The sequence below is a fragment of the Amphiura filiformis genome, chromosome 9, assembly GCF_039555335.1.
Source record: "Amphiura filiformis chromosome 9, Afil_fr2py, whole genome shotgun sequence".
NCBI lineage: Eukaryota > Metazoa > Echinodermata > Ophiuroidea > Amphilepidida > Amphiuridae > Amphiura > Amphiura filiformis.
In genome coordinates, this window is record NC_092636.1 from 40708234 (window position 1) to 40780322 (window position 72089).

General features: G+C 35.6%; 3 protein-coding genes and 1 long non-coding RNA gene across 4 annotated transcripts; all 4 read right to left on the reverse strand.

The window, feature by feature from the left end:
• Window positions 1–9974: 9974 nt before the first annotated feature.
• Window positions 9975–16421, reverse strand: LOC140160998 (uncharacterized). Its single transcript, XM_072184365.1, has 2 exons — window positions 16038–16421; window positions 9975–13315 (listed from the first exon to the last, which is right to left on the reverse strand). Exons 1-2 carry the CDS (start codon window positions 16323–16325, stop codon window positions 11654–11656), a joined length of 1950 nt encoding a protein of 649 aa, XP_072040466.1. The 5' UTR covers window positions 16326–16421; the 3' UTR covers window positions 9975–11653.
• A 6052-nt stretch (window positions 16422–22473) lies between these two features.
• On the reverse strand, window positions 22474–27505 carry LOC140160999 (uncharacterized). The gene is made up of 2 exons (XM_072184366.1): window positions 27352–27505; window positions 22474–25645 (listed from the first exon to the last, which is right to left on the reverse strand). The coding sequence occupies exons 1-2, from the start codon at window positions 27491–27493 to the stop codon at window positions 25422–25424; spliced, it is 366 nt and encodes a 121-aa protein (XP_072040467.1). The 5' UTR covers window positions 27494–27505; the 3' UTR covers window positions 22474–25421.
• A 184-nt stretch (window positions 27506–27689) lies between these two features.
• Window positions 27690–52360, reverse strand: LOC140160428 (polycystin-1-like protein 2). Its single transcript, XM_072183662.1, has 18 exons — window positions 52317–52360; window positions 51809–51892; window positions 46792–46885; window positions 46417–46502; window positions 44759–45025; window positions 41943–42312; window positions 41469–41662; window positions 39867–40088; window positions 38064–38237; window positions 37363–37523; window positions 35039–35240; window positions 34006–34260; window positions 33289–33498; window positions 32763–32880; window positions 31551–31822; window positions 29939–30113; window positions 28716–29426; window positions 27690–28132 (listed from the first exon to the last, which is right to left on the reverse strand). Exons 2-18 carry the CDS (start codon window positions 51809–51811, stop codon window positions 27690–27692), a joined length of 3957 nt encoding a protein of 1318 aa, XP_072039763.1. The 5' UTR covers window positions 51812–51892; window positions 52317–52360.
• A 396-nt stretch (window positions 52361–52756) lies between these two features.
• LOC140160329 (uncharacterized) lies at window positions 52757–56359 on the reverse strand. The gene is made up of 3 exons (XR_011859956.1): window positions 56072–56359; window positions 53240–53332; window positions 52757–52854 (listed from the first exon to the last, which is right to left on the reverse strand). It is a non-coding gene; the product is annotated as an uncharacterized lncRNA (long non-coding RNA).
• Between the last annotated feature and the right edge of the window lie 15730 nt (window positions 56360–72089).

Consider the following 72089-nt stretch of genomic DNA (forward strand, 5'->3'; position numbering starts at 1 on the left):
CAAGTTCTTTTCTTTAACTTGAGAATGCAACCTGTGTCAGATCTGACTGTGAGGCATTGAAGTGAGTATCATTATTGATAGATTTAATTATGAGTTCACATACCTCAAGGCAAACAAAAACCGGTTATAAGCCTCGTGCAAATGCTATTATACCTTTATACGGGGACCGTTTTTATATACAATAAAGTTTGACACTTTCATGAACAACTCTACTCTGAAAAGGCAAGGTGTCAAAAAATACCTTAAATTAAATGTACGTTTGGTTTACAGGTCAGCCAAACACACCCAATCCTAGATATCATGGTTACGTTTAAGGCACACACCCCAGATATCTCACTCACGCAAACCCACCCGGTACTCTAAACTCACCAGCCTACCCCCCTGCCTCACAAACCTACAGGTTTAGCGACGTTTTCACGTATTTTCTGTGGGACATGATAGCACATCAGAGATATCGAATTGCATTTTGCATACGAGGAATGTCCTTCTGATATCAAATAATTCGAACTTTTTGAAAATTATTCAAAACTCGAAGTAAATTGTATAATTGTAATGATGTGTACTTATAGTGTATGTAGCTGGGATGAAAAGCCGTCCATCATAAGAAAATCTTGACCTTTATTGCAGATGTAGATTTTCCCCCAAACACCAAAGAAATGTATCGAAAATATCAAATTTGTCGTATACATATTTATTTCAATTGAAAAGGTTGTGACTATTTTCAAGTTATTGAAAAGGTTGTGACAAACCAACTTAACGACCACATGGCCAAATATAATCTGGGTGAAGTTTACCAGTCTGCGTATAAGTCAAATTGTAGTACAGAAACAGCGTTACTCAAAGTAAAAAGTGATGTACTGAATGCTGTAGACAGACAAGAAGTGGTTTTCATGGTCCTTCTTGATCTGTCTGCAGCATTTGATACAGTGGATCACGGTTTGCTTCTTGATCGTCTGAAAAATGATATAGGTGTGTCTGGTACTGTACTTAAGTGGTTCGATAGTTATCTGAGTTCTCGATGTAGTAGTGTAAGTATTGATAATGTATTTTCTGAACAGTCAAAACTAGTTTATGGTGTCCCACAGGGTTCCGTCATTGGACCAGTTCAATTTGTTATATATACACAACCGATGGGAGCTATCATTTGTCGTCACGATGTTTCTTTTCATTCATATGCTGATGACACTCAACTTTATATATCATTCAACCCAAAGATAGCAGGTGCTGCTGAAACAGCACTTGCGAAACTTGAGCAGTGCATCGCCGAAATAAAGGAATGGATGAATCAAAACAAACTCAAATTGAACAATGATAAAACTGAATTCTTTATAGCCGGGTCATACCAAAGCCTTCAAAAGCTCCCCAAAGTACAGTTAAAGGTTGCCGACATCCATATTGAACCATCATGTAACATCCGAAACCTTGGAATAATTTTTGACTCGAATATGACAATGTGTAAACAAGTTAACAGTCTGGTTTCATCTGGAAACTATCAATTACGCAATATCCGTCGCATATGCCGTTATCTTGACCAGGACACACGTCACCTTGTCGTCCGAGCATTGTTTCTCTCCCGTCTTGATTACGGCAATGCCCTCTTGTATGGCGCAAACTCACAAGACCTAGTTCGCCTCCAGTCCCTTCAAAACCGAGCGGCAAAACTGATCTTCTATGCATCCAGACTCGATAGTCCATCACCCCTTCTGACATCAGTTTTCCGTTCCAAAACTTATTTCGATGATTGTAGGTGTACCAAACTCCTTAGCAACTGTCACTCAAACTGCCGTGAAGTGACTTCACTTTTTATACCAGGATTGAATACGAGTGTCACGACCCCGGTATAATTGAAATTCAAATACGTTGATGCCATGGAGATGATGATAATACTGATACGATACACTGATACACAATATAATCTCCTTTTGTAGCTATAAGATTAAAAGGCAATGTAAGATATAAAATACAATAATCGGCGGACGGTAAAACAACTTCTAAGAATTTCATGCTAGATTAATATGTTTATTTCCACATAGATTAACGGCTTTAAGGGTATAACTATAGGAAGCTGTAATATAATAATTATTGACCCTTCTTGTATTATAGAAACAACCATACCTTGCACTGTAGGCAGATTATTCCGTCAAATTTATCATTGATGAACGAATGGCATGCTTATAAAGCGCATTCGGTCAAATGATAAACGCGGTGATACAACTTAAACTATATACAATATGCAAAGAAACAAAATACTCAGTCAAATGTTGAGTTTTTGGTGATGTGGCCTTTCGTTCGTTATATACAAAACTGGAGATTTCAGGAAACCTGGATGCCAAAATACGCCCCCTTTTAACGAATTTTTAACCATTGAATAAATACAATATTTCGCAGTAATATTCAACTCTAATTTGACAGTCTGTCAGTATCCTATTGCAACTAGTCTTCCAGTTACTAGTTCTCACTTTTAAAGCAATTACCTTCGATGCTTCGAATAATTCTCTTGCCTTTTTCGTAGAATCTCGAACATATCGATTGATATGATATTGAGCAGTGTTTTTATTATTATATAGGCTAAGTGCTATTAATGGATAAGTACGACGAATTATGAGACGCGGACTCACAGTTGTTATTCTTAAGTCATTCCTTTTCGCGATTTGAAACCACGCCCTTTCTAAGAATACGGAAAAAGTTCAATACTTCGACAATATACGGAAACATGTCGTCAGCCTGCTACGCTATTTGCCTAAGTCATTATTATATGTTTCTCATTTGCAATTTTGATTTTCTGAGTAATTCGTGAGGTGGCGTATGCTGTAGGGCTATATAGGGTGATCTAGTCGGCATTTTCTAGGAACAAATGCTGGACTCCATATTCAATTTCTACAATGGATGTCTTCATTAGACCTTCAACTTGCAGAAAGGGTAAGTTTTGAAGAACTGAGTCGCTCTGGAGTCAAAGAAAATTACGTTTTCCCGGACCCCGTTTGTACACGAAGTTTTTTTCAAGCTTTTTCACCGATCGCTCTCGTTCTCCAGGACAGATGTGTTGTTTTATAAACCAGACTCCATCCAGCAAGTCTTTCATACACTCAAAATCTCCTTCGTTGCTGTATTAAAATAGCACATTATTGGCTATGTAAACTAGTTCAAATGTATCTCTTTCTGATGGTATTCTGCAAGGAGCAAACTAAAGCTTTCATCTTTATACTCATTAAAAATCCCATGATCTATTAATATACCATTCTGTCATTCACTTCCTAGTGATGTCATTTCCCTTTATCAGGGATTCCCCCAATGGTGCAATACACTGATCTTTCTGGAATATATCCAAATGATTCAATTTGTTTTTGATGCATGAGAAGGGATTCCCAGAACTGTCATCACTCATGAAATAATCTAACTTGTAAACAAATTATAGCACATCCTTGTTTTTGTGTCTTTAAAATGAAAAGAAATTATTGCTTACCATATTGGAATCAGAGGATGATTTAAGCACTTCCCACCACGCCACTGTGTTGACTTGCGGTTAGCACAGCTGTGTGAGTGAACATGACACCACTGCTCGCACATTGCATTGACGGGCATGGTTAAATTTGAATTTGGACTGATATATTTGCAATAAAAACGCATTCAAAATGCTAGTCGATTTCACATTTTATGTTACCTACAGAAGGTGTGAATTATCCTGTCTGCATACATCACTTTTGTTCTTAAATCGACCAAGTAATAATGACACACGCACAATTCTTAAACAACATCTTTTGCACAGAATTCAATGGGATTTGAAAAGTAAAGTGGCAGTTGAAACTCTAGTGATAACACGTTTGCAGTGCATGGTGGGGCTTCCTTAAATCATCCTCTGTATTGGAATAATGATGCATCTTTAATGCTTGACAGTTATAAAAGTTGTTTTAAACTCTTCTTATTTTCTTATTCCCATCAAATTGTTTCCGATATGTTTAGATATATTTATAATTTAAACAACTAAAACGGTAATACAGCTGGTGAAATGACAAAACGTAATTTCTCTTGAAGTTACCGTGACGATGTCTAAGCTCTTTTCTGTAGAATATGTTGTGTATGAAAACATTTGCCAGAAAGCCAGCTGATAATCGCAATATTCAGCGAGCCTTTATGGTTCATATCTCCTGATTTTTGTTGCTTGCAGCTTAAACATTTACCTTTGCGGAGCTTAGTACGCTTGAGGTAATGCTTAACGATAGCTTAATTTGTAAGTGTTTTTGATTTTGTCAAATATAAAGGTAGTAGAATAAAAAGAAACGCGTAGTTCTTATGCAGTAAATAAAAGAAATACAAATGTTGCACTTTCAACTCAACAGGTGTTGTGGCTCTTGAAATATGTGTCAACATTAACATATCTCATTAAGCACTTTAGGGGGGCTTAGCGGAGAATTAAGACATACATAGCTTTAAAATGCAATGTTTGAATTTCATGACAGATTATGTCTGCCATGGTCTGAGACGACATTTTTAAAACAATTCTTTAATTTGCCCTAGATATGCCAGGAATCTGTCAAATGCTGTGTTAAACTTTAAGCGTTGGCTTAAAATTCAGAGAGACAAACAAGTTTTATAAGGCACTCAAGTACCATATTGGGGGTAGAAATTAGAATGAAGAGGAGACGACATAAATAAATTGAACATTCAAGAAGCAGTGGCTGAAGTGTATTCTATAGTTCAATCCAGCTCCTGAAAATAATCTCTGCATTGCAGACCATCATAGGTGGAAAGATAATAGAATCGCGTTTACTTTATAGATAAGACTGGAGGCGACAACATGAAATTTGTTCAAGATCAGTAATATAATACTGGGTAACCAGAGAACCATCCTCCGTCTTTTCACTATTTTGCCGTTGGTGATGATCATGACTGTAAGTATATCATAATGTCGAATATCATCTTCCTGTGAACACAATGTTTTGCATGTTGCCCCTAACGTGTAAAAGGGATTTGCCTTTTATAGCATCAAGTTCTTTTCTTTAACTTGAGAATGCAACCTGTGTCAGATCTGACTGTGAGGCATTGAAGTGAGTATCACTATTGATATATTTAATTATGAGTTCACATACCTCAAGGCAAACAAAAACCGGTTATAAGCCTCGTGCAAATGCTATTATACCTTTATACGGGGACTGTTTTTATATACAATAAAGTTTGAAACTTTCATGAACAACTTTACTCTGAAAAGGCAAGGTGTCAAAAAATACCGTTTACCAAAATAAAAGAACATTCTTGCTAGTTGATGGTATAATGTAATCACCGAGGTAATCACCCACTCGGTTGATATTAAATGCATAGCATGGTCATGGTACTCATGCATTGGTTTACAGGTCAGCCAAGTACACCCAATCCCTTACCATATATATCATGTTTACGTTTGAGGCACACACCCCAGATACCTCACATACGCAAACCCACCCGGTACTCTAAACTCACCTGCCCACCCCCTGCCTCACAAACCTACAGGTAAATGTCGATTTTTTTTTCTGATTCCTAACGGACATGTTGAAATTGTTTCACCACAACCCTTGATCAACAACTCCTACATCGTCCACAGCAATATATTTTACATTTTACTGACAAAAATGCCAACAAACATACAAATCTAAGACCATAAAAAGTTCTGAACTATAAAACTGGTATCCTGTTTCTGTGTTTTCGTCGCAGACTAGACTACTCAGCTCTGACCACAAAGACTGCGATGGTTATGTTAAGTTATGTTAGGATCTGTTAGTGTTCTGTCGAATGATCAACAACATGTAAATACGACATATTTCACAAGAAGGTATACCCTTGAGCAAATTGAGTTGGAGATATATGACCATTGGCTTTTTTATTTCTTGCGACCAGACGAACAACATAATCTCAATTTTCTCAATGGAGCCCTTTCGACACCCGGCAGATTTCGAATCTACATACCCTCCTCTAATGCTTTAGTACGCAACTGGGTGTTCAATGATCTCTATCCTCGACTGTATGTTTCCTTTAACTAAGAAATGAAATGTGTAAATTGAAAGAATGAACACCTTTCAGTCGTAATATAAGCATGTAGCCAAGTAAACATCAAGGGTAAAATGTCAGTCCGAAAGCAACTGCTTTAAACCTGCAAGAATGTATCACTACACATACATTACTTCTTCAAAACACCCATACCTTGCATCATTGCATGTTATCTGTGTATTAAATATACTCAAGAGAATCGCGACGCTTACCCAAATACGAGCTCATAATTAAGCCGTAAGAAATGTAATGTGATCGAAATAAGTGATGGGTAAAATCGCTCTATATATCTTTAGATCTTCGCTCTCAGCAAAGAGTTTCTTTACTTTTAAAGGTAGAGTGGATTACGCGGTGTTCAATATTCTAAAAATTAGGGAGTAAATCATGTCTGCAAATTGTAACTTTGAAAGATTCCCTTCTCTTTCTGAGGTAAATTTTGTAACAAGAACTTCGAAGGGGTGGTTGGGGCAATTTTGTTTATTTCTCAATATTAAATGTCATATGATACCAATGTAGGGCTTATTATAGCGCATCATTCCTCAGCGCAAAGTTTTATATGCAAATTAGGAAATTAGGCATTGGGAAAGGGTGGTTTGGAAAAGTTTCTCCTACCTTAAGGGCTCGAATAGCGACGTTTTCACGTATTTTTGTGGGACCTGAGAGCACATCAGACATATCGAATTGCATTTTGAATGCGAAGAATGTCCTTCTGATATCAAATGATTTTGATTTTTTGAAATTCGCGATATAATACACATTTTTAGCAAATGATTAAAACCTCGAAATAAATTCTATAAATGTAACGATATGTACTTAAAGTGTATGTAGCTGGGATAAAAAGCCGTGATGATGCGCTTGGAATTGTCCGGATCCCCTCTATCCAGTGATACCAAAATGAGCATATACCACCAATTTCCAGGTAATGTCGTTATGATGTCATAATATTAACGTGCAAAATTGGAAATCCTGGCTATTTACAAAAGTATAGGAAATGGATTTCGGCTAAAAATCTCATGCTATTTGCACCAGATTGTCTTCTAACTATTTTAACGAAGTTTAAAGTGAATTTTCAAGAGCAAAAATTAATATCATGCATTTTACTGTAAAACCAACGGTGTGCTCCACCAACCCCTTTTAATCCTTCCGTGTTAGATGGTGGGTTAAATTTTGTATCACTAAAATGAACGCAAAGGATAGATGTACCATTAGCCTATTAAAGATAAAGGTATTTAAGGGATCTGGAATGAGCGTTTATGGCGTTTCGACAGTATTTTTTGTGGGACATGAGAGCACCTCAGACGTATCGAATTGCATTCTGAATACGAAGCATGTCTTTATGATATCAAATAATTTTCATTTTTTGAAATTCACGATATAATACAAATTTTATGACAAATTATTAAAATTTGATATTTTTCAAATTTTCATATATAACAGTCCTCGAAATAAATTTTATAAATCTAATGATATATTCTTAACGTGTGCTGGGAGGAAAAGCCGACGATCAATTGAAAAATTTGACCTTTTATATTGATTGAAAAATTTGACCTTTTATATTGAAGATATGGATTTTGTTCCCAAAAGACCTATTTTTTTTGGTGTTTTGGGGAAAAAATCCATATCTTCAATACGAAAGGTCAAAATTTCCAATTGATCGTCGGCTTTTCATCCCATATCAAGTACTGTTAAATATCAAGAATTTTTTTTAATGATTTGCCATAAAATGTGTATTACATTGCGAATTTAAAAAAAAAAAATCAAAATTATTTGATATCAGAAGGACATTCTTCGTATTCAAAATGCAATTCGATATGTCTCCTGTGCTCTAATGTCCCACAATAAATACCAAACATTCATACCCCTTCCCTTAAATGTAAATACGGGCATTTTAGTATGCCGGATTAGACACCTTAGTAGGATGAGGGATAAGGGTAACAAAATAGACAATAATGACGTGTTTGAATAAATTGCACTTGAAAGTGAAATTCAAATACGTTGATGCCATGGAGATGATGATAATACTGATGCGATACACTGATACATAATATAATCTCCTTTTGTAGCTTTAAGCTTAAAAGGCAATGTAAGATATAAAATACAATAATCGGCGGACTGTAAAACAACTTCTACGAATTTCAAGCTAGATTAATACGTTTATTTTCACATAGATTAACTGCTTTAAGGGTATAGAGGCCTTGCATGTGACGTATCATCCCGTAAATATGGCGGATTACTCAAATGCATTCAACAAAAGCATGATTGCAATCTACCGTGACAGTTCGTCTCACACACATAACCCTGCACTACGATCAAATACAGGGTGTCCCCCCAAAAAAAGAGGCCCCTCATTGCGCCCTCTTTTTCTCCTATTTTTGAAAAGTTGATTTAATATATAATGATGTATATTCATACGTAGCGGTAAACGTAAATAGAAAGCAAATTTATACTTCTACGCTACTCAAATTTGGTACACTCACCGGAGCGCTTTCACCGGGTCAACCGGCGTCTTCAGCGGATGTTATTGCTCTGAAGATTGTTGTTGCTAGTGATGTAGTTCTAGGACACCTCCGATGACGTCACAGATGTTGATGACGTCAAACTTGAAGATGTTGTGCCGCCCCCTTGGTTCCGGGGGGTCAGGAGGTTGTCCCAGACAGGGTCGATGTCCAACCCTTTGTCACGGTTCAGTCTGGGTCTTTTAGTTCTGATATGGATTGCTTCCAAGACCCTGCGAGGGAAGTCCTTGGACTCCCTTTCTAACACTTTTACGTTCTCCCAGTCAATCTGGTGTCCGTTGCTCCTGTCGACGTGTTCCTTGATCGCTGACTTGGAACTGGCCGCTTTGGATTTATGTTCTGTTAGCCTCTTTTCGAGCTTGCGTCCAGACTCGCCGATGTATAGGAGTCACAGTCTTTGCAAGGGATGCTGTACACGACACCAGATTGCTTTTCTTGTTCAGTTTTGTCCTTTGGGGAGACAAGAGCTCTGCGCAGAGTATTCTGAGGTTTATATGTGTTGGTATTTAAAGAAACCTTTAATCGTTAGCTTTAATAAACCAAAACAATTATTTCAATCGGCTCACAACTTTTGAAGATATGCCCTTTTGAATAAGAGTACCCGTTTTTCACTCTGTCCACGGATAGCAAACAGAGTGGTTGGGATGGCTCATGCTGTGGAGTGGCCTGCACGATCACCAGACCTCACACCACTTGATTTTCTTCCTTTGTGTCAAAATCCAAGATCTTCGCAAACGTGTTCGCAAATATCCGGCGCACAAGGGTGGTAATCAACGCAATTGATGCAATGAGGACCAGGGCTGACACCTGTATTCGCCAAGGAGGCAACCAGGTAGAGGGCAGAGCAGCACAGTAAGATCACTTCAGAAGAACCAAAGACAAACCAAACAGCCTTTTAGGGCTACCTTTTATCCTAAAAATTGAAATGACTTGTAAATAAAAAAATAAAAAAGCAAGAACAAAAAAGTACGGAAGTAAGAAACATAATAAAACAAAAATGCATAAATAACCAAGAAAAAATAAGTAATTGCAAGTAAAGCAAAAGAAGTCCCATTCGGCATATCCATTTTACCCGCAAATTAATGACACTATTAACAAAATCCATTGCCCATAAACCCACCGGTAAAGCCCATTCCATAAATAAAGTTATTTTATAAAGTTATCATTGAGGAATGTTTGATATTCATGCATGGTATGTGTTCTCCTTTTCAATCTTTGAAGTAGGCAAACCTTCTCAGTGGACAGAGTGATAAACGGGTACATTTCTTTAAAAGAGCATATCTTCAAAAGTTGTGAGCCGATTGATATAATTGTTTTGGATTATTAAAGCTAACGACTCAAGGTTTCTTTACATACCAAAATATATTTGATCAACTTTCCAGAAATAGGAAAAAAAGAGGGTGCAAAGATGGGCCTCTTTTTTTTTGGGACACCCTGTAGGTTGATGACAACATTTGATTGAATGGACTGCACTACGCCATAACTACGGTGAAGGACGCCGGCTCAAATCCTTTGTTTGGAGCCAATCGATAATTTCATACAGGGCCTCTATAACTATAGGAAGCTGTTATATAATAATTATTGACCCTTCTTGTATTATAGAAACAACCATACTTTGCACTGTAGGCATATTATTCCGTCAAATCTACCATTGATGAACGAATGGCATGCTTATAAAGCGCATTCGGTCAAATGATCCTAATGCGGTGAACAGAATCTTAAATTACAACTTAAACTACTTAAAATGGAGATTTCAGGAAACTTGGTTCTCAATATACGCCCCCTTTCTAACGATTTTTTACCAAACAAATACACTATTTCGCAGTAATATTCAACTCTAGTTTGCCAGTGTCTTATTGAAACTTATCTTACAGTTACTCGTTCTCACTTTTAAAGCAATTACCTGTCAATTCTCTTGCCTTTTTTGTAGAATTATCTCGAACATATCGATTGATATGATATTGAGGCTAAGTGATGGATAAGTCATTCCTTTTCACGAATTGAAACCACGCCCTTTCTAAGAATACGGAAGAAAGTTCAATACTTCGACAATATACGGAAACATGTGTTACACTCTGTAATGTAAATGAAAAGTGTGTGCAGAAACAAACTTTCAATATTTTTATGAGAATGGGAGAGATTTGTTTTATCGATTAATTCCATCTGATAAGTATAATGACAATTCTAAATAATTTTATGATTACCAATAACGTGTAAACATTAATTTTTGCATTTCAGTATCTCTTCATCTGTAACCAGTAGTAATTATGGGTCTGAAACAAGTGTAAAATAATTATGTCAATCGATAGAATTCTGAATTGAAATTTTACTAATCATCTAGTTTATTTCACATTTTAAGAAAATCATGCACTTGTTTTACAGTTTCGTCCTCACTATTAGTAGTTTGCCAAATCACCTAAAATTTGTTCAAAATCTAGCTGCCTCCGAGAACTTATAAACCACCAAAAATAGTTTTCCCTAAAAATTGACAATACATTTGATACACTGCAATAAATATTTTCTTCTTTGTAAGTACAAAATAATACGTTATGTCGAGATAAAAGGATGTTTCATTCCGAATATCCCACAATGCACTATTGCATGAGGTGTGGATTTCCGAATACGCTATCCACATGCACTAATGCATGCTGGGATATAACGAAGACAAGAGTCTTTGGGTAAATGAGGATATCCTTAGTTTGACATATATTTCTATTTGGATAAACCTAATATCAAACTTTAATTTCCTCATTGCAATGCTTATTTGAATGACAACTCGGTAAATACAACAGATCAACGAACGACCGATCATACACAGGGCTGGTACCTTTTTTTGTAAAAGTCATGTGGAGCATTCATGTGGAATATACAAGAAACATTCATGTAACCTCGGGATTAGTTCTATTTTCAAAATGCAACAACAGGCGTGTGGCATTTTGAGCATAATTAGGTAACCACAGTATTTTAATTAATTTGGTCAGTCAATTTGAGAAATAGGTAAGTCTTAGTACGAAACTGTCATTGAGGTACGTAACATCAACACAAATTCTGGATTTGTACACAAGAATCTCTGAATTATCTGTTTTATTGATAATCCTGATGAACTTATTTGCGGATTTTTATCGAAATAATTTGACAACACTTGACCTCCGATCAACCACGAACAATTCCTCTTCATCTGCAGACAATGCAATACCATATGGATCATATTTCATCCTAGTGATGCAGTCAAGATACTTGTATTCTCCACCTGTACACACATATCTGTACACCCCCTTATTAGAAGAGCCAACGTTGCCAACATACAGTTCCCCTTGTTTGCTGCAGCACATATACCATGGATGCCATGCTGGAATACCAGGAGGGGGCTGAATGATGCTAGCATTTTCACCTGATTGATCCATTACTTGCAGGGTACCGTCATCAAAAGATATGATAAGTTTATCATCCGGCATACAGGATAGGTTGAGTGGCGCTGATGTTGTTTCATACTTGGATATCAGAGTTCCATCAGGCTGATGTATGGACACAGTCTTGTGAGTGTTGCCTAATCCAACGATGATTCTACCTGTTGAATCCACGTCAACTGAGCTAGGGCTGGATGGCTGATTGTTTATATCACATGTGGGAGTAGTACTTACTAGAAGGCCTTGACTGTTATATATGTGGAATTCATTCTTACCATACACACCAGGTATGACATATTGGTTGTTGGGAGTAATAGCTATGCCATTTATATTAGAAGGAGAGCCTTTGATAACATGTTTGGAATCATCATTCCTAGAGAACACTGTCATAGGTGAGTCACTGGTCAAAATAATATTCCCATGTATAGGATGAATGGCTATACCCCTCGGACTCGTGACCTGTGGGGAGGTTTGGATATTTTGACATTCTTTCCACTTTTTACCAATTTTAGCCTGGATGCTATGCCTGGTGCTAGGAACAGATCGGAACTTTGAAATTAAGCTGAACCTTTGACCTTGGGAGGATTCAGGTTTTCCAGTGGATTCAAAATAATCTTCTCTGGATAATGTTGCTGCATTAATTTGAGCCTCGGCTGTAAATGCTAGAATGGGTTTAATTGCTGCTGATGGTAATAAATTGGTTGCTGTTGGTTGATGGGGTTGGTGGCTAACTTTAGTTTGTTGGGTAGCAGTGATATGCAACTTATCACATACCAACTGCTCCACTGAAGGTGGCTCTAGTTTGATCTGAAGAAGTTTGTTATCTACTGGAGTGGGTTGCGATTGCGCGAGTTGTTGTAGTGAAGAGGACAAAGATGGGTAGAGGGAGATGATATCAGAATCAGAGCCTGATTCGATCACATTACTTGCTAATTCAATTGAACGTTTTAAGCTCACTAGATGATCCCGGAACCTTTCCTCAAGTTTTTCAATTTCATTCACATTTTCCTCTTTCTTACGATTGGCAACGTTTTTGTAAACTCTTACTAAATTGACCACTTGCAGGATAAATGCATCCCTTTCTTCATCTATGGCCAGGATCTTTGCATCTGCATCTCTGTCAAGATTCTGCTTTACCTGCTGCATTTGTTGGATTGCAATTTTGTACTCCTCTTCTACATTTCTAACTCTTCTTGTAAGATCTTCCAAGGAACTGCTCTGTTGCTTTGATGCTTCATTCAGCCGGATAAATGAATGTCCTTTATGAGTGGGATCAAGAGCAGTACAGTCGGAGCAAACAACGCAGCCACAATTCTCGCAAAAGTATTTAATTTTTTTACCATGCTTATCACAGAGCTCTGTTGTAGTTTTCATCTGTGGTATGAAGAAGAAGTGGAAGAGGAAGGGATGAAGAAGAGAAACAGGGGAATAGAATAAAGGAAGAGAAGTGACAAAAGATGGGAGAGGATAAAGAAAGAAGAAACAGAAAAGAGCAAGGGGAGGAAGAAAATATAATAATTATGAAGTGTTAATTTAGTATTATTTTCTTCTTCTTAGAAAGAGCTTTTTTCAGTCCTGTTTAAATGCTAAAAAAAGCTACCTTGAATGTTCATTTCATTGGGGCACTTATGAGTTTAAATGGATGAGAGGTCCTGGGTACCAGTTCGGACTTTCGTGCCTGTTCCTTAAGGGATCTAGAATGAGCGTTTATTGCGTTTCGACAGTATTTTTTGTGGGACATGAGAGCACCTCAGACCTATCGAATTGCATTCTGAATACGAAGCATGTTTTTGAAAATCACAATATAGTACAAATTTTATGACAAATTATAAAAATTTGATATATAACAGTCCTCGAAATAAATTTTATAAATCTAATGATATATTCTTAAAGTGTATGTAGTTGGGAGGAAAAGCCGACGATCAATTGAAAATTTTGACCTTTCATATTGAAGATATGGATTTTTTTTCCCAAAAGACCTAATTTTTTTTGGTGTTTTGGGGAAAAAATCCATATATTCAATACGAAAGGTTCAACATTTTCAATTAATCGTCGGCTTTTCATCCCACCTACATACACTTTAAGTATAAATCATCAGATTTATAAAGTTTACTTCGAGTACTGTTAAATATCAAAAATATCAATTTTAATGATTTGCCATAAAATGTGTATTAAATTGCGAATTTCAAAAATCTAAATTATTTGATATCAGAAGGACATTCTTCGTATTCAGAATTCAATTCGATATGTCTGATGTGCTGTAATGTCCCAAAATAAATACTGTCCAAACGTTCATACCCCAGCCCTTAACAAATTAAAATATTATAAATATATTATATCCAAAGTGTAAACTAGTATTATTAAGATTTATTATTATTATTATTATTATTATTATTATTATTATTATTATTATTATTATTATTATTATTATTATTATTATTATTATTAGTGTTATTATCATTATTATTATTATTATTATTATTATTATTATTATTATTATTATTATTATTATTATTATTATTATTATTATTGTTAGTATTAGTATTACTATTATTATTATTGGGTTGGACAGTGGGTCCAAAACTTAAATATAGTCCGATCATGTTGTAAAGTATCTCAAATTCCTCCTCTCATCACAGGGAATAAAAAAGTCAATTGTCATATTATTCTTAGTTTCTTTGTTCTTTACACACAGAGGTCAAAATTAAAAAATGGTCCGATTTCATCAAAACTGGTCTCAAATTACTCCCGTTAACATAAGATTTCTCAAATATATAATCATCTTACCATTTTAGTGCATTTTGTATTGTCATGTCCCCCTTCAAAGTTCATGCAGACATAGTCCAATCGAAATATTTGACCCACGATTGCAGCTAATTCGTAGGTTATAAATTTCTAAAATAAATTATTTTCATATTTGGTTGCCTAGAGGAGTAATTTAAGACGATGGAATCGATGCATTTTTGGCTTCTGTGCATGAGATATTTGACATTCTTAGTCAGTGGGAGTGGTCTATTACGTAGACACATAATCTGATTGGACAATCGCATGATTTTGGGTGTCGTCTATCAGGCTGTAGATGACCCCACGTCATCATGAGTGTTGATAACGCGTAACACGCTCATAGAGGTGCGCGTATGTATCGCGTTGTATGCGTAGACGCAGTACGGAATACTCGCACGCGCTAGCAGTACGCGCAACAAAAGATGTGAAGTTGTAAACAAGTTCCGTTCATTTTAGATAAAGGGGAGTTTTTATGTCGGTAACTTAATTTTTGCTTTAAAAAATAGTTTACAGTTATTAAAATAATATTTAACTGACTAAGAATGAGAATAAACGACAGGAATTTTTATTTTGACTATCCTCTACCTATGATAGACGACAGGCAGGTCCAATATTTTTATCGCAGTGGATATCCACTACTCAAAATATTGGACCTGCCTGTCGTCTATCACACGGTAGAGGATAGGCAAAATAAAAATTCCTATCGTTTATTATCTAATTTGACCTTATTTATGCTAAGCACCCTAGCGCAATATGACAATTGACCTTTTTATTTCTACCTTTTTATTCCTACCAATGAGAGGAACAATTTCAGGTATATTACAACACAAAATGTTGGCCATTTTATGACCTCCGACCCCTCTTGGAAACCATAAAAACGCAGGCAGAACGCCTAGACGTTGATCCACAAGCCTCAGCACACTTCATAGGGGCATAGAAAAAAAATCCAGTTTTATCCTTTGAGGTGTAAGGATGCCAACAAACATTGGTTCCACTAATGTAGGAATAGTAGGTGCTAACTCAAAAATCACCAAATAGCACCAGGCACTAATATTGACCCTAGCGAAGTAGACTTCCAATGTACAGTACTTACACCAGTATTGGTTTAAGTACAGTGGAATCCTGCTTTGCTTTATCTGGGGTATATTGCAAATTAATTGAACCGGAAACTCTTTATTCCTTAATTGCAAAGGTAAACAAAGGGGGTTAACTTGTTCTCCAGATATATAATGCAGTTAACCTATGTGTACTCCAAGCAGTTGATATCTAACCATAGGGGTGTAATACAGTCCTTTACAAATACTTTACATACCTGCTTTTCTTTGGCTACAGTTTCTTGCAGATTAGTAACAAGAAAATGAACTTGAAACCCATGTATGCCGCCTTCTGGAATCCGGTGGATTGTGTTACAGGTTGGACAAGTCACAAATCCTTTATCATAATCATTACTTCGGGATCTGGCCCAACGTTGCAAACACGCAAAACAGAAAGGATGGAGACATGGCAAGGCTCTGGGATCATTGAAAGGCTTATAACAGATAGCACACTCCAGAAAATATCTGTCTATTGTCGATGCTAGGGAATTTCTTACTCCCGCCATGTTCCGTTTTGACAGGCTGCACTAAATAGGCATAATGACACCATATACTTGACACTCAATATTAACATTACGCCTGGGTGAGCAAGTCAAGGCCTCTCTGCATGGCCAACAATGAGGTACCACACAATCTCCTCATGCAGCCTGTCTTTTATGTTGATTACCATATCATTATATCAACGTTGTTATATGACTGCGCAAAGACTACTACTGCAATCAGCCAGCTGCATCAGGGATATTTATAACACTGATGTCATAATCATGTGATGCTAGCTTGATATCATTTAGGGGCTGTGCAGTGTGTATCCCGGGGAGGTGACTTCTCAAAATGGCCTGCGAAAAAAGCTTTGTCCCCCCGTTCCACCCACTATAAAATTGAATACCTGAATACAAAACCCACGCAAGCCAATGGAAAGGGATTTTGAGAAAACTAAAAAAATGTGTATCATTTGAATTCCTTCTGTTAGATTTACCTGGTCAATAGGGCAGGTTTTACATGCAAATGAGTGGATTAAACAGTATTAGGTATGACAATTAGCATTTCGGGGACTTCATGGGGGTCACGTTATATACCGGACTTGAATTGTTCTTTGAATTACATGAAAAGACAACAATGTTGGAATGGGGTTACCACTAGTAAGATGATACAAAATAAAGCAAACATGTATGTATGTTGATAAGCAAACTGTCATGTAATATAAACCACACACTTACCTTGATTAAATCAATTTATTTCACAAGTCACTCTCCAGGGTCTATGTGTAAAGCAAAAATTTCACATGCTTAAGTCAATTTGCCCAAATTGTGGACTTCTGTGGTTTTGTATTCACGTATTCAATTACACAAACCAGATTTTGGAGAAAGATATTTAAAACTTTAAATTTTCTAATCATGTAATGCGTAAAAGAAAGAGAATTAGTAGCAAACTTGGCTTATAGTAATATGTGAATGTTTTCCCACTGTTTTTCTGTACCATTTTACGGCGTAATATCGAAAAAGTGTCCCAAACATCTGTGCTAAAACTCACTTAATCCCCTTTTACACCTCACACCGACACCGCCTGGCTAATAATTATTTGGTGGAGCAGATACATTAAAATGAATACACGGGATCGATACACGTGAATTGCTATGCACGATTTTGATATCAGACGAAAATCTTCGGATAGTGGGTTAGAAATTGATGAATATCTCCCGCAAATGAATTTTTCTCAAGAAACCAGATGTGGTCTCATACACTTGAAAATACGTGTTGAACAGATATGATAGTCGCTAGAATGCGCTTTGAAAATTGGCCGTGCGCTTTGAACTCAAAATCTGACAATTTTATATTGCGTTGGTCCTGTATTACAGCGTGTAGTACAGCTGCACTCACTGTAGGCAGTATAAAAGTCGATGACCATTGACCTCAATGGGGTATACAAGCTTATTCACGCACAACCAAGATCAATTACACGGCTATTGTGTATAGCCTTAGTTATGTCCCTCGACTAATTATTGGTTTTAAAGAGCTTTAAAGGTTTGAACCAAATGGCTAATCGTGGCTGTGGATTCAACCTACCATGACGATTCCTGCCATGAAGATATAGGGTCGATGACACTGTGCACCTGCCAAAAATGATTACACCCCTTTTGACCTGCTCTCAAAAAGGCTTACCCACTATTATTCATCTGGTGTATTGCACTTAACACAAGTAACCACATGGATATAATTTCCTTGAAAGACCCCTGTTTTGGACCACGCAGTTCCCTGAATTTTACAGCGCTGAAAGAACCTTGATTTTGGTCTGTAGATTATCCTAAATTGCTCATTTCTGTTTTCGCCACAAGCTTCAAAAGATCCATTTTACAGATCCGCGGACTACATACCCACCAAAATATGACGTGCCCGGTTGGTGGATTATTGCACTATCCCTTACACGTGGTGCTAGCCTGCCAAATGAGTGTTAAACTGTGACATTTATTGTTTACTAAGCAACACGTGAGTGAAACTTTTTACAGGTGAATTGGCAACAACAAGTATGGTTTTAACTGCATAATCGTAATCAAACATTTCATAATAATGGCCATTATTCAAAAAGGGGATATTGTATACAAATCTGTAAAATGCGTTGGAAGTAGAATTTATTTCTGCGCATTTTGACACCTCATTTGATGCGATAGCTTATAAAACAATAAAACACCGGTCAATTTTATGTAGTAAGGTCAAGATTTGAAAGTTTCACTTACATACAATACAAAACACTCAGATATCATTACACAGATTTCCTTCCATTATACTGAATACAAAATCAATACAATTTACTGCAACTGTCAAATCTTGTGTTAAATTTATTTAAATGTATGATGTGACGTCAATATTTAGTCATTTGCTACAAATGAGGTGTCAAAACGTGCAGAAATAAATGCTGCTTCCAACGCATTTTACAGAAAGGGTGGTTAGTTACTTATTCTGAGATGTTTATGTGCATACAATATTGTTGAATATTCTGAACAAAATTAGTTTTTGTGTTACCATCAATGGGGCTAATGGTGCACAACAACACTACGTGCCGAGTGCTGGGTTGAGTGGGGTTATGAACATGATGAAAAAGCACTATTCAATTCTTAAAAGGCACCAATGAAATATTAGTATTTGGCCTTACAGAAATGTATAAAACCAGAATTAAAGGCATTAGAAGTTTGCTAAAATTGTTCATACTTTTGTGGCTACGTGCGCTACGGCAATGCTCACCAGACACCCATTAAGATGATATGTCAATTTAATGAAATAAACGTAAAATAGACCATTTATGAAGTGAAACTCAACACCAATTTAACCACAACTAGGTAAAATGCTGAAAACAACTTTTTAAAAGGAGAATTGACCGTAGTGACATGGACAATCTCTAAGGCCCCCATTTGACACGTGGTTTCCGTTTAAAAAACAACTAAATAACAACACTGAACAAAGTAATGTTTTTAATAAGCATTTAATCTGGCTTTTTACACAATCTTAAATTTAAGCTTATAATACTAATATACGAGTAATAAAATGTTTTCATGAAAATATTAATAAGTTTGTTGTCTTGACCTAATAATTTATAGATTTATTATATTTTATTTTATTTTATTTGATAGATAGACTGATTAATTTAAAATTTTTAATATATCTACACAAAAATAAGATTAAATTACTTAGTTGCACTGCAAGACAAGATTAATCTATCCTATGGTAGAAATGCACGCCTTTTCTGCAATGAAACGTCGTTGAATATTGCAAGTAGTACTTACAAGTTAATGAGGATTGTTTTTTGAAAGGGAAAGGCGTGTTCAAATGTTACAGAAGCAGACGATCAAATAGTCATTATTTACAGAAACAATATGTGACGTGTCATGTCAAAAGGAGACACTTTTGGGCAGTTTATCAATTTTGAGGTTTTCACAAATCTTAAATATAGAGATATTTTGCTCCATAATGCTGTTTTCCCCAATGAAATCGGACATTCCTAAGCAAAGATATTGAGTTCGTAAGTTATGGTATTATAAAATTGGAAATTGAGATATCGGCCTTTAAAAAGATTATTGACAATGTTGAGAGTAGGAATTACCTAGAAAAATGTCTCCAAAAATACAAGATGCCAGTTATATTCCGGTCTGAAACTGTCAGACAATATTTTAAACATTAATAACATCACAAATTCGCAACAAACCAAAATTGTGAAAAAATCTCCCCGGGCAGATTTTTGGCTATTTCTCCATTTACGATCCTGCCCAAAAGTGTCTCCTTTTGACATGACACGTCACATATATTCTATTGCGTATAGCTACCCCCTATTCCAGAAAAATACAGCACTAATATTTTGGTATTGAAAATATATTATCCTGTTTTGCAAAATGAAATATAGCTAAATCCTAATCCTTTAGTTAGTCCTAATTGGCAATGAAAGTAAAATTTTAATGTTTGGTCAAAAAACATGCATTTTTAGGGCGTTTTTCGACATTTTTTGTATTCTGTGACAATCACGCCCAAAGACTTGAACAAAGATTTATTTTAAATAGCAAAGATTTATTTTAAATAATGCACATTTTCTAATCTCTTTCAAAATCAATTAGCAAAAATAACATAAAATATTAAAATTATGAGTAATTTTGTGGCTACAATTGTAAGAAAACATGCAAAATTTCATGTTTTTGGACCATGTTCCCTCAAATTGCATAAATATTAAAATGTTACTTTTATTGCCAGTTGGAACTAACTAAAGGATTATGATTTAGTAATGTTTCATTTAGCAAAACAGGATAATATTTTTTTAATCCAAAAATATTAGTGCTGTATTTTTCTGGAATGGGGAGTGGTGTCATGTTTCCTAATGTAATGTGCGATTGTCATGACATTCAAACACGCCTAAAGGTTACCATATCACGTGTTATATACCACCTATAACATTGTATTTCGTAACTCATCACACGCTGTATCACGTTAAAGGGGCACTTCGTGATCCACAGCCTTATCCCCACATCACGATCGCGTGCATACACTTTCTTGCATATTTGCTCATTTGACAAAGAAAACGCAAAACTTTCATTTTTTGGCAGTCGACAACCCCAAATTACAATATCCTATGGGGCGCAATAAGAACTCGTAAATACAATGTCCACAGAGGAGAGAGAAAACAGAGAGCGTACCACCAGTCAAAGTCCCCGTGTATTGTATACGGTGAGTTCTCGCATATTCATGAGGGCCGATTGTTCGATCGTGCCGTGTCAAACAATCACGCCAGCGCTGCGTGCCTTCGCGTATACGCAATAGACCATAAAAATACGCGGTAATTGCGTAGCAGTCTCGCCTGTTGCATCTCATGGAACAATCGGCCCTCATTATCGGATGATGCGGAGACTTTGACTGGTGGTACGGGCTCTGTTATCTCCCTCCTCTGTGACAATGTGTATACCCAGCAAACACACAGCGTTTTACATATAAAGAGTATACAACGTTTTAATATTACGTGTTCATAAAACATTTTTGAAAACGTGATGCAAAACATTCTATCAGAATGTTATTTAACTGTTGACACAAAATATTTGAAAAAATGTTTGACCAAAATATTTTACGATAACGTTTTAAAAACGTATTCATGACCTCTATATGAACATTTAAATGTTATTAAATCGTTTTGAATAATAGCATTTTTGTGTTTGGTGGGTTAATAACATTTTTGTGTTTGGTCGGTATTATTGAATCATATCTAAAACAGAGGATGCTAAAATCGCGAAATAAACTTTAATGTACGTAATGTGAAATTGGATCTTTAATTCATATTTTAAAAAAGAGCAGTGATTTATAGTGCGCTACGCACCGCACAACGCCTAGACGCTGATTCCCAAGCCTCAGCACACTTTACAGGTTGTCACTGACCACGCACTACCGCCCTATAGCAATCCATCAACCTTTAACAACACATGGACTTGCAGCTAAGAAGCGAACTCCATAGGTATTCCACAATTGACCTTCGCAGCCAGGATCGCCTCCCGAAACAATTAGCAGTAAGTTCCTTCTGCAGGGGAATTTCAAGCTACTCAGAGAGCGTACTAACCACCGCCAGGGTTAGAACCCGCAACCTTTCGCACCATAGTCCAACGCCTTATCGATTGAGGTATGAGTTAAGGGATCTGGAATGAGCGTTTTGAGCTTTTGGACAGTATTTTTTTGTGGGACATGAGAGCACATCAGACATATCGAAAAGCATTCTGAATACGAAGATATCTTTCTGATATCAAATAATTTTTTTGAAATTCACGATATAATACCAATTTTATGACAAATTATTAAAATTTGATATTTTTGATATATAACAGTCCTCGAAGTAAATTTTATAAATCTAATGATATATTCTTAAAGTGTATGTAGCTGGGAGGAAAAGCCGACGATCAATTGAAAAATTTGACCTTTCATATTGAAAATATGGACTTTTTTCCCAAACAGACCTAATTTTTTTTGGTGTTTTGGGAAAAATCCATATATTCAATACGAAAGGTCAAAATTTTCAATTGATCGTCGGCTTTTCATCCCACCTACATATACTTTAAGCATAAATCATCAGATTTATAAAGTTTACTTCGAGTACTGTTAAATATCAAAAATATCCATTTTTATCATTTGCCTTAAAATGTGCATTACATTGCGAATTTCAAAAAATTAAATTATTTGATATCAGAAGGACATTCTTCGTATTCAGAATGCAATTCGATATGTCTGATGTGCTCTAATGTCCCACAATAAATACTATCCAAACGTTCATACCCCATCCCTTAATAAGCTTTGAATTTCTTACATTTTACAAAAGTGTTGTGAAAGTTGCTCAACTAATGCATAGTGATATCAGAAATCATACACTACATTCGAAGTTAAATATTTGTTTTATGCTATATAAATAAGTGATAACTTTGCAAATCTCTGAAAAACATTTTTGAAGAAAGTTCACTTAACAATAAAAGTACATATATTTATATTTTGAAATCATCATTACGAGTCCTCTATTTTTCTGAATATAGCTTATATTGTTTCCTTTTTTGTTTGGTTACTTGATAGTTCATGCTTGTGATATATAATTATAGACACATTCATAAATTAATAAAATCAAACATCTTTATAGATAAAGTTGAAATGCGCAGTGCTATTATAGGTTGGTGTCATACACAGAACGTGATTCCCGAATAAAATTTGGATGTCTGTATGTTCATGAGACCCTGTTTCAAAAAGCGTACCAAGTGATACAGATAACTTGGAGGTCTATAATTGAATCGACCTGAGTAATGAATAATACGGGAGAGAGAGAGAGAGAGCCCAATTTGTATGAGTGAATACGTATTCAGCCCTTGCCCAACTAAGTCCATTTCGTTACGTAATAGTGATATAACAGGATTAATTACCATAGCGATGTGTGGACACTATTCGGGAACGCATTTGAATGTATTACCCAGCACTAGATTTACGTCATCATAACAACTGTTCCTCTACAGTACACCAGGTTATTAAAGAACAGGAAACAGACATTCTTTTGTTGCATACAAGTTGTTACAGTATTTTCTTGATAAGTTATCTTTGCCCTCTCTTTAAAATCCGTTTGTTTGACTGTTTTTCAAAAACCAGCTTCGCGATTTGAATTCCTGTAGTACCGGTTATATTCAAAAATGTCAATCCAAACATGCTGATAAACAAGCAATTATTGGATTAAAATGTCAAATTAAAAAAAAGAAACCTATTTAACCTACTTCTATCTTAAGTAGTTACAATTTTTATTATTCAAGTACATTGAGAGGTCTCTGTGGACATAACATGTTTTCTTTAGGTTCTTGACATTTAAATGCAATTTATAGTTGCTTGCTAGTCTATTTGAAAATGCGACATATATTTACATAGTATCGCATAAAATGGTCATAAAATATTTACACGACCACAATACCTTTGTTTTGGAAATATTCTTCCGTCCAAAAATATTACTTTCCAAAGCCATAAACTACCTCATCATCATTTCCAAACATATATAACTATATTTATAATGGCAGTCTTTTTGAGATACCTGTTTTTCTACGTGTCAAATCATTTACAATTGTACAATCATATAACAATATATAACAATAGACGAAACATGCACTGCTTTGGCATTCCTCTCTTTACAATATGTTCATCTGCAATCAATTAAATATTTAAGTTAAGAAATGTGGTACATTCTAGCGGTACCTCTTTTCTTCAAATAAATAACGTACCCCTTGTCTGGAGTCACTGACATGCCAGTGTAGTAACTGGATTCCTTGTCCCTATAATATAGATAACTTTTGTTATCAGTGTGTTATAATTTTTAGAGAAAAATGGAAAAATAGTCACAAATTTATTAAATTTATCAAGGGGTGTAGTACCACCTTAACACTATAAAGTATACACATCTAAAGGTGACATTGTATACCGGGTTGAATAGTCACGTGATGCTGCGCGGTTTTTGAGGTGCCGATATATTTCAAGACGTGATTCAATTAGGCGTGTGAAGGAAATTCACCTCATCTTTACATGGGATGATCCCATGTTATCCCATCCTTGTCTACCCCATGCTCGCCTATTGGCAAGAATAGAACACCTTTACATCTCTCGGTGAGGTTGCACTGTGGTCAAGATGAATTTGTCCCTTTTTATTGAGATTTACGTTTTGGGTTATGTTGACGTCTGACGATGTCAGACGTGAGATTTTTGTGTGGTAGATCGAAAAAAAAAATAAAACGGCGGAAAAAAATGAAATGTATTCAATCCAGCAGGCTTAATAATGCGAAAAAACGGGCAATTTTACAAATACGCGCGGGACTTTGAGACGAATTATTAAATCAAAATGGCCTTAGCACTCTGACTATACTATGTATAGATCCTCGATGGATATTGGAATCCGTGGAAAGGCTTGAAAATGAGGGAGTTTCGAAAAATTCTTATATTTCAAGAACGGTATGGTCAATTGTCAAAATTTATTTTTCAACTGCACGAAGTATTTAGTTATGTTTAGTTGTGGCGTTAAAATACCCAAACAATTTAGTTTCTGACGATACAGTTCTTTCAGGGACACCCTGTAGCATAGTACAATAGAGAGTAGCACCACGACCTTGATGGGTCAGCCCAGATCCTTACTCCATCTTTACAGACAGGGGATACATATAGCATATAATTCTAATAGTAAAAAGATCGAGTGCAATATCGGCTATTGACACATACCCCATCTTTTGCATTGGATTGGGATGGTATCATCCCATGCAAAGAAGGGGTGGATTTCCTTCACACGCCTAAGCCAATCAGGACGTCAATTCCTTATTATTTACGCAGTACACGGGCTACATTTTTGGCCAAAGAGTGACAAACTTTTATATACGATCAATATTGCAATTGCTCAAGGCAACATTATGTGCTACACCCATTGGCCGTCTTTATCCAACTTTCTGGCCGTTACTCTTAACTACGTTGCTCACGCCAGAGAAGATGTATCGAAATTAATATATATATATTACAAATTTACATGCCTTCGTGATTTTCTGAACTCAACAAACGCTCTTCAACGTACAGCTTACCAAATTATTGCTTTTGCTAAAATTTATTCTGACCGTCATCCATGTTCTCCATTGTTATTACTTTGTTGCTTATTTTTTGCACCATGTTTTCTAATGCCAGGAGAGCATCTTCACTCTTCTTCACTCTCCAATCCAAATCAAACTTATCTGGAGGAGTATCCTTAAACTGGCCACGAGGCGTAGGTGACATCAGTGGACGATCTTTGCCAAAGGCATCAGCCTTTCCTTTACTCTTCCACACTAAAATTAAACATAAACGGTAAAAATGATCGATAACTTATATTTATACATAGCCTACATTGTGTGGTGGGTGATTTGTTTGATGTTGCGCTTCAGGCATACGGTCAAGGTGCGGAGGAACAGTCCATTAGTCCGAAAAGGATTTAAGAAAATTAATAAAGGGTAATGCATTGTCCTTTACACCCAAATAATGTGTCCGAGGTAGTAAAAACGTAAATAATGGGTGAGGCGCAACCGAACCCATTATTTAAACGTTTTTACTGCCGAGGACACATTATTTGCGTGTATAGGATAATGCTGCACCCTTTATTTCTATTCTATTACCAGAAAATACCTAGCAAACACAAAAACGTTTTTAAAACGTTTTAAATAAGTTATATCTTGGGTTTTGGTTTAGGTAAAAACGTTTTAATAACATTAAAATGTCGGGTTATATAAAGGTCATGAAATCGTTTTAAAACGTTTTGTATGAAAACACACTACAACAATATTTTTAAAATGTTTTCGAAATGTCATTGTAAACTATTTTTGCAAACATTTTGGCCAAATATTTTGTCAACACCTTAAATAACATTATGTTAAAATATTTGCACCCAGCAAAGACAGAAATGTTCTTAAAATGTTTTTTACAAAACGTTTTAATAACATTTAAATGTCGGGTTATATAAAGGTCGTGAAAACATTTTAATAACGTTATTGTAAATATTTTGGGCAAACATTTTTTGCAAAATATTTTTTCAACCCCAAAATAACATTCTGTTTAGAATGATTTGAACCAAGTTTTCAAAAATGTTTTTGGAATGTTATTAAAACGTTTTTATACCCTTTATATAACCCGACATTTAAATGTTTTCTGTATAACATTTGTGTTTGCTGTGTAGTAAATTACCAACAAATGTTATTTAATGTTATGAAAACGTTTTATACCATTAATGTGCCCTTTATATAACCCGACATTTAAACGTTTTCTGGCAACCTTTTATAACCTTTTGCGAATGATGTCGAAAACGTTTTGTGTTTGCTGGGTAGTACGATTTAAAGAGAAAATGTCACTTTTTGGCACAAATATTTTAAGTTGTTTAATTCAAGGTGGAGCGCGTACGCGTAAGTGACAGCGCGTATCGCGGAAATATTGCACGCGTAACCAAGCGTATAGCTGTGCGTAGAATGTGTTTGACCCATTATTGCAGAATAATGGGCTCTCATGTGACGTGTTTTAACAAATCACAGTGCGCAATTTTGAATAATGGGTCGTAAGAGTAATAGAATACAATTTAAGGGATTAGGGTATTTTATGTTAGGTTAAGGGTTATGGATAAGGTAATGATTAGGGTTAGCATTATAGGGTTAGGGTTAGTGTTAGGGATAGTATTATGGTTAGTGTTAGCACTTTAGGGCTTAGGTTAGGGCTAGGGTTAATAACTAAATTTGTTGGGTTCTTGGACTAATGACCCTTCTGACTATCAACCTGTTATGAATAGATTGGACTTGTCACAAAATATCTAATGGTGTTATACTTTTTAAAATATATACACATGGAAATAGCCGGGGTATAAAAAACCGAACTCTCTCTCTCTCTCAAATATATGTGCGTGGTATAATATAAACTAGATTCCAAGCTTTAAGTATTCTTAGAAAACAATGTCTTACATGTACTATTACAGAAGGAGGGCGTTTATTCTGAGGGCGACATTGTTGAAAATTACCTTGTAACTCATCAGGAACATTATGTGTAATCAGTCGCACAAACTCTTGCCAGCAAACTTGCTCCAGAACGATGGAGTCTTTTAATTTCTCATCATGTCTTTTCACAACCGAGAACGCGTCAATAATGATAGACATGAACATGGTCAGCAAAATGAACCCTGAAAAAAGAAAGAAAGAAAAATCAGTGAAATATACCATCATATTAATCATATGTATTACACAATTATTTCGGCGGTTGATTTTTACAGTATTAAATGATTACACTTATAAATCATACCACTCGATATTATAACCCACAACCCAGTGCAGTTCAGAAATTCCAACAAGAATAAAATTTTCAAGAAGAATCCGTGGCAGATTCGACCATATTGAACCGACAAGAAGATAATAATACACATACCTGTACAACACAATAAAATGAAAATACAACCATTCCAAACAATCTTCCGGAGTCTCTCTCAAAATTGCTGAATCGAAACTTGCCCAACAACGTGGTCATCAAAGCTTCAGACGTTGACAGCAAGCTATGGTAATCTACCGTATCAGCTCCCATGGCGAGATAATTAAGAGCGACAAAGCCGAAGAAAACCAAAGCAAATACAGTGGTAAAGTAGGCTATGGGTTTGCTGGCCAATTTAAGGGTACGTGTCATCTGGGTGAATCGGTAATCAAATGATAACAGAAGTAAAACCTTGACCATTCCCATGAAGGCCACTGCAGACATCACATAAGCGTAGGTTTTGTCCAAGAAAGCGATGTTTTGAAATAATCCTTGGACATCTATTGGATTAGAGAAACAAATCATTGTAATGAAAATTACTTTCCCATACTAACGACTACCATATTGGGGTATTCCAGTTGAAATCAATGCATCCTGTATGAAAGACATGACCTTAAACTTAATTGGTGACTACACTCCCAGTAGCGTGGGGGGGGGGGGCTGAAGCCCCCGCACTTTGTTAAAAATCATTTTTGGCGATTTTAGCCATTATGCCCCCCGCATAACTCTGAAATGAAAGCCCCTCTGAGCCCCTCGTAGGAGCAGATCTTGAACATAGCGGTGAGTCTCCCTGTGTGGGAGATTAAGGTCATGTCTTCGATTTCACCTGGATTTACCCATTACTATTATTACGTCACTTTTCATGATTTTGTTTGCCATGTAGTTTTGTAGTGTGTAAGTGATATACCTCTATTATGTTCCCTTGATCCATTACGCATGTAATACATCGATAATTTAATACATAATTTACATTCGTCCAGTCCAAATTCCAGCCTAAAGCGCTAGACAAATTGTATTTTATTTTGTCGTTACGATATCATTTATGTTTGAATTAATAACAAGATAATTATAAAAGTTACTCACACAGCACACCTTCCATTTGTTCCTTTAGGTTTATAACAGCCATCTTTCGTACCATGTAGAGAATCACACCTAGGAAACTGGTAAGAACGACGGCAATCTCAGCCCAATTATCGATTGACTTCAGGTAACGTTTGCCACCGGCTTTTTTGATGTTTTCAAACTCTTCAAAACAGGTATGTATGAGCCACACAATGTATAGGATATGTAACATCGTCACAATTACAGCGGTCAATTCAGCATCGCTGGAGTAATCATAGAGTCGGAAGGTATGAGTTTCATGCGACGGGTATGCTCCATTGGTTTCCGGAAACTCAATATAGAACGACACGTAAGAGAAATGATTGAGATTTGCATTGTACACAACCCATTCCAGGACTACGAACCTGGTGTAGCGGTCCATCCAGCGCGTTTTGTAGAGATAATCTAATGTTTCTAAAGCATTCTTGGATCTGGTACCGAGGTCTGCAATGTAGCCTTTACCATCGTACGAAGTGCCATCATAACCAAATATCATGCTTGTGCCTGGGTTGTCAGTTGGTACGAACTCCCAAGGGCAAACTATTTGAGAATCTTCTGACCTATCTGGGCAAGGCTTGATTGTCAAGTCGTCCCAACCTTCTTTGAAATCTCGATCTTCATTGACACTGTTATCGTACGGCTCGTTACATTCTTTCATCGTGTCAGCCATATCTGGATGAATCTCGCACGTGTCTGTTAATAAATAGTTGATTATGCCATGTATAAACATTGTGAATAACACCTGAATTGCATTTATATACATAAACCCACAATTGCATCCATATAAAATGATCTGACTTTGAAAAATGAAGTTTAGAGTATAATTGTCTTGTCATTAAGTGGTTCCAATGCTGCGTTTGGAAGAGGCTGCATTCTTCAGAAATACCAACATTGGAGTGGGAACAATACTTTTGATACAGCATGCACATAACCAGAAAAGAAATTTAGTTGTTTGTTCCTTGTTTGTTGTATGAATCACCATCTGATACCATTGATCCCTCTCTACTTTCAAGAGTGCATGACTTGTCCGTAAGGATTTTATATGACCTTGGAATAAGTTTACAGGAAATTAGCTGACAAATTAAAAAATGTAGCTTTATAAAATAATAAACCTAGACTAAATCCAAACACAATTCATTTAAAAGCTCACACGATTTTAATCGATATTAAAATACTTCGAATGCATAAATATTAATAAAACCTACCTGGTCTAACACGTAGTTGACGTAGCCTGACACGACCGACACGGTAACTGGCGCCACCTTCCATGAAGGTGCGTTCATCCTTAGTCATGTGACTATAGTCATAGTTCTTTTTTGGGAATATATTCGGTACAGCAACCTTCTTTGCCCACTCATAAAATTCGTCTGGATGCTTTATCTATAACATAAAAGATATTTTGTTAGTAAGGTAAAACTGCTAATGAATTCTTTGATCAGCTGATTTTGTGCTAAGACATGGTTAAAGCCAATGTACCTTCCTATTCAGTTAATAGGGCTTCGATTCATAACTGTGGCAGATGTGTGACCTTTATTTGCTCGGACAATTTACTATTATTTGCTTCCCTGCTCTTATTATCTAGTCATGACGTCTTGATGCCTCCATAATGTGAAGGAACAATGTACCAGGTAATATACAACATTCAATTAAAATACTTGATGGAACTTATCGGAATGTTCACGGTATAATCATTGTGTCAAAATGGCGAAACAAGACTATTTTGTAAAACTATATACATTTATATTTCACAAGTATTGTTTTTCAGGTGACTAACTTTGGAATTAAAAGTGCTCAAACCCATTACAGGTGAGCGTAAGAAACAAATTCAAAGTATAGACTTCTGGAAAAGGCAACCGTTACTACTAGTTTCACAGCATACCCTCACTTACGATCATTTGGTATACCGATCATCAGACGGATAATTTGTCATGGTTTCAAGTTAGCACAAATGCATATACGTGTATATACATTCTGTGGTGTCAAAACCATGACAAACCTAGCCATCCAGCACAGTCTTTACTCCCAAAGTAGTCGACAGTGCTCAACCACTATAAATAGTGGGGGCGTAATATAACAAGTATTGTTTTTCAGGTGACTAACATTGGAATTAAAAGTGCTCAAACCCATTACAGGTGAGCGTAAGAAACAAATTCAAAGTGAGGGTATGCTGTGAAACTAGTAGTAACGGTTGCCTTTTCCAGAGGTCTATACTTTGAATTTGTTACATTTATATTTCTACATCCGTTAGTTGTTAACATTTGGATGTTCCTCACGCCTTGCACCGTACGGCCGTTCTCCCGTGCGAACACATTGCACGCTGCCGTATGACTCTCACAGTCATACGGACAACTTTATAATCCGATAAGGACAACGGGCATCATAATGTCATGCTCAACAAATGAAAGAGTTCCTTGTGCGTACTGTATTTTTTTAAAATCAAATGCTAAATATTCAACCCATTCCATTTGTAGCAGCTATATAACCCGTTCCATTTTCCCACAAAATTATTATTTCCCAAGTAAAAAAGGTTAGTATTTTAATATTAAAATAAACTTTTCTTCGTATGTTCACTAAACATTGTTCAATGTCCTTAATTTCTTTACTTTATTGTAAAACAGATAAATTGTCTACATTTTCTGCGTTGTCTGGACGTTCTTTTCGTACGTGCAGAATCTACAATACGACTAGATTAAACGTCCTCGCTCTATTACAGGAGAGCGGTATTGAATGTGAGACGTACTTATATGTATAATAGACCTACAGACTCATAATCTCTATATATTATCATGACTACACTTTTGGGGCGTTTTCACTTACCAGGACATAGTTGTATGTCTTAGTCTTGTCAAATTTGAGAAATTTGTCGTTAATGGCCTTAGTTGTCCAATATGTATAGTAATCTCGATACAGTACAATGATGGCCAACGTTACCAAGATGAAAAATACATGCGAGGCTATCATGTGAACAATTTCCTGGGTATTTGCTGACTTCACAGATTTCTTTTTGATGGACTTGATGTAGGCCTCGTTTGGAGGTCGAAAGCGGGCGGGTTCGTCATCGACATCCAATGGGATATTCATACCATCAGCTGCCGAGAAAAAAGTGTGTGCGTGAAAATAATGTTTAAGAAGTCTCACGAGTCTTATTTTACAAAACAACTTCTGAATTACTGAGTTAACGTGATTTTAAATCAATCTTTACACCACGACATTTGTTGACAATCATCAACGGCAAGTGAAAAAGTAAAACATTTATCATTACATAACTTAGGAGCATATCATTTGTCTTGTCTTGTCTAATTGCAGAGAGATCTTTAGTAAGCTTTTTAGAAATAATATCAGTATCAGTACCATTGACATACAAAGTGGTATCTTCTGCGTACATAAATATTTTTCACATGTGATACTACAATTGGCATATATGATAAATAATAATGGGCCTAACATACTACCCTGGTGGACACCAACTTTTATTTCTAGTGAATCAGTTACAATAACCTTATAAATAACACTTTCTTTTCTACAAGACAGAAATAAAACAGTCATTCAATATAATGCAAAGTTCGATTTCCTCTGTTGAGAAACACGTGAGAGTTTAGTCTGTAATATACAATATGTGTTGTCCAGGGCTGGTGCGTTTTGTCTATATTAATTGACAGCTTAATTTGTGTAAATCGACAGAAACAGTTATTTTTCATGCGACGTTGAGCTCCTAAACTAAAGGTCAGTCTATGAATCACCTACATATCTTTTCTTGAATATCCCATTATGCCGAGTGACTTTCACTGTCTTATGGCTATGCTACCAGCTACAATATCGCACGATGGGGTACATGACAAACTCGGTTTGTTTCAATACGTTTTGAAATTACACTGATAAGAGCATTTAGCTCTTGTCCTATTGTCATAGATGCATCATTTCAAAGAAGGTTAGTTATATATATTTGACCACTATAATGTACACAGATGGAGCTATTTTACTTCCTACCTTACCATGCTTACATACACACAAGTACAAAATAACACCCACCACTTTTCTTTGCTTCCATTTCTACTTTGAACAATCGGTCAGGATCTACGGCGCTAAAGTCGGCAGCCTTCTTTACAAGCCTAACTGAAGTCATGACAAGAGCAGCAGCAATGATGGCCTGCGATAACATATACAAACAAGAGAACGGATGATTATAAAGATCGGCTCTAAATTCAATATCTGTGTCTTCTTGCCAAAGTATGTCTGATAATAATTACATTGTAGCCAAGATTATGTGACAACATTACGGTACAAGTGCCGTAAAGAATATGCTATATTTCACCGTCAGACTTTTAAACCACTTGCGGCTGCGGCAAGCGGCATGACGTATCATCCAATGACATCAAAGCCAATGGCATTGGCTGATACGTCATCAAGCGGCATGACGTATCAACCAACGCCAATGACACGTATCAGCCACAAATCATGTCCGACCTCTGTATGTATGGGGTCAATTTGAACATGTGACTGTAATATTGGTATAAAAATAACGATCAGTTTAACAAAATAATGAACTTTCAATTACCTTCAGGGGTTCTAGAATAAGGATAGATTCCAGAAACGATGTCATCATTGATATGAACCAATTTTCAGACTTTTCTTTGCCCCAATCTAAAGTATAGAGAACCACAAAAAACCCTGACAGGGACACCGCACAAAACAAGATGAACCAGCCAATGTAAACAGTCCACCATGGTAAACCTTTTGACTTTTTCGGCGCTATTTCTTGAAACATCTGAAATGGTAAAAAACAAAATAACAGGGTAGTTATTTTGGTCTGATAACAGCTGAAAGATAATTAAATAACCATTAACAATGTTTCTTGGGTAATACTTATAGTCCTGCTTTTTAAATTATTCATCCAAAGAATCTTATAGTGAAGCTAGTCCATTTGAACACCGGGCGAGTTGGGGCAGATAAAACACCCTGCTCTTCTCGAAACTGACTACGAGACACATGTAGGCTACAACAAGTAGGGCTATCCTGTACACGGAACACGCAGCTTCCGGGAGAGCGGAAGTCTGAATTTAATCTATACATGTTGCCAAATAAATTCAGGCTAATTTTCCAAGTCAATATCCCAGCAAGTTATTCACCGCCGGAAATCGAAGTAAGACTGAAGTAAGAACTCTAGCCACTGAGTTGCATAGAAGCAATAGTAATATATTGCTCTGATTTTGGGTTCCAAGATTCTTATGATTAGCATGAAATAACACTTTGAATTGACTAAATCACACATTACCTCAGTCATGTCAGTGAGATTTCCTTTAGCAGGCCCTTTCCTTGGTCTGGCTTTTCTAAACAACAGCACTACCAGTAAGTTGGCAGGAATCATAATAAGTGAAGTAATGGTAGCTATGTAGATTGCCTGGAAGTTGATTTCTATTAGACCGAGGATATTGACTGGTTTGTCTTCCACTTCATTAGAACTGTCACGATAGAACATCGCATTGCTGATCATGTAGAGGAAACCAAGTGCGAGACACACAGAAAGCCGCTGTAAAAAGGAAATAACAAAACATAGGGTTATTTATATTCCACCTTTAATACTGCACATTCATCCTCTTCCTCTTCTTGATCTTCCCCCGTTTCCTCTCAGTCTTTTTAATTTGTTATGTATGCTCCAATTTTGTCATGCAAAATATAACAACGCACTATGTTTCTTTATAATATTCTTTGTCCTGTTCTCCATGTTCATCTCCCTTTCGATATGTTATACTTGGATCAGAGGAAGAGGACCCGACTTAGGGACGAGAGCAGCAGTGTTAGGCAATAGAACCAAATTAGTTCGATTTTTCGATCAACCGTCGATGTTTGGTCGATCCTTATTATTTACTGAGTATGTCCAGTAATTCTGATTAATAAACTCATAGTTTCTTAATAACAAGTATCGAAGCAGCATCGACGTCGATCCAAACATCGGACACATTTAGTTCTGGTGCCTTAAATATGGTGCATTTGTATAGATACTCGGCAGCAAAGTCAGATAATTAGTGAAGTGAAAAGGTGCACACCTTAACTATTCACTGTGATCGCGATTGCAGACGACAATTAAAATATTCGAAATTCCACAAAATACATAATAGAACATCCATTTCGTCTCCGAAAGTTAATGATCGAGAAAAGTAAATTAATTAGCAAAATCATATTATTGGTAGATTCATTTGCGTAACAAGCAACATCGTTCGGGTGCAAAAGTGATCGAAGGCGTTGAAAATGTGGTTATGAAGAATGTATTTTATAGAAGTTTCAGTTCCAACTCAGATCAAACATACCTGTACACGATTGAAGTTGCTAGGTGTTGGCCGGTTCAACAGCGACATCCATAGGTTATCATCAGATAGGGTTTCTCTGAGAATCCGGAAGAAATCCGCTTGGACGTTTATGGCATCGGCCTCGTCCGCTACCTTCAAATTGCGAATAATTTTCCCATCGTCGCGGTCCAACGCTAGCCATTGATTACATGTGAAGGCATATCTTATGGAAAACAAATATATCAATTTATTTTTGTTAGAATAAATCAGGATCGATGCTGATAACTGCTACCATAACGTAATTCGTCGGCTGCATTCCATAGTGGCGTATAGTGATTTTTGGTAATTTTTTTGTAAATTGACACATATCTTTTTATTGACGTTCTCTTTCATTTTGCTCAGCAGTCATAATTAGCTAATTAATTAATTAATTAATTAATTAATTAATTAAATTTGGCGTATCGTTACAAAGTGAAATTTTGTGTTTTCCATAGTGCCGTATCGACCACACGCCACTTTTTATACTCATTTTATAAAAGTAAAATATCGGCAAAAATGAAAAACATTGCATGTCATAGTGGCGTAGACCTCGCTACATTCCATAGTGACATATCGGACATATTATTATACGCCGCTATAAAAGGAAGCCGACGAAAAGTAACGCCATAATTATAGGGATTACACAGCGACCGATGTGGCGTAAGATTGGCGTTAGGTTAGGGTATTGTGTTTTGCGTGTTTTCAGTTATGACGTATAGTCTGTACTTATTGTTTTCAATTATTTTAGTGTCTTTATTTCTTTTGAAAGTTTTGTAAAGATAAATTCTGTTTCGTTTACTACAGAAATTTCAAATCAATTACAAAATATCAATGAATGTCTGATTTACACAACTCGATAGTTTACATGTATATTGGCATTTCTTCAAACCCGATTTTCTCGAAAAGTTGTTTATTCGCGGTGCCCTACTATACGCCTCTATGGAATACATTCGACGAATTGACAAATAATTTCATTATATTATTTTTTGAATTTACTCCACATGCGTTGAGAGCTGAAAAATCGGTAGTAGCCATTTGAGTGTTGTAATGTAAGGGTCTACAACTTATAAGTCCCCCCTAAATACTTTTTAAAATACATCGAAAACTATTTGACAAAATGCAAACGTGTAAAAAGGTATGGGTAGCCGTATTTGTTTTACACATATGGACCAAATTATAGTGTCACACGTCATTGCGTTCAGTCACAATAATTCGTTATATATATATATATATATATAAATTCAAAGAACAGACCTTCCAGAATAGGTAGTCGTTACTCTGAGTTTCATGCCTATAAAGGCAATCGTCAGACGACACGATGAAATGCTTTGGGTGGACTACCATCTCTTAGGAATGTGAAAGAATATACATTCCATGGTGTCAACACAGCCAAAGTCTATTCAGAGTCAGTCTGTCTATCGGAGATAGTCAGAAAGTGCTCAACCGCAAAGCAGGAGCGTATTAACAACATTTTACTCAAGTTAGACTATCTTTTGAATAAAGTGCTCAATCCCAAAAGGAGAGCGTATAAAATTCAAAGAACAGACCTTCCAGAATAGGTAGTCGTTACTCTGAGTTTCATGCCTATAAAGGCAATCGTCAGACGACACGATGAAATGCTTTGGGTGGACTACCATCTCTTAGGAATGTGAAAGAATATACATTCCATGGTGTCAACACAGCCAAAGCAGTTGAGCACACTATCTCCGATAGACAGACTGACTCTGAATAGACTTTGGCTGTGTTGACACCATGGAATGTATATTCTTTCACATTCCTAAGAGATGGTAGTCCACCCAAAGCATTTCATCGTGTCGTCTGACGATTGCCTTTATAGGCATGAAACTCAGAGTAACGACTACCTATTCTGGAAGGTCTGTTCTTTGAATTTTTATACGCTCTCCCTTTGGGATTGAGCACTTTATTCAAAAGATAGTCTAACTTGAGTAAAATGTTATATATATATATATATATATATAAAGACTGTTTTGAACAGCGTTAAAAGTTGCATCTGAGTCCAAAGGAGTCAGCTCTCAAACCTGACTGCTATGGAATTCTTTTCTTACACAATTAACCATTGTGACTGAACGTAATGACGTGTGACGCTATAAATTGGTCCACATGTGTAAAACAAATAAGGCTATACATATCTTTTTACATTTTTACGTAAATATTCGTAAATATTTTTGACTTAGTCTAAAAAGTATTGGGGGGAACTTATAAGTTGTGGACCGTATAAATTATAATGTAACATACTTTTCATTACGGTACCCTTTTTAAAACAAAATATTCATGGATTGCCATACCTTTGATTTGTCTGCAGATCACATATGACTATCCAATAAAGATACCACGATGCATGGGCCGCTTCACCAGTATTGTCGTGCCAAATGGTCAGGTATTTCAAATTACCTAAATTGGTACGCGTGTTCATCAGGTAATGATTCAAACTTCCTTGGTCTAGTTTCTGTGACAGTAAGGAAAAATCTTATTTGATATCGTTGATTACAGATTTGATCTAACTGTACAATGGAAAATATAACATGTAGGGCAGTCATACAGGGTGTTTGATGAAAACAGAAATGTTAATACTTAATCAAATAATATATAATAATAAGTTCGTGGTTTAATTCTTCTTCACAGAAAGTTACTATAAATCTGTTCCTTTGATATGCATCCTGTTCCATTTGAGTAAAAGTGATCAGAGTATCGAACCATAGGCATGTTTTGACTTCATACATCAACTATCCCTAGTGAAATTGATGGGCGCATCAAATGACCATCTCTAACTTCAACTGGTCTTTGAATCTTTTACTTCCGTCACGTCTTTAATTTGTCCATTAAGACAAAACTCATTTCACATCTATTGACCTTTTGTGTATTAGACAATCATAGACTAATGTGCAAAATCATGACTTTATTTATAAACATAAATTTGACAAGATCTAAACAATCTTGATTCAATTCATACGAAGTCAATATAATAAAATAATAATAATAATCCTACCAAGAAGTTTTTGGTGTCTTTTAGCAGCCGTCCCTCAGTGTATGAATGGTCACCGGTAAGGTCAAATGCTACTCGAGATCTGCATGTACTTCCCTTTGCATGGCCAGTATAAACAGTGATGGTATAGTAATAAGTGAAATGCTCCTTATTGTCAACCATCGGATGTGCTGCCCACTGCAATAAAGAGCATGTTCAAAGATTGGAAAGTGGCAAAACACAAGTGATTGATTTGGGATTTAAATGTGACGAAAGTTTTTGATCTTTGTCGTTTTACGTTCACCTTTCTCAATGATGTAAAATTACATTTCAATGCAACTGGCGTAAAACCAGTAACATGTGGATGTTTGGATTGCAAATTGACGTAAACCAAACAGTAAAAAAATATACATTAAAAATGGTGTGTATAGAAAAGGTAGGTTTAAAAAAAAACACCCAAAAACTGACGGAGAACAATTATTTTGGTAGAGTCTGTATATTCCTTGAGCAGAGGATGTATAAAGACATTCCCATAACCCAATGGGGTTTCTGACCTTGGTATGTCTGGCTTTTGTACACATGTGGCACAGTTGACCATACCTTGCATTGGGATTGTGTGCAAATATCTGGTGTTTTCATCCTTTTATTGAGACTTATGAATAAAATTAATGCAGTGGGACATTAAGAAAGTTTTCTATAAGAAAATCCAATTTTATTTGATAAGTCTCAACTATTAGCTCGTTGGCTGCAATTTTAAAATCACCATTTGTGACGTGCCATGTCAAAAGGAGACACTTTTGGGCAGGTTATCAATTTTGAGGTTTTTACATATCTTAAATATAGATATATATAGTTTGCTCCGCAACGCCGTTTTCCCCAATGAAATCGGACATTTCTAAGCGAAGATATATTGAGTTCGTAAGTTATGGTATTATAAAATTGGAAATTGAGATATCGGCCTTTAAAAATATTATTGACAATGTTGAGAGTAGGAATTACCTTGAAGAAATGTCTCAAAAGATACAAGATGTCAGTAATATTCCGGTCTGAAACTATCAGACAATATTTTTAACATTAATAACATAAAATTCTCAACAAACTCAAATTGTGAAAAAATCACCCCGGGCAGATTTGTGGCTATAGACGAATCCAACGAGCCAAGTCATGGTCAGGATTTGGTCGGCCATCTTTGGTTTCCCGCTAGCACCAACCTGGGATTTTGAGCACCCGATTGTGCAAATAAAAGCCGCCTAACACCTAGAGAAGATGCAAAGACGAGGAGGGTTAATAGAATAATAATATACAATAGAGGTAATCCTGTCGCATCTATTCATACATAGTCTTTTTGTTCATCCATTTGTACATCTATAAATAGATGCGACGGGATTACCTGCGGAATTATCTCTATTGCATTATTCTATTAACCCTCCTCGACCTTCTCTAGGTGTAAGGCGGCTTTTATTTGCACAACTGTTGGAACTGTATCGTGTTGTAAACTTCTTTTGTCTGCCTGTGTTTTCGCGGAAGGTGTAAAACGGGTGATGGAATGCAGTTTAAAATTTCCGCCAAGGCCGAATCATTTCACATTTTGGATGCATTGTAGCCGACGGGGACCCAACTAAAGGCTGCTAGTCAGGTGTAGGAATGCGTGTATTTGGATTCGTCTATATCTCCATTTACGATCCTGCCCAAAAGTGTCTCCTTTTGACATGACACGTCACATTTTGTGTGTGTGGCAATGGGGACTTTGCCTTTATGACTAGGTTATATTGATCAAATTTCCCAATCATAGAGCATTGTAGGAATGCCTTTAAGACTCCTCTGTACCTTGAGAACGTCATCCCGGTCATAACGACGCATAATCGCAACCACAAGGAGATAGATCGACAATACAACAACTATGAAAGAAAATACCATCGCGTTATCACTAAGATCCTGGCTGAAAGCATGTTGAAAGTCGATGGTGTTTATGGGAACCATGATGACAGTAAATGTTGTCAGATGGGTACACATGCATACAGTAACGTCTGGACGAGATGCTGAGCTTACCTGAGGAGTAAAGAATTAATATAAAGAGAAAACATTACTCATTATCTATATTGTTGTTCTTTATGTGTCATAAATGATTAGATATGTCTTTTATTAAATGTAAAGATTTACATGTTGAAATCGAGCTTGAAACGCAACGGATAGCTACGGATCTACCAAACACACGACATCTACACCCACTCCCACACATGCACACATTGAAGTGTTTAAGAATGAGAATAAAGGTATTGTTTTAGCCGCTGCCGTGCATCTTTCGTCTCATACGACGTATAACACGTGAAATCATTATTTTTGGCGTAAAACAACTCGACTTCGCCTCGTTGTTTTACTTTAAATAATGATGTCGCCTGTGTTATGTGAGACGATAGATGCACGACAGCGGCTAAAACAATACCTTTATTCTCTAAATTATTATACATTAAAATAATGATGTCGCCTGTGTTATGTGAGACGATAGATGCACGACAGCGGCTAAAACAATACCTTCACAGCAAACACAAAAACGTTTTAAAAACGTTTTAAATAAGTTATATTTTGGCTTTTGGTTTAGGTAAAAACGTTTTAATAACATTAAAATGTCGGGTTATATAAAGGTCATGATAACGTTTTAAAACGTTTTGTATGAAAACACACTCCAACAATATTTTTAAATGTTTAAAAAAATGTTATTGTAAACTATTTTTGCAAACATTTTTGCCAAATATTGTGTCAATACTTAAATAACATTATGTTAAAATATTTGAACCCAGCAAACACAGAAATGTTCTTAAAATGTTTTTTCAAGACCTTTTAATAACATTTAAATGTCGGGTTATATAAAGGTCATGAAAACGTTTTTAAAACGTTATTGAAAATATTTTGGGCAAACATTTTTCGCAAAATATTTTCTCAACCCCAAAATACCATTCTGTTTAGAATGTTTTGTATCAAGTTTTCAAGAATGTTTGTGGAATGTTATTAAAACGTTTTTATACCCTTTATATAACCCGACATTTAAACGTTTTCTTTAAACATTTTTGTTTGCTGAGCAGTACATTATCAAAAATGTTTTTAAGGTTATGAAAACGTTTTATACTCTTAATATACCCTTTATATAACCCGACATTTAAACGTTTTCTGACAACCTTTTATAACCTTTTGCGAATGATGTCGAACACGTTTTGTGTTTGCTGGGTTTATTCTCTAAATTATTATACATAGCATCAGCATGTTAAGTTGGCATTATTCCACCAACCTTATTATCTCACTATTGGTATCATTGTTTTTGCTCATTTTATTGTATTATTCCGGTAACCTGTTACCATAATATGAATCTGCCATTACCACCAGATCTCTTTTCTTTTAAGTTTTCATTGTTTGGCATTGTATGAAGATACGTACCCAGCAACCATCATGTTTCCATCCTTCCTGAACTTCATCCCAGAAGAGACAACTATGAGAATCAATAGCAGCAAACTGATTGTCAAGTGGCTGCTTCCTAGCAATGTGTCGAGGGCATGTAGTTTCTTCAACTTCGATACCATGAGACGAAAGAAGATAGTGAACATCAATCTCGACTTCCCTGCCTTCTTTTTCTGCAACAAATATGATAAACGTATTTGGAATTAAAAGGTCCAAGTTCTCATAGCTGTTGTTTGATTACCAGTGATTACTACATATAGCTCAGTATTTCATACTCATTAAAAGTTCATTCATTCTGTTTTAATGTAAGGAGATGTGGAAATTATTTATCAGCCACGGTATTTGACATGCATGTCAAAGGCGGCAATAGAAATGTGTTACGGTGTAATGATCATGAGTTCTTACAAATGTAAAACACAACCAAGAAAAAAAATCTCATTTGCAATGTAATACCTTTCAGTTTTGTGAAAGCATCATGAGCATTCCATATTTCATGAAATATAGCATCAATAGTTGCCTTCGATAACGGTTGCCCATTTTGAAAGAACACGTCGTAGCAGTATATAGCGTCCATAGTTGAGAAATGAATAGACATAGCCGCCATCTTGGCCGGAATATCAACAAACTCAATTGCCTTTTGTATAATCGGCTTTGAAGATGTTTTAAAGTTAGCTCGTGGTAGAAGCAAAATGAAAGGTTGGATAGCATCCTTGACCATGATTTCTTCATTGTTACTATTAAGCAGCTCCAATGAGGATATAGTACGCTCCAAGCTACAGCCAACAGAATCCCAGACAAAGGGGTTGTATCTCGTCGTTTTTGCCTGGAGAAAGAGCAGCAAAATAGTTAGCATTTTAAAATAGAGACAGACGAACAAAATGTCTTTCAAAATAAATATGTATTAGCGATGTTGAATACTTGATTACGTAATGACAATAGCATAAACACAATAGCGTATGGACACTGCCTGATTTATGGTGAAAGTAGTCAAGAAAATCTCGCGCCAAATTGAGGTATTGTTACATAATTCCAAATATCTCGAGAATAAAAGTATGGAATCTGGCGCGGTTTTTGCGACTTTGTAGACCGATAACATACTCTTTTAGACCTGTACCATTTTTATTAAAGATAAGGGATCATGTTGAATACCTCCAATTTTGAGTAGGCTTTATCACCCATTTTTCTTTACATAATAGGAGATAGAGACAATAATCGATGACAAAATTCAACAAATAGTACCTGGTTCGATTGGGTATCTACTGATTATTAAAAAGGGAGGTCCCAGTGGTGAAATCACAAACATTTCTTTCTTAATGATACCTTTGTTTTCAAAAGGTCATATTTTTGTAATCAAAGTAGAACACCATAGAGAGGCTCTGGATTGAAAAAGAAATTTGAATTTCCAAACGTTTGTCTAATTTAAGCATAAGACTTAGTATAGCAATTCACTCACACGGCTACTGTTCCTCAAAGCTTGTATTAATCATATTTGTAGCGCTTTTTTGATGAAATTTCCCTTTATTCATACATTTTTAGTACTTTTAATCCATCATACCATCAACGCATGCGTATATTTCTAATTTTATTGCAACAATTTCTATTGTCCTGACTGTCATCTCTCATACCATACCAATAATCATATTTGTTTTTGTTTCATTTTGGAGATAATTTGGATTCTCCCTTTTACCTTGTGGGCTCTTTTCTCACGATTTTCACACCATTTTTGTTTGTCGTTAAGGCCTATTTTTGGTGAAGTTCAAAGACGGTCCCTTTCTTCATCTGTTGACGGATATATTTCTTCTAGTTGCGGGAAATTATTGACCAACCCTCGTATACCTACACAAACCCCAGCAAACACAAAACGTTTTCGACCTCATTTAGTTTAGAAAAGGTTGCCAGAAAACGTTTAAATGTCGGGTTATATAAAAGTCATATAAAGGGTATAAAACGTTTTCATAACATTCAAAAACATTTGTTGATAACCTACTGCAAATATTCTAACATAATGTTACTTAGTGTTGACAAAATATGTTTTGAAAACATTTTAAAAATATTGTTGTAGTATGTTTTCATACAAAACGTTTCCACGACCTTTATATAACCCGACATTTAATGTTATTAAAACGTTTTCATCTAAACCAAAACCCAAAGTATAATATGATTAAACCGTTTTAAAAACATTTTTCAGAGGAGAGGGGTGGCACCAGCCCACTGGATCCGCCCCTGCATACCCTCTAGTAACTATAATTATTGTTAAAACCAAAATAGATTTATCCAATGCTAACTAAATTACAGATATCATATTTAAGTTAGCTAATACACTGTCTATTTACATGTAAATACTTCCAGCGAATGCAAGAATTTGTAAAAGATAGTAAAATAATTTGATTGTAAAATAATTTCAGTTAGTTTCATGTTAGAAATAGAAAAATAATATTCACAACATGTTTGACTTAAAAAAAACCTGTATAGATCTGTATGTGAGATCAGTTTTTATTTGTTACATTTATTTATAAATTAAAACCTAAAGGTACAAATTAAAAATAATAAAAAGCGTCAAGAATGTGTTTCGCCATGATAACGCAGTAACTTAATATATCTTGCCAAAATAAATTTGCAATATAGGTATAATGTATTGTTAGTAACGCATACAGAAACAATTCCTTAATTTTCTATATACGTAGACCTATAACACGCTACTCTAAGGCAAAATATTTATTAGCAGTATTAAGAATTAATTACTTAATGTACTCAAAACAGAGTACAGGGCATCACCAGGCAACTAATCATCCAAGCAAATCTAAAGACACTGGATTACTTCAATATAGCTATAGACTTAATGAAGCTTCATTCTTATTTTAGATATACTTTAAAGAGGAATATTTTTTATACATTTTGGGTAACATGGTCATTGTTTTCTTGCACTCACCTATTGAAAATTCCAAAAAAATGGCCGGGGACAATAAGGGACGCACTCTTAAATGCATGTTAGGCTCTTTGCAGTCAATTGCACATCTTAGCTAAGTGGGGACGGTCCCCGGTTGCAGTAACATTCATGGGTGAAATGACAAATTTCACAAAAAACGTCCGCGTTTGACGGCAAACATAAACGTACATCTACCACACCCAATCCGCATACACACCCCCTCACATATCCCCACACACAAACTTCGACATAGATTTAATTAATTTATCAACAAATAATTTATCAACACATAATTATATTGTATCGAAGGAGTACATCAATTATTCAATGAAACAACCTTTACCTTCGCCTTTATTATACCATGATGCTGTTGCAGTGTTTTGTCTGGTATGACAAAATTTTCAAGGACATGCCATTTGTATCCATTTAGCGCTATCCAGTTTTCATCATCTCGTGAAATCGGTGTTACTGTCACATCCATATGTTTAGTCCGCATGTCTAGATTGGGTGCGTTCAGACGTTGTTGATTAAGAAGTGCATCTAGCAATTCATCTTCGGCATATTGTAACTCTTGTATTATATTTCGAGCTCGGATTTGTATCGTATGAACCTGAAAACAATACAAACGTGCGCGACGATCAAATAAATAAGATAAATACGGGGATTTCACCGGCGTGTCCAGGATCTTTTCCTCTGGGGTGCTCAGAGGGGCTTTCATAGTTATGCGGGGAACATAATGGCTAAAATCGCCAAAAACGGCTCATTTTACATAATGCGGCTCATTTTACAAAGTGCGGGGGCTTCAGCACCCAAAGCCCCCCTAGACACGCCACTGGACTTATAGTGCACTTTATATCACTCATACATAAATTCTAGACAGTTCATTGGTTGATTACCATTTGACATTTTTACCATCATCCACTCCGTGTGATAGTCTTTACCATCATGTGCTTTGCCGTAGTGCGCCTGCGCCAAGCCGTGCGCTGACTCTTGACTCGCCGATTTAGTTATGGGTGGACCCCAAAATGTGAAGTATATCACCGCAAAACATGGTGTTATGTTGATGAATAAATGTATTTCATACCTTAAATAGTATTTTAGTAATATAATTTATGCATGAGTGATATAAAACAAATATTAACTGTCTTAAATTCGTGTAATGGTCGAAATATAATCACTCGGTGAAAGATGTATTGTTCCATTCCACTCGCCGTTCCGGCTCGTGGAATGGAACAATCCATCTTTCACCTCGTGATTATATTTCGACCATCACACTCATAGACAGTTAATATTTGTATAATGCCAACCGACAGGTCTCTGTACTCTTAACAGATTTCGATGGCCCAAGGAACACCTTATAAACCATTAAACAACATTTAGTGACGCAGCTCAATATATAGTCTCCTAGTCTACCCACACGTAAGCACCACACCCAGGATCAGCTCCCCGGGTAACGTACATTTTTTTTATTAACCGAGACAATTAGACAGCAAGTTCCTTGCCCAGGAAAATATTTTCCAACCACACTGGGGCTCGTACTTGGCAGTCGGCACCTCTTGCACAGAAGTCTGAAACCCTGTCCACTGCGCTAGCTTCATTACTAAAATATAGATTGAATAGAGATGCATGACTCATCAAATTATCAAAAGTATTTATCGTTAAAATATTATTCTGCTACACTGTGCACAAAAGTTTGCTTATTTGTTTTAATGCCCACCTGTAAACAAAATCAAGCGCAAGTAAAAACAACAACAACAACAACAACAACAAAAAACCAAAAAAAAAATACCCCAAAACAACAACAACAAAAAAAGAGCAAAAATTAACAACAAAAAACAACCAAAAAACAAAAAGAAAACAACAAGAACAAAAAAAAAATCCGAAATTACGTTAGCTCCATGTTCTTTGCTTTCGCAATTCCCCCGGAAAGGCGCAAATTTATTTTAAAACTCACAAGGCATGTGCTGATATTGAGAATATGTTGTGAGTTTAAACGCTTACCTCACTTCGGTTGTTGCTTGTGGTCATAATATCACATACGCCATTAGACATACGCAAACCAATCTCGGCCAATTGCGCAAAGACATCTAGAAGTAGAATAAAGAAGCAGAATGTGCTAATTTTAAATCCAAATAGGCATTATTTTAACGAGTATCTCAGTTAACGTTTTTGCTGCAAAACAAGGAAATCGACCTACAGACCCACTTCTTTCTACCCCTGTCTGGGCAAACAAACACTTTTTTGGCCTAAGCCTATGCACCGACACACCCCACACACCACCACCACTCACACCTACACATCTATAACGCATACACTCCCCCACACTCACCACTCCCAACAAACCCAAATCTTACTAAACTGCTTTATATAACTCACCTTCTAAGTTAAAAGCTAATTCAGCATCTCCAATTACCAATGTCGAGTTTCTCATAGAGTCCACCATGGTTCGTATATAACGCATTGGCAATTGCTATAAAAAAAAAGAGTGAAAGAATGAAAGAGAGAGTTATAGAGGAGACAAACTTTACAGTCACCTACCTGGACAACCGATTCTTTAGAAATGCTTAGTCGCGCTAAAAGTCGATCGATACATGTTAAAATCAGCACAATTCAGAGATACACCTTTTTGCTATGAAATTAATTTTCTCGGTCAAATTTAAAGCAATATTTTTTTTTTCTTCAGTAATGTCAGTTAAAAACTTGGTGCTTGGATATACATTTTTTAAAAATCCTGGTGTTAAAATGTATCTTTTAGTGTGATATTTTTGATTTTTATAGGCCTTGAGTTCGCCTGCGAGCTTTTTACGGAATTGATTTTTTAGCGTCTCAAACTAATATAGTTTGCTAAAGAAAGATATTTCCCACCTCTGTAAAGCACATCGTGTGGGTCTATATATTATAGTTTTGTCAGAATTTCCGTTTTTATTTAACCCTTTTTCCCTTCATGCTCTGGAAATGTCAAACTCGGTGCTTTTATCTCGTGCGCAACCAGCAGAAATAGTCGATATTTTCATTGTTGTCATCCAGGGCAATTTTCCATTGAAAAGCAAAGATCATGAAGATTGCCCGACTAGCGATTTGGTAGCCCAAATCCCCAATTGGTAAATGAGGTGAATTTTAAAAATTTGCTCCCGTGATAGCCTGCAATTTCAATTTATATGCATTCCATGATTATGAAAACCATTTTGTCTGTCTGTGTGTTTGTTTACCTAGGTTAGTCCGTATTAAGAGACGCACGCTTGAGGTTCATGAAAATCCACGGTCCAAACCTAGAAAAATTAGCGTGTTATTATAGGGATTTTAATCTTCTGTCCCTCCTATCTCCATGTGAATTTTGTATGACCTACCCCCCCCCCCCCCCATCGCGGGTTGCCATTTTCATTACACCCTTCAGACTTGTGTTCGGGTTTCTGTAGAGATTCATCAGTGTTCGGGTTTGTTTTTAATTTGACATGTAGGCCTATATATAGGCCCATATTTGTCATAATTAAGCGCTATACCTAAATGTATAGCTATGCTATATATTATTATGTAATATCATGTACATGTAGGCCTATAGGGTGGGGTGGGTGCAGAGGTGTGTAAGGTGGGTAGTGGGGGTGTATGTAGGGAAACTTTGGTGTGGTAATCAACACACTTTAACCATGACTTTCAATGCAAGGCTTATTGTTGCCACAAATGTTTTTTTTCCTTACGGTTATTTAATACGTTTTCATAAACTTCCATGTTTAACCTGGTATTGTTTTGGCTGCTTCATTAGGGCCTATGACTTTCGGTGGGTTTCCAAAAGCAGTTTCAAACAAACACAAACAAAAGGCACCATACCCAGTCACCTTCATGACAATTGAAACACTACGTCACGTATTAACATCCAAGTTATTCTGTTTTTAGGCAAGCAATTTTAAATAATTGCTTGAACAGGTTTTTGTTTAAAAACAAAAACCTGTTTAAGTTAACAATGAAAATGAATGGTTCTTATAAGGCACAATCTCTGATGAGGAACTCAAAGCGCGTAAAGCACGAAATTTACAAACAAACATAAAAACAATCACTTTATAAAGATGTTTAAAAACAAAAACCTGTTTAAGTTAACAATGATAATGAACGGTTCTTATAAGCCACAATCTCTGATGGTTCTTATAAGGACAATCTATTTCTGGCGTTTAAATAACGAAAGTCTGGGGCGTTACGCCGGGGCGTTACGAAGGTTATTTCTTTGGAAGTGTGTTCCAAACAGTTTGCTTGATCATAAAACATACAGCGTAATATAATGTTTTGTAAAAGAAAGTTTTGTTTAAAATATTGCCCAATTGCATGTAAGCCTTTCGGGCAAAGTTGTTTTGAGGAGAAGCAAATTTCAACACATTTGTCCGAATCACTCACGTGATGATGAAATATCCTCATCGTGCTATAAACATGATCAGTATAGGAGCGCTATTAGGCCTGGGAATTTCGTTGCTATATTGAAGTTCTGGCAACACTGTATCATGCCGGTATTCCTATTAAACCCAGGGATATCGATCCACAATGCTAGTATTATTAGCCTTATATTTCACGCGTTGATTTTGAAAAAATTTCAGCCGGTGAAAAATGGTGAAATCAAAACGTAAATTCTGACAAAACTATGATATATCGCTCACGGTGATGTGCGTTAGAAAGTTGGGAAAAATCCTTCATTAGCGTACTATATTACTTTGAAAAGCTAAAAGGTTGATCCAAGAAAAGGCTCGCGGTCAGAGTTTAAGCCTATCAAAATCGAAAATCTTACACGAAATGACTGAATTTCACGCCTAAGTTTAACACTAGGATTTGAAAAAAAAAAAGTATCAAGCACTACAATTTGACCTGACATTTACTGAAAAAATGAAAATGATTGCATTTCATTTGGCCGAGAAAATTAATTTTACATTGAAAAGGTGTAACTCAAAATTTAGCTCGTTTCAACACCAAATTCGATCGTTTGTATTGCCACATTAAATGACTGAGTGAGCCTTGCTAAACAAAAGAATCGGTTGTCCAGGCTGCTAACTGTTTAGTGCTTTATTTCGCCTTAAAATTGTTGGGAAAAAGGCTGAACATCATTTAAGAAACATTTGCCAGTTTTAGCATGTTTATTGTGTCATATGCTTTTATTTCCAGTTTATCGTTTTGACGAAAGGATTCCAAGGCGGGTGTTTGATTAAATGTGACGTGTCATGTCAAAAAGAGACACTTTAGGGCAGGATTGTAAATGGAGAAATAGCCCGGTGGTTTTTCACAATTTGGGTTTGTTGCGAATTTTTGTGATGTTATTAATGTTCAAAATATTGTCTGATAGTTTCAGACCGGAAAATAACTGGTATCTTGTATTTTTTAAGATATTTTTCAAGGCAATTGCTACTCTCAACATTGTCAATAATATTTTAAAGGCCGATATCGCAATTTCCAATTTTATAATACCATAACTTACGAACTCAATATTATATTATTATATCTTCGCTTAGGAATGTCCGATTTCATTGGGGAAACGGCGTTGTGGAGCAAAATATCTTTATATTTAAGATATTATGTAAAAACCTTAAAATTGATAACCTGCCCAAAAGGGTCTCCTTTTGACATGACACGTCACAAAATGTTTATTTTAATTTTACAATGCTAATATGAGTGGATGGAGTATTTTAAACCACGTGTCAAAACAATATGGAAAGTATATGATCTAACCCACTGTAAGTACAGATATCCTACTTCATTCAATGAAGTAAACTGCTATGTAATCGGAGGTCATGGGTTTAACCATCTCTAAATTCCCACCCACTGATTGCTATTTCAAACTTTTATACTTCCATCATGTCTTTTCATAACCTATGACGACAATTCAGCCCACATCTATTGACCAATTGTCTTCTTGGATTAAAGATGAGATGAAGTGGGTCGCCCACGACTAGCTCGACTAGTTGTTGGCGCCTAGACTATGATTTGTTTTTGCCACATATAATGGATAAAACCTAGATCGCGAGGGACCAATCACGTCGACGAGCTAGCTGGAGAAATGGCGGCTATATGCAAATTAGGAGATTGATGTTTATGTATGTTACGTCATTGACGAAAAATTACGAAACACTTGCACTTTTCTTTGCATCACTGTTTTAGCTTTGATGTTAGAAAAATATTTAAAGCAGAGTCTATGTTTAAACCGAGGACACCATGTTGACATTGGCTAATTAAGGTGTATTTTCACTCACAAGTGCTAGTGTAAGAGCTCTTCCCAGTTCTTGCAATTTCGCAATTTTTATTTTTCACTGACGACTTGACCTTTTTAGGTCATTTAGTATACTTTCTTACCAGTCGTTTTTGTCATCCTAACTAAAGTCCGCGTTTTTGGAAAGTGAACTTCGACGTACGCGGTGCAAAAATTCTTGCCATCAGATGCCATCAGTATTTGTGGCGATTCCCGTGTTTTTCTGATCGTGTGGTTGACAGGTGCTTGAGGGGTGCATCAAAGGGCACTAGCTTAACTGCCTTGTTTTTGCATGAACGGAACGATATTCTCTGAACCAAATTTGTGATTCACAGCAGCGTCTTTTTCAAGCAGTATGCGTAGCCATTTAAAAACGAAAACCACCAGATGTAAAGTTCTACTTACTTATGTAACGCAAAATTTTCGTAATTGATATCAACTGAAAAAATTGAACAACTTACGCGATAGAAATGGTTAGCATATCAATTTGCAAGCCCTCTTTAGCAAAGTCATAGTTCATTGAATTTACAACCGTATACCAAGTCAGGCGAAAATAATAACTTTTTGCACAATTGTGAATTTAAAGAAAATTAGCCATTGCTCATTAACCCTAACGCCCCAGGGGCTTTTTGGCTACGGGAAGGAGAAGAAGGAAGGGAGAAATCAAAGAAAGAAGTTGTTTGCTCTGGGTGGGATGCGAACCCGAGACCCCTCGCATGCCAGCACTGGGTCGGCAACACTTTGCCAAGGGTCTTGGGCTTCGCTGCCATATCATTTAGGGCGATTACGTCATCACACCACGTGATGCACGCACGAACAACGCATATTATACCAAGTAGTATTTTGTAGTACCTGGGCGTGTTAGGGTTAAAATGAGGCTGGTATATGGACAATATAAGTGTACTGATCTAATTATCTAATTTGTTAGCTCTCTTTTTGCATAATTACTGTATGTAGAATCAAACCAGCTCGCGAAAGTACGAACTTTGGGGCTTGGTCTCAAAATCCACAGAAAGAGCGGGAAAGCGGGAGGATATCTTACTGTATTAAATTAAATTATTTTGTACTTTATTTGTGTTAAATCTTATACTTCCCTTATTGTTTTTGACAATGTGGTATATTATGAATCCTACTATATTTCATGACTGGATGGAGTATTTCATTTGTTAAACTTACCATTGAAGACCATGATGATGAAGAGAGGAAATTTTTACTCAGCGTGTCTAGTATTAGTTGCGAAACAGACCGCAGCACTTGTAGCTAAAATATAATGCAAAAATAATATATCAAGATCAAAATATGTGTGCTTTATGATGAATATAATCTTATAACAATATATCAGTCACCCAATTAATCGATCGATCAATCAATCAATCCATTAATCGATAAATGAATAAATAAATAATAAATAAATAAACAAGTAAATAAATAAATAAATAAATAAATAAATAAATAAATAAATAAATAAATAAATAAATAAATAAATAAATAAATAAATAAATAAATAAATAAATGAAATTTGATATGACGTCCGTCATATCAAATATCCCACGTGCATTTGTTATCTCGATATGACATCCGCAGTGTGTAAACACATCAAATTTCTCACAATAATAAACAAATATATAAATAAATAGATTAGTTAATGAATTAATAAATAAATAAAAAAGTATATACAACTTACATGCTCATCAATGAGTAATGAATTTTCTATCTGAGAATTTTTTGTTTTCTGGAAATAGATGTATGAATGAACACATAAGGCCACATTTAAGTAGATACGAAGATAACTATGGTTTATAGGGTTAAGATGTGCTTATTTTTTGCTCGAAATGAATCTTCAGTTTTTGTCCAATTGGTATTGATTTGAGTTTTATTCTCAGCCCTGTTGACAGTTAAAAATGTATATTTACAATGGGAAATGCAATTTTAACGAGCTATGTATTGCCGTGCCGTAAATACCTAAAAAAGATAAGTTATAAACGTATGGCGGTTTAAATACTGGTAGTGTACTCGTATAGAACAACAACAATAACAACAAAAAATACATGGAATGATTCTCTAAGATACACTAAAATTCTAAGATACATTTGAATAAAGAGAAAATGCGATGATTGAACATACCTTTTCTAACATATCAGCGTTAAACAAAAACGTGACATCAATGAATGTAACGTATTCTGGCTGAGTTGGTCTATTGCAGACAGGAAGATATGCTTGGTCTGCAAATTTAGAGAAATATAATGTCAATCAATCAATCAATCAATCAATCAATCAATCAATCAATCAATTAATCAATCAATCAATCAATCAATCAATCAATCAACCAATCAAACAAACAAACAATCAATCAATCAATCAATCAATCAATCAATCAATCAATCTACTTACGTAGGGTTTTTAACAAATTTCAATGTGGGGTAGTGCTTCCTCAACAAAAAATTGACAAAAATGCGAACATACCAACAAACACTCATCTTACTCAGAACCACACCCCCACAGGAACACCCCTGTCTATCAACCCCACATCACACACATACTGCACTACACCTAATGTTAACAGATGGAAGAAAATTGCCAGCTCAGACAATATGGGAATTTACAAACCTTTTGGATAAGTTGAATTGCACATTTGGTTCGCTTCCATTACTGCTAAATGTGTTTGGAGATACTGTGGGGGAAGTTCCACGATGCTCACATCTACAAAACGATAATAGGGGTATAATAATAATAATCATAATAATAATAATAATATAAATAATAATAATAATAATAATAATAATAATAATAATAATAATAATAATGATAATAATAATAATAATAATAATGATAATAATAATAATAATAATAATAATAATAATAATAATAATAATAATAATAATAATAATAATAATAATTTGCATTAAAACTGTTCATCTTATATTTGTATTTCTATTTTACCTACCTTTGGTGAGAAATAAAAATAAAATGACACAAACGTACAGAACAAATTCAATGTTGTCATTTTAGTGGTTATCTTTGTATTTCTAATTTTATAAGTAGGGGGAAAGGAAACATGCAGCCCGTTTCCATGGCACTTAATCGAATCTATTCATTGGAACCGATTCTCTTTGGGATCACTCGTTTCAGGAAAAAATGCAACTTTAGCAACAAGGAATTTTGAGAAACATTGGCAAAATTCAAAAGGTAATAGTCCTTATGGATTTGTTACAATATGCATATATTTTCGACAAAATAATATCTATGTTCAATTAGTTTTCAAGGATATTTAAGATTTACTGAAAAATTCCACCTGTTCTGGCCGAATTGAAGTAAAGGCAGGAAATATTAACAAACACCTTATGGTAAAGAAGTAATTAACTTGCGAAGGAACGCAATTTTTTGTTTCCATGGCAACATACATACTGACTGGGATCTTAATGATTACTCTAAGTGATTTTGAAAGTCATGGATGACCGATGACGATATTCAAACAAATGAATTAGTAAGATGCGCGCTTGGTTGGCTTCAAAAGTTATCTGTTGCTTTTAATAACCTGTAAACGTGAATACGATCACAATGATGTTGTAGTCAACACTGCTGAATATTGAAGTTATAAATTCCTACAGATTAAAATATTTTATACCTGTGCCTAAATGTTTGTCTACCGGCTTGTCTGCATGTCTGTTGACATTTAATTCAATTGCTTATAATTGTATTCGAAATATTTATGTTGATTGACATGAATCCAAAACCTGAACATGGTTATCAAAAAGTCATATTCCCTTACGAATACTTGTATAAATCATTCAACATGATATTTAATTCTGCATAATGCCATTCTATTAGGTGATTTAATTGAGAAGAGTGAAGGAAAAAAGAGTCCATTCACTGATTTGCTCATCCGGACCATCGTAAAAATCATCAAAATTCAGATTTTGGTAGCTTTGTCATTGTCATAGATGTGCTAATATAGCCTGCGAGTGGTTCAGCCGAAAGCCGTGTATTTAAAACAAAATAAGACATTTTACACGAATCTGTAATTTAGATACTGACAGTATGCGTTTACGCACGCGTTTACGCTCAACGACCTAAGCTAATCGTAGATACATCTTTTGCCCCCATTTTAAGGATAAAACTTTCACCCCAGCACCTTACCCGGGGGCAGGACCGGCCACCAAAGATGACCATAGAAGGGGGGGGGGGTGCATTTTTGTAGAATTTTTAGCTGAAAATAAATTTTGCCTACATTTTTGTACACAGCCAGAATTTCCGAAATTTGCATGGGCGCCCTTACATTATGACGTCATAGCGACATTATGTGGGGAATATTTGTACTTATATTGGTATCACTGGATAGAGGAGACCTGTAGCTACACCAGTACCAAATTTAACGGTATATGACGTTTATAATTGAAAATTAAGGGGGGTCGCAAGAACCCCCCTCTTCGTAGTTCGTGTTACAAAATCTGGCTCAGTAGTTCTAGGGTTAAGGGGCACCCATTTCGTAGTTTGTGTTAATACAAAAAGTGGCTCCGTAGGACCGAGATAGGGGTTGAGGTGAGAATGTAGGTAAAGCTTGATTGGTTGGGTCAGTAACAGACAGGTGTCTCCTATGTCTTGGCTGAATTTATTTGAAAACAATTGTAATAAGTTGCGTATCATTCACTAACCATCTGAGCATCTGCCCAGCAAACACAAAAACGTTTTTAAAACGTTTTAAATAAGTTATGTTTTGGGTTTTGGTTTAGGTAAAAACGTTTTAATAATATTAAAATGTCGGGTTATATAAAGGTCATGAAATCGTTTTAAAACGTTTTGTATGAAAACACACTACAACAATATTTTTAAAATGTTTTCGAAATGTCATTGTAAACTATTTTTGCAAACATTTTTGGCCAAGTATTTTGTCAGCACTTAAATAACATTATGTTAAAATATTTGCACCCAGCAAACACAGAAATGTTCTTAAAATGTTTTTTACAAAACGTTTTAATAACATTTAAATGTCGGGTTATATAAAGGTCGTGAAAACATTTTAATAACGTTATTGTAAATATTTTGGGCAAACATTTTTGCTAAATATTTGTTCAACCCCAAAATGACATTCTGTTTAGAATGGTTTGTACCAAGTTTTTAAAAATGTTTTTGGAATGTTATTAAAACGTTTTTATACCCTTTATATAACCCGACATTTAAATGTTTTCTGTAAAACATTTGTGTTTGCTGTGCAGTAAATTACCAACAAATGTTTTTTAATGTTATGAAAACGTTTTATACCATTAATGTACCCTTTATATAACCCGACATTTAAACGTTTTCTGACAACCTTTTATAACCTTTTGCGAATGATGTCGAAAACGTTTTGTGTTTGCTGGGTGTGTGCCAGTTTACAAAGGGGTTGCTTTTTTTTTAAATCTACAATAGTGTTTGCTGTGATGTTGAAATGAACTGACTTACCCGTTGTATCTGCAGGCACGCATCTGGAAAATCCCACGTAACATAATATCAAAGCCAAATAGATAATTTGGGTTGCAACTCGTATTGATCCCATTTGATCCTTTATCCTGTGTATCCACTTATAATGAAAGTTTTATATTCATCTCTTTCTACAAATGACATATTCCAGTTGTAAAACTCAACATTCAACAAAATAATCCCATTGTAAAATCCTCAAAAAATCCGTTTCTGTAAATTCTCGACCTTCACATCATTTGAAGCAAATTGTGCTCATTGTCAATTTCGAAATTAACGTTGCTAACTGATCATATGATGCATTGCAACAGGTATTGTACAAAGTCATTAACTTAATGCAAATTATTCAGGAAATTCCATTATTATGTAGGTGTGCTAGGCATTGCATTCCTTGTGCAAATTAAATTATAGTTAATATTATTTATAATTTGAATTATCCATGTATTACGACACATCCATCCATTTTAATAACGAAACAAAAATGGCGACTCTAGGAATGAGACTGCCCCACTTTGGCACATTTACAGATACAGAAACACCCCCCCCCACACACACACACAAAACCCACTCCCTAGAAACACTCCACACATGTCTTCGTCGCCCATAAGCTTTATCACTAAAAAAAGTGTACATTTTTGACCAACCAATATTAACGGGATCTCCAGTAAACGATTTGGTTTTGGTCAAAAGGTTTTTACGACATTTAATTGTCGGGTTATAAAGGTTATGAAAACATTAATGAAAATACCTCCTTATACACACCATCAACATTTTACACACGTTGTCAAATGTTATTGCAAAATATTTGTTTTCAAATATTTTTGGAATATATTTTGTCAACACTTATTAATATTATGTGACAATGTTTTGAATTAAGTTTTCAAAAATGTTTTCTGAATAACGTTTTATACCCTTTATATAACCCGATATGTGTCTTTTAACTAGTATTTTGAATCAAGTAAATATAGTTGTACCACACGGGTATGTTCCCTTGGAAAGACTCAAAAAGAATAAAAAATATACCAGAGCCCTAAAAACCTTTAATTTTGGTAATTTTGGCTTGAAAAGCCTCCAAATTGTGCATTCTTGTAATCTCTTTACTGATACGCCTCCCAGATTTCACCATTTCCATTTTTTGTTGGAAACATACCGAGCAAAAACAAAATTATGATGTTTTCCCTAGCAAACACAAAATGTTTTCGACATCATTCGCAAAAAGGTTAGAAAATGTTGTCGGAAAATGTTTAAATGTCGGGTTATATAAAGGGTATACATAACATTAAAAAACATTTTGATAACTGAATGCAAATATTCTACTTAATGTGTTGACAAATATATCCTTTGGTGATTTTTTCACAATTTGGGTCTGTTGCAGATTTGTCATGTTAATAATGTTTAAAATATTGTCTGATTCTTTCAGACCGGAATGTAAATGGCATCTTGTATTTTTCAGACATTTTTCAAGGTAATTGTTACTCTCAACATTGTCAATAATATTTTTAAAGCCTATATCTCAATTTCCAATTTTGCAATATCACAACTTACGAACTCAATATCTTCGCTTAGAAATGTCCGATTTCATTGGGGAAAACAGCGTTGTGAAGCAAAATATCTCTATATTTAAGATAATTATGTAAAACACTCAAAATTGATAACCTGCCCAAAAGTGTCTCTCTTTAATATACCACGTCACAAATATAAAATACCACAAAGCATCTTTTTTAAATAGCAAATTTATACATAACTGCTGAAAGATAGATAATAAACACTATAATGGCAAACGAATGAAAATAAATGCATTATATTAACGGGATCTGCAGTAAACGATTTGGTTTTGGTCAAAAGGTTTTTATGACATTTAATTGTCGGGTTATAAAGGTTATGAAAACATTTTATGAAAATACGAGGGGATACCTCCTTATACACAACATCAACATTTTACACACGTTGTCAAAATGTTATTGCAAAATATTTGTTTTCAAATATTTTTGGAATATATTTTGTCAACACTGAGCAAAAACTAAATTATGATGTTTTCCCTAGCAAACACAAAACGTTTTCGACATCATTCGCAAAAAGGTTAGAAAATGTTGCCGGAAAATGTTTAAATGTCGGGTTATATAAAGGGTATACATAACATTGAAAACATTTTGATAACTGAATGCAAATATTCTAACTTAATGTGTTGACAAATATGTCCTTTGGTGATTTTTTTCACAATTTGGGTCTGTTGCAGATTTGTCATGTTAATAAAGTTTAAAAGATTGTCTGATACTTTCAGACCGGAATATAACTGGCATCTTGTATTTTTCAGACATTATTCAAGGTAATTCATACTCTCAACATTGTCAATAATATATAGGCATATATCTCAATTTCCAATTTTGTAATACGATAACTTACGAACTCAATACCTTTGCTTATAAACGTCCGATTTCATTGTGGAGCAAAATATCTCTATATTTTTAAAAGATAATTATGTAAAACACTCAAAATCGAAAACCTGCCCAAAAGTGTCTCTTTTTGATATACCACGTCACAAATAGGCATATAAAATACCACAAAGCATCTTTTTAAAATAGCAAATTTATACACAACGGCTGAAAGATAGATAATATATACTATAATGGCAAAGGAATGAAAATAAATGCGCTATATGAACAAGAGCTGCATAAAGAAGTGTAGACTTTATTGACATCCATCCAACTATGACCAGAGATCAGTCATTTTAATTATACTCCTTCTATTGATAATGAGAAATCGCCATGGTAACGGTTTTAGAAGAGCTTATTTCCAAAACCAGGTAAGTCAATTCTGCATTGATGTATACCCAACAATAAATAACAGTAACATTAATGGTTGTTTTATCTGTAGTTTTTGCTTATTGTTTTTGTGGCCTTACCTGCATGGTTTTGGGAATGAGTTGTGACTTGTTTTTTATTTCTTTTTATAATCTGGACTTTACCCCTATCAATAACCTATTTCGTTTATTTATGGTGTCTATAGTATTAAAATATTATTCAACAATGCCCTTTCTAATGCCTCTAGCCTCACAGAGACAGACTCTGCAGTGTTTTCAACCTTTAATTTGGCACGAATTTCCATTTCTTGAAAGATGGGGAACCGCTGACCACTCACAAGCCTGTGTCTAATTGTATCACTTGTTTCATTTGCTAGTCCCCAATGGTTTCTTCATTCGGTCTTTTTTAAACTCAACATCATAATATTATAAATTTGGACAATACAAGCAGCTTTCACACTAATATATACAGGGTGAGTAAAAAAAGTGCAATAGAGAAAAGAATCCATTTTTATTTAAGAACCGAGTTGAACCTGATAGGTTTTAAAACATGTCATGTATGATATATCCATCAGTGACCTTGTGTGAAAAAATCAAGGAATTAGCCATTACCGTTTTGTTTTTATGACACATTTTATAGCGATACCCAATTTTAATGTTTGTCCAAGAGACATCTAGAATTTGAATGTCAGTCAACTCTGTGTAATGTAGATTTGGAACAACTGCCATTTCTTAACCTCGTTGGCATCGAAATAAAATGGAGCACCCAAAGTGTTATTGCCCTTGTTTAAGGAGAAGAAACATTATTTGTTGTTATTTTCATTTTACCTTTAATTCAAAGATGTTTATTCTCTATCAAAGACATATAAATTTGCTGGCTGGTTTTTCAAATGTCAAAATGAAATGGGCGCAAATTGAAGTGGATTTTTTTTTATTATTTTTTTTTATTAACGGCATCTTTATAGAGGGTAGCCCGGATCAGTGAACAAAGCACTGCTTTCCACTGGGGTCCTCTTTACATATTAAAATACACAGAGATACAAAGTTATAAAAGAAATATACAAATATTGAAAAATAAAATTTCCTTAATCTTAAATTACAAAGCACTTAAAATACCATGAAAAACTGTATAGATTGCACTTGCGTAAATTGCATGCATATCAATAAAATAAAGTCTGCACAAAAAGCAACGCAGCTGCCACAAATACGCCCATAGCTCCAGAACCAAATATTCGCTCCCACAATATCCCAATATAAAAAAGGAAGGACGATCCACCCACACGCACTCTGATGCCCAATCTATCCAACTCGGTTCAACATCAACAACACAGCAGCGTCTCGATAGAAAAATACCCGAACTCGAAAGCTGCAGCTATCCGTATAGCGTATGGAATCTAAGCAAGCGCGACGTAGACAACGGCGGGCCCCACGCACCACAACACCGGCACAACATCCATTGAACGATGTTAACTGCAACATTCAAACCCAGGCACCTCTCCGCAAAAGCACCACTACGCTGTCAATATTGAACCACATCTGACAAACGGGGCACCAAAACACGCGCTAATAAACCACCCCCCTCTCCACGCTGAAACATTCCGAAAGCAAATACTAGCTCCGAAGCCACCGGCGCATCTATAACAGCCGCGCCACTTCCCGTGCAGACTATAATACATGTACATTGGATCACAATTTAAAATCAAATGAGCATAAAATATAGGTACAACAAAATTGATAAAATTGCATTTATATATAAATAGATTGCAAGTGTACATAAAATTATATTTATTACAAAAACTTAGCACAGCAAAATGTTACTAGTACAAAATAAACCTTGGTGTGATTCACTGCGAAAGCCATCGGACATCCCACAATTGCACAAAGACACAGGAGGCGCCGCACATGACCGACTCAAAACGTAGAGGCTACCATTGACTTCCACATTGAATCAAACCAAAGCCTATTAAATTAAACAAGAACACTAACCATCAGAATTACCATCAAAATCTTACTTAAAACCAAAATGTGACTTATTACTATTTAAATAAATACAAAGAAATGTAATGTAATTGGCTCCACCAGTAACGCTAGTACATGTACGCACAGATAAACCCCTACACAAATGCCATGTAAGTATAAGAAACCCACAGTAATCAAGCAAGAAAACCCACCCCAGAACCATGCAACACTCACTAAATCATGCAAAACTTTAAATAAGTAAAAGTAAAATTCTACATAACTCAGCAAGCACCCCACAGCTCCGGGGCAACACTCCACTCAATCACCGCGAGCTCCACAACCTATACACCATGATGCAAAAATTCCTCTGTGCGTACATGCAGTACATTAATGGTGAAGTACATGTTGGGCATAAAGCCAAAACATAATAATCTAATAATCAATGAGATAATCAATAAATCAATACAATAACAGATCCAGTCCCAGAAAACATTATACAAACCTAAGCTCAATTGAGGATGTGGGCTTTGAGCATTTTGTTAAATATGTGAATGTTGGGTGCGTTTTTAACCTGGGCTGGAAGCTGGTTCCACAAATAAGCTCCCGAGTTCTGAAAGGTACGCTTCCCCAATTGGTTCTACTACGACCAACACGGATGTTGATTGTGTCATGCAATCGTGTTCCATAACCATGGGACTTCATGCGATCATGGATTTTTTGTACCAAGTACTCGGGGGCTAACTTGTTGATACACCTGTAAATCAAAATACATTTAAAATAATTTGCACGCTGATCCACCTTCATCCAATTTAGTTCACCATAGATTTCACTAACATGTTTATCCCTAACTTTACATCCCAGTGTGAGTCTTGCAGCACGATTTTGAAGCACTTGGATTTTGTTAATAAGCTTATCAGCAGCACCTACATATATCGGACAACAGTAGTCAATGTGGGGGAGAATGATTGCATTATACAACATGGTCATTGTTTTCTGATCTATGTAATACCTCAGGCGTCTTAGAATACCATTGCGAGATCTTATTTGCAATTTTTTTAACATGGGTATTCCATTTCAAATGTGAGTCAAACCACATGCCTAAATATTTGAAAACATGTACATGTTCTAATTTTACATTGTTTGATTGTTTTAAGTTTGATGTTAAGGACAGAGTTTTTCAACTTACGCTGTGAGCCAAACAGCATTACCTTTGTTTTTGAGGCATTAGCAGTCAATTTATTGACATGCATCCACTCAGCGACCAGTGCAAGTTCCTCATTAAGAACATCTTCAATGTCGTCCCTGGAGTTAGAGTTGTACATGATGGCTGTGTCGTCTGCATATAGTACAACCTTGCTTTTGGAAAGAACACCCGGCATGTCATTAATAAATGCAATAAAAAGGAGTGGGCCTAAAATACTGCCCTGAGGCACACCAACTGTCACCTGCATAAGTTCTGAGTGGACACCATCAATGCTAGTGCACTGCTGCCTATTTTTCAAGTAATTTGAAAACCAGTCCCATTCTTTACCCATAATGTGAATTACAAAATATCAAGTAAGTTCATTGGACATATTGGGATTTAAAAAAATCTAGAGTTGGAGTCGAGTGAGGTATGAAGGACTTAAACCAATGTTAGAAAGTCTGTTTGAACAGCAAAAAAGAAAAAAATTAAAATAACGCAAAAATCAAGCTTATTTAAGTTTAAGTCTGTTTCAGAGCTGGTGCCTTTACCGTGCATTCTGTGCCTCGTGGACAAATAACGAAATTAGGTATCGCAGCAAAAGGACTCATGCAAATTAAACGGTAGTCGCGATTCACTTCATATTTTCACAGAAGGTGACTATTGAGTGTGGCATTTATACAATTTTTCAATAATGGGAAAGTTCGACTTGGTTCTTGCATAAATATCGATTCTTTGCTCTATTACACTTTTTTTTACTCACCCTGTACATATATTGTTAGCTATTTTTATTTGTAAAATTATTTAGCTTTTCTGCTTTTTCTTCAATTTGGCCAAATAATAACAAGGAATAACACGGAATTTATAAGTATCGCCTGGAATGTGATAAATTACAAGTGCAGTACTCAATCATTTATAGCAAGAAGAGAGGAAAGGAAAGATGATTTATCCGTTGAAATCATCGTTGAGGCATCGTTAGCCTGCTGATCGCTGAAGCACAAACCAAATAATTGGTTGGTTAATGTAACGTCACAGAATCACAAATCCTTTATTCTCTGAGACAATTAATCACATTACGGAAGCCTTTCCTTGGAATGACAAAACAAGATTCATAACATATTTTATTTAATCATCTTTATTAACAAAAGAAGAAGAACATATAACCCCAAGATCAACTGAGATCCATACCGATCTCAGGCAAGGGTAAACACAATTACAAACAGCAAATATACACATAAACAATGAGGAAATACATCATGGCGGTGAGAAAAAAGTTATATGACTTCTTAGACATTCCACTTTGGCTCATGTCTTGAGTTGAAGATTGAGTATGATGACATGAGAACAGATTTGGTAATTTGGTCTTTCAATACCTTGAATTTTGTTGGGGTGTTAAGTTGTTTTGACAAACGAGTCAGCCTATTTTTGTTGTCGGTGTCAATCAAGCCTCTAGAGCCGACTTCGATGGCAATTAACGAGCAATCATACCCGGCGTCGGTAATGTCGGAAACAAGGGAAGAGTACCGATCATGTTTGATAGAGTTGGCTAATTAGAATTATTTGTCAACATTCCGTAATTTTACGTGTTAAACCAATGGCCAAATGCTATACTCCTGATTATGCTGCCCTCCTATGGAATAACGCTGATACAAATAAATACCATAATCAGATACAGCTGCGTTTTTCTGTGGGAGGGCACTGTTGCACATTTGCAATAGCATTTGCCGGGAGTGTTTTGATCTAAGCTCTATTTGAAGAGCTTATTTCCAAACCGTGTTAAGTCCACAAACCCATGTTTCTGATTTACCTGTGCAATATTGCAATGGGAGGTATTATAAAATGTCAGTTGAATGCACCATTACAAAGCAAACAGCGGATGGACGGACAGTAACAATACTGTGTGAGGCTTTGTTTCCCAAATGAGAACAATAGTCTGCATATTGTTATGCAGCATTGTTATGGTAAATAATAGCTTGTTAATGGCTTATGTCAAACTTGTCAAAGTAATTGTGATTGTATCACACAGGTAAATGAGACACATGGGGTTGTGGACTTAACACGGTTTGGAAATAAGCTCTTCATTTGTTGAAATGTACTCGTGCCGAAGTAATTTTTTTCTTTCAAAAAGCGATTCTTTTGCAATGCGTAACTTCGGTCTCTTTGACCTCTCGTCGTGACCCTATATGACAGACTCGGGGACATTGTCTTCTGCTAACCTCTGCATTGTCATCAGATTTGTGTGAGAATACGAATTGAACTATGATATCAAATTAATTTTTTTTTAAATCAGTGTAAACATAATCGTGAAATCTCAAATAGGGCTGAATTATTTAAATGTACTATTTGTCAAAATTAACATAAATACGTATAGCATGTTAATGTCAAAACTATTTCATTAATTGAACTTTCGACTTCTGCGGTGCCGGTAGTAAAAATGATTGCCTATGTTCTATTGCATACATGTGAACAACATCTATACATTTTAAGGAAAGGTTTTCCAAACACGGACAATTCCTTAACAGTAAAAAATAAGTAAATAAATGACAAAGACGAAGATAATTATTTGCTTTATGTATATACCAATTCCTACCAACAACCCGTTTAAACATTACGAGGACAGCCACATTAGGAAGAATTTATTCAGACGTTGGGAAACTATATATCAATCCGCCCTCTGCTTCGTGGATGAGGATAGCGTTAAGTCTATTCAAAAGTATAAGAGGGCGTCAGCATGGCACTGGCGTATTTTCAGACGGATTTTCCAGAATTTGTTAAATGTTTAAAAGTAAATTCCATGTGACCATGTAACAGTTCTTTATCAATTATATAGTGACATATAAATGCGTCCGAATTGGCATCGCTGAAACGTTAGCCTGATAATCAATCAAGCTCAAACCTTCAAAAATCTCGTTAATGTAAAGCACCACACAAGTCTATTTCCTCTACAAGGAAACATTCTAAACGATCGATGAAGTGATATAAACGTTACGAGTTTCGTTGTACGGCTGACCCCTCTATCTACATATTGGTAACTCAAGATATTTGAGGACAGTATCGCCAGATCGACAGTATCGCCAGGGTTTGATTACATTCAATCCAACAATTAATGAACTTTATTGTAAAAAAAGAAGTATTTTCAACTAGGGTATCATATACATGTATAATATAACTTGTCTCTCTTATGTCAAATTAAAGTTGAATGCAAAAATTGTCTATTTTGTTCAACTTTGTGATTATCTTGTAAACGTTTCCGTCGTTGAATATTTTTTTCTGTCGTCAAGTACTTTCAAATTGTTTTTTTGATAACATATTACAAATTCGGAATTGCAAAATGTGTAATAATTTTGCAATATTATTCAATTATTACTTTAATTTGATGATATTTATCTTCAGAGTTCCTATCCCTTTCTGTATAGTGGTCAATGCATGAGGATTTGGTCACGCTGCTGGTCTTACTATGTCGTGCCCATGGGTCACTTGCGTATTTATAAAAGCGCATTTATATAATATAACCGAAGTACACTGCAAGGAGAATCGACATGTATTTTATATTTTACAGGAGAAAAGAAGCTATTTTCAAACCGATGTTTTCCTTAAAGTCACTTTTAAAATATACAAAATTGGACGAACCTGGTAAACTTGAATCAGATTACTAAACTGACCAAAGTTGCTGTAACTCACCCAGTGAAGTTGAATCTGGCATGGGCTGTTTTTGTAGGAAGTCATAAGTCAGTGAACGTTGTCACCGTTTCTACTTGACAGGTTAGAGGACCGTATGTTATTATAAAACTCTACATTGTCTGGAAGGTAAAACGTGACATTCAAACACGTTAATGTAAACTTGTCGATAAATGTTCAAGTTTTAACATCCGATGTCTGTTTTAATGTCCGAGGACGATCTTTAGCGACGTGTTCCTGCACATCCAATTTAAATTCACAATCCGTCTAAGGTGTTGTTAGAGACTCGGAATTCATATTGATAGAGCCATTACATTTTATTTGCTATTGGGTCGTATTACACAGCTTTAGTGTATTTTACCGAGTCAAATCTTGTTCGAGAAATAACGATAATAATCAAGTAGCGTAATATTTCATAAATTGGACCGAGGAGTATGTACATAATATTAATCTCAGGAACCATTGGATTGATGTCAAATATACTCAAGTGAATGGTATAAATAAAAGTTGGAACTATCAAAACATTATTAAATAGTTTGTGATTTTTTTAATCTCATATTTCGAAGGGTCGAACTGTTGCAAATGATCTACGGTATAATGGAAACACCAAATCAGACGAAGTTGTTGGTTGTATGATAAAATGTAGGACGAGGTGTTCGGTCTCCACATACGAATAGTTGCCTCTGTAAGCAAAGACGTTCAATGAACTTAAAGGTCATATGTATATTGCTCGGATAACATCATATCATTGGCAAGCTAATATTATGAGGACAATGAAAATGACTCCCTTTTTGAGAAAATAAGACGTTTAGAATTGATATTCCGCAAAAACCAACAGTAAGCGGTGAGACAGATTTGACCTAGAAAAAAGTTGACTCCATGAAATGATATGTGCCCGCTTTGAAAGAATGGACTGTAATGCTCTCAATGCACAGAACGTTTATATCGCCGACGCTAATCCAGATCTCAACATAGACATGTGTCGGCACCCCCTCCCCCACCCCGCCTACAAGAAGCTGATATCGGGATCAATACCCAGGTCACGTGATCCGATTGGCGCTACAACGTCTAGTACCAGCAATCCACCCGAGTGCTGATGAAGTGATGCTTGGATGAGCCACGAACATTACACGCGAGTGTTAATTTTATTGCTTGTGTGAATTTGGTCAAAATTTACAATAATATAACGCACACCGTCATCATCCCTATATCTTCGTGTTAAAAATTGCCGTGATAGTACGATGAATCCTCACGTTTTTCAACAACTACGCATGGTGAATTTGTTCGAGATAGCCCGTGTGACTCAGGCTAAGCATACAATTTGAGATTTTGAGAGCTGGCCACACTGTTTCTATTCTATGTTTTACGATTTTCGTATGATCAATATATAGCTGGCCGTAACCGCCACAACGTGGAGCTGCTACGCGTAGCTTACTTTTCATTACGCGGAGCCAGGGGATGCATCCTCGTTCCAGAGAGAGAAAACTCTTGCCAAAATTAATGTTTACTATGGGGATTTTAAATGAATCGATTGTAAATAAACCACGACCAGTTGTACAGGATCAATACCATTGTTTAATTAGTGTAAAGTCAATGTTACCTTGCATGCATGTGTCATGTGTGTGGCGTGTTTGTTTGTTTGTTTGTCTACTGACACCCACGGTACTGATACTCTCATACTATCACGGTGATCATATTGTTGAATGTTGTTGACTTAAAAATAATCATGATGCAGTCATGTCTACAGTAGAACTCACCACGACCTTTGAAGGACTTAAACCCTATTAAAAGCTATTAAACCAAGATAACACTCAATGAAAACAGCTCAACTATGTTACATCAGATCTTCTCTGGTTAAATACACACTGCACTTGTGTCTGTTTTACCTGTGCAATGAGCTGGTATTATAGTTTCAGTTGGGTGAACGATTATAAAGCGAACGCATGGTAACAATACTGTGGGCTTTTGTTTACGAAATGAGACAATAGTCTGCTTATTGTTAACCAGCGTTCTTGAAAATGAGAAGCTTAATGACTTAACACGGTTTAGAAATAATTTCTTCATATTTTTTGGTGTTATCTGTCGTTTACATATCCTTCCTAAAACACTAAAGTACCAATATTTCCAAACACCTAAATTAGCTAAAAATTTAGGACATGTTACAAAACTATATTTTCTAGAATTTCAGAGAATACTTTAAATTTTGGCCGGTTATTTTTTACACAGTGACGTCAACTAGGCAATGGCCTATACTTCTAACATACACTATTTGTAGAGGTCACGCGTCAATGGTGAGCGCACTGAGTATTGTGTATAGGAAAACGGACAGTAACTACAGTATGTATGGCCTACTACTAGTATATAAAGTAAATCCGAACTGGTTTGCAGTTTGCTGAAGGTCGAATTCCGCAGGGACACCGCGCAAGTTATACAAATTAGCTCCCGGCGATACACTGCAGATCGCAGAACTGTGTGCATAGTTTACCACCACTCTGCCTAGCTATATAGTTATGTACAATACTGTATGAGTTTCTTATGAGTGCATGTCCATCTTAATAGTAAGTCAGTTCGTACTTTTCATAAACTCCTTTTGTAATCATAACTTTCGTGACCGAGGATATCTTGCAACTACGTGACGCTCGTCTGGCAAATTCTTAATGAATAAATTCGCTTCACGTAATGAGTAAGTCGTACGGAGCAAAAAGTCAGCTACGCGTAGCAGCTCCACGTTGTGGCGGTTGCGGCCTACCATATCAGTATCCCATATGATATTTCTATTGCAAGAAAATTTTATTTGTTGTCAGGTTTTATCTTAAATACACTAACTGGAAATTAAATACACTAATTAGTGAGGACCAGTATTTTGCTGTGGATATGTTTAACTGCAATTTGCGGGTAAAAAATTTGAAATCCTGAGTAAAAATTTTGATCATATTCAACTCTTTGAGAAAAAATTTATATAAAAGAATGCATGTAAAATCCAGCTGCAATACAATGTACATTATTGACACACTTGAGTTTCTTATGAGTGCATGTCCATCTTAATAGTAAGTCAGTTCGTACTTTTCATAAACTCCTTTTGTAATCATAACTTTCGTGACCGAGGATATCTTGCAACTACGTGACGCTCGTCTGGCAAATTCTTAATGAATAAATTCGCTTCACGTAATGAGTAAGTCGTACTTAATTAGTCAGTTTTACCTCCGAGTAATGAAAAACTCTAACATGATCATGATTGGTCAATTTGGCTCCACGGAGCAAAAAGTCAGCTACGCGTAGCAGCTCCACGTTGTGGCGGTTGCGGCCTACCATATCAGTATCCCATATGATATTTCTATTGCAAGAAAATTTTATTTGTTGTCAGGTTTTATCTTAAATACACTAACTGGAAATTAAATACACTAATTAGTGAGGACCGGTATTTTGCTGTGGATATGTTTAACTGCAATTTGCGGGTAAAAACTTTGAAATCCTGAGTAAAAATTTTGATCATATTCAACTCTTTGAGAAAAAATTTATATAAAAGAATGCATGTAAAATCCAGCTGCAATACAATGTACATTATTGACACACTATCACTCTCTTTATCTACGGCAATAATAGAATATCGATTTCAATCGAATTGAATACGATGCTCAGTTTTGAGTTTGTAGTTGACTACTAAGCGACCTAAGCGATCGATTGCTAGCCAATCAGATAGAACTCCTTTTCTTGCGTTCGGTGAAATACCAGTCGCCCGTCGCTCACCAACGGAGTATTAAATTTATATTTATCGTATAGGAAGTCGACACTGTGTAACGTATATTCTCAGAAAAAGTCTAAACAAGTGTTACAAATTTAATGGTTTTTAAACATATGGATAAAATCAGCCGCTTCTTTATTATATTAGTAAATATTGTGATATTACAATTGATATGTATATCAAAATCATGAGAAATATTTGGACTAAAAATGAAAAAATATTTTGAGTTTATAATTTGAGCGTAAGACCAGTATATTCTAGTATATACTAGTCTCAGTGATCAATATTGTATTTATTATGCAAATAAACAATTTCAATGGGCCATAGTAGCTAAGCCTTTTGTTGACCATGTCATAGATCATCTGGATGATCTAAGCATAAATGAACATGAAAAGAGCTCTAGGCCATTATGTTTATATCGTGAATATAGGGGAACGGCGGGTAATCACACTCTTGATATTGGTATGGTTTATTCTATCTTACGTTGTTTTAATGTGTAGTAATGAAAAATTAAATAAAAAGATGTTCGGGATTACCCCACTCTCCCCTATAGTGTCCGCTTCATTCACTTACGTCATCAGCCCGCTGCCTTGAAAATTAATTTCGCTTCAAACGGGGGAAGGACCCGAACGAGGCCGAACTTTACCAACACAATTTCTCTTTTTTTTTCAGGAGAAATACGCATAAACATGCAACGAGTGTCAACTTTTAATGTAATAATTATTCTGTTTAAGGGGGTACTACACCCATTGGATTTTTTTGCGGGTTTTCTGCATTTTGTGGAGAAATGAGAAAAAAAATTGGTCAAAGTGGTATGCAAAATGAAGGGCAAATCTTCTCGTTCTATTGGTGGCATCGGTATCAATGTAGCTTACATGCTTTTAAAGGTAGAAGCTCGGAAGAGGTACATAGACCTCGATTCACAAAATCGAGTTTCTTTAGAATTTCAGAATTGATACCGTTAATCAAATCACACACACTTGTTAAGCATTTGTGACAGACGTTAAAAGTATCAAAATTATTTTTGGGGGAAATTAATTAATTATGCACAGCTTTGAAAACATTAATATGCATCAATTTCATGTTATCAATGAAATTAAACTTATTTCCCCCCCTTCTAGTTGACAATGATATGCAAAATTTGTGTTCGCAAGGCAGCATATTTGTTTCAGGTTTGATAAGGTTAAAATTAAAGAACAGTCAATGCCTTGGTTTTCAGTATTAGGTGAATTTTTGCTCAGTTTTCTGAGGAAATACGGGAAGCTTACAAAATCAATTTATAATGCATTTGTAATGTGAATCGGTATGTTCACAATGATAATAGCTAAATGGGACACCCAACTAGTTCACGTGTAGTAACAGTTTCGTCACTTACCTGTACCGCATGCTGAAATCATTCCACTTTAAGAAAATCCAGGATAAATCCAGTAAAAATCCATGAAACTCACTGTATTCGCTTGCCGAAAGACTTCCGCATACATTTTTGTACAGACGCCATGATTTGGTTTTTCTAGCGGTGGGCGATTCGATACCATTTTGGTATCGGCTATTTTCCGATAAAATACTTTTATTTTTATGGAACGTAGGCCTATTGAAAACAAAAATAATTATTCGAAAATTGAAAACAAATATTAAAAAAAAAATCTTTCATTCTCTATTAGCGACTTCAGGTAGCGAATAAATTGTGTGTGGTAGGCCTATAGGGACCGTCGACCGTTCACAAACACTTGCTGGGGGGGGGGGGCTGAAGCAAAAAAAATTCATCACGAACATTTTTCGGGGCCCCCTTTAGCCTACAGACCTCCTATCATTCACATTTAAAAGTGTATAGAAACTAGTTTACGCTAGGAATCCTCATTTCATACAATTTTTGAACAATGTTTCACACCCCCGAAGTTTTCGTGTTCTTGAGCATTGTAAAGTTGCAATGTTCGAATCCAATCAAAGTAGGCCTAATTGCAAATCTTTTACAAACACCACGGTTATATGTTATGAAAGATTTGAAACTATAGCCAATGTATTGGTTTTGTTTAATGTTTACAATTAATTTCAACACACAAATTGTGTTAATAATGTTTTAAACTTAAATTGTCAACAGAAAGAGTCAGCTGATCATCAGGTTTTATGTCTTCTTTTAACAAGATTGGAAACAAAGGAACCCGAAGAATGTGCAAAGTTATTGACTTCGGCTAGCATCTTAAATTTAAACTCTGAGTCAAAAATAAGCTTTGTTTCATTAATTAAAAAGAAAGTTGTAAAGTTGTTGTATCTTGTTGGTAAAGTGAAGTTTGCTACTGGTTTTATTATTACCTGTGTTGCGATTCGAAATCCCACAAAGAGTAAGTAAGTTCGTTATTAAATGTGGTAGGCCTCAGTACCCCTCAATCCCCAACATAGGCCTACACATTGACTCAATTACGGCGCGGATTCAGGTGGCTGACGCCCCCCAAATAAAGAGAAGAGAAGGGGAAGAAAGGAGAAAAAGAGAAGAGAAAATGGAGGAAAGGAGGAGAGAAACTAAATTGCACGTAATTGAGTATAGGCCCATGTGTAAATAACCGCACAGACGGGACGATTGGAAGTAGGTCCTATATAGGCCTGCGATTATTTTAGGCATCAGTTGCTTGAAGGCGGGTCCTCG

Bases quoted from the DNA above. Each gene is read 5' to 3' on its own strand.
- LOC140160999 (XM_072184366.1), bottom strand. From the start codon at position 27,493: ATGTTCATGTCTATCATTATTGACGCGTTCTCGGTTGTGAAAAGACAT. The intron at 25,646-27,351 runs GTAATTTTCAAC...GTTTAATTTTAG, and splicing joins TGTTCCTGATGAGTTACAAG to TGTGGAAGAGTAAAGGAAAG.
- LOC140160998 (XM_072184365.1), bottom strand. From the start codon at position 16,325: ATGGCGGGAGTAAGAAATTCCCTAGCATCGACAATAGACAGATATTTT. The intron at 13,316-16,037 runs GTATGTAAAGTA...TTCATACCACAG, and splicing joins CTGTAGCCAAAGAAAAGCAG to ATGAAAACTACAACAGAGCT.
- LOC140160428 (XM_072183662.1), bottom strand. The intron at 37,524-38,063 runs GTAGGATTATTA...TTACTGTCACAG, and splicing joins AAGACACCAAAAACTTCTTG to AAACTAGACCAAGGAAGTTT. The intron at 34,261-35,038 runs GTATGTTTGATC...TCCTTTTTACAG, and splicing joins GCAACTTCAATCGTGTACAG to CGGCTTTCTGTGTGTCTCGC.